This window comes from Oryza glaberrima, chromosome 12 (genome assembly GCF_000147395.1).
Source record: "Oryza glaberrima chromosome 12, OglaRS2, whole genome shotgun sequence".
Taxonomy (NCBI): domain Eukaryota; kingdom Viridiplantae; phylum Streptophyta; class Magnoliopsida; order Poales; family Poaceae; genus Oryza; species Oryza glaberrima.
In genome coordinates, this window is record NC_068337.1 from 15863730 (window position 1) to 15922235 (window position 58506).

The 58506-nt window shown below is 43.3% G+C and overlaps 6 protein-coding genes across 14 annotated transcripts; 2 read left to right on the forward strand and 4 right to left on the reverse strand.

The window, feature by feature from the left end:
* Nucleotides 1-613: 613 nt before the first annotated feature.
* Nucleotides 614-2723, reverse strand: LOC127757869 (UPF0481 protein At3g47200-like). The gene is made up of 2 exons (XM_052283453.1): nt 2069-2723; nt 614-1552 (listed from the first exon to the last, which is right to left on the reverse strand). Exons 1-2 carry the CDS (start codon nt 2702-2704, stop codon nt 818-820), a joined length of 1371 nt encoding a protein of 456 aa, XP_052139413.1. The 5' UTR covers nt 2705-2723; the 3' UTR covers nt 614-817.
* Nucleotides 2724-3844: 1121 nt separating this feature from the next.
* Nucleotides 3845-13183, reverse strand: LOC127757622 (DEAD-box ATP-dependent RNA helicase 28). Its single transcript, XM_052283181.1, has 19 exons — nt 12567-13183; nt 12243-12404; nt 11352-11420; nt 11165-11271; nt 10473-10551; nt 9754-9927; nt 9361-9509; nt 9169-9264; nt 8614-8716; nt 8139-8201; nt 7922-7983; nt 7115-7211; nt 6605-6723; nt 6491-6533; nt 6256-6357; nt 5253-5348; nt 5077-5163; nt 4281-4561; nt 3845-4120 (listed from the first exon to the last, which is right to left on the reverse strand). The coding sequence occupies exons 1-19, from the start codon at nt 13062-13064 to the stop codon at nt 4102-4104; spliced, it is 2406 nt and encodes an 801-aa protein (XP_052139141.1). The 5' UTR covers nt 13065-13183; the 3' UTR covers nt 3845-4101.
* Nucleotides 13184-13305: 122 nt separating this feature from the next.
* LOC127757623 (uncharacterized) lies at nt 13306-16628 on the forward strand. The gene is made up of 2 exons (XM_052283182.1): nt 13306-13469; nt 16214-16628. The coding sequence occupies exons 1-2, from the start codon at nt 13417-13419 to the stop codon at nt 16437-16439; spliced, it is 279 nt and encodes a 92-aa protein (XP_052139142.1). The 5' UTR covers nt 13306-13416; the 3' UTR covers nt 16440-16628.
* Nucleotides 16629-17095: 467 nt separating this feature from the next.
* LOC127757619 (putative disease resistance protein RGA3) lies at nt 17096-28928 on the reverse strand. 8 transcript variants are annotated; one of them, XM_052283178.1, is made up of 16 exons: nt 28719-28927; nt 24156-28604; nt 23943-24022; nt 22599-23571; nt 22226-22314; nt 21947-22113; nt 21665-21706; nt 21423-21559; nt 20353-20464; nt 20188-20245; nt 19790-19986; nt 19555-19623; nt 18312-18430; nt 17622-17733; nt 17464-17513; nt 17096-17369 (listed from the first exon to the last, which is right to left on the reverse strand). In XM_052283178.1, exon 2 carries the CDS (start codon nt 28541-28543, stop codon nt 24167-24169), a length of 4377 nt encoding a protein of 1458 aa, XP_052139138.1. In that variant the 5' UTR covers nt 28544-28604; nt 28719-28927; the 3' UTR covers nt 17096-17369; nt 17464-17513; nt 17622-17733; nt 18312-18430; nt 19555-19623; nt 19790-19986; nt 20188-20245; nt 20353-20464; nt 21423-21559; nt 21665-21706; nt 21947-22113; nt 22226-22314; nt 22599-23571; nt 23943-24022; nt 24156-24166. The 8 variants fall into 8 exon arrangements, with proteins under 8 accessions (XP_052139138.1, XP_052139137.1, XP_052139134.1 ...); XM_052283177.1 differs by having other exon boundaries at nt 21423-21597; XM_052283174.1 differs by lacking the exon at nt 21665-21706 and having other exon boundaries at nt 21423-21597.
* A 15781-nt stretch (nt 28929-44709) lies between these two features.
* LOC127757245 (uncharacterized) lies at nt 44710-53130 on the reverse strand. The gene is made up of 2 exons (XM_052282725.1): nt 52497-53130; nt 44710-45703 (listed from the first exon to the last, which is right to left on the reverse strand). The coding sequence occupies exons 1-2, from the start codon at nt 52867-52869 to the stop codon at nt 44811-44813; spliced, it is 1266 nt and encodes a 421-aa protein (XP_052138685.1). The 5' UTR covers nt 52870-53130; the 3' UTR covers nt 44710-44810.
* On the forward strand, nt 46615-50960 carry LOC127757244 (uncharacterized). 2 transcript variants are annotated; one of them, XM_052282724.1, is made up of 5 exons: nt 46615-47060; nt 47176-48202; nt 48514-50071; nt 50164-50352; nt 50454-50960. In XM_052282724.1, exons 3-5 carry the CDS (start codon nt 48588-48590, stop codon nt 50719-50721), a joined length of 1941 nt encoding a protein of 646 aa, XP_052138684.1. In that variant the 5' UTR covers nt 46615-47060; nt 47176-48202; nt 48514-48587; the 3' UTR covers nt 50722-50960. The 2 variants fall into 2 exon arrangements, with proteins under 2 accessions (XP_052138684.1, XP_052138683.1); XM_052282723.1 differs by having other exon boundaries at nt 48120-48202.
* Nucleotides 53131-58506: the final 5376 nt, after the last annotated feature.

Genomic DNA, 58506 nt, shown 5'->3' on the forward strand with positions numbered 1-58506 from the left:
ATCAAAATCCACCCACGAGCCCTACTCAAAATCCACCCACGAACCCTAATAAAAAATCAACAATGTCGTCGTCGTCACCTTCCCGAAGCCCGCCGCCGTCGTCCCCGTGGTCGCCGGCGACGGATCCGGCCTTCCCGCGGTGACAGGCGACGTATCTAGCCTCCCCGCGGTGGCAGGCCACGGATTCAGCCTCCCCGCGGTAGCTGGCCACGGATCCGCTCCGCCGCCACCGATGCCGATGCAACCGATGCAGCCGCCGCCGCCGCCATAGCTGTAGCCGATGCCGCCGCCTCCACCGAGGGCGTCGCCGTCGCTGAGGACGAGAGGGAGAGGGAGAGGGCGATGGGAGGAGGGGAAGGAGGACAGGGAGAGGGAGAAGTGTGGGAGGAGGAGGATGAGGATAAGTGTGGGAGGATGAGCCGGGTGGAGGGAGCAGCACTTTATTTTCGTGGAGCGCAGCGCGTGACGACGGGGTGGGCTATTTTCTCATACCCGCACGTAAAAATAGGCTATTTTTGCGTGTGGGATTGTTAAGTGACCCGCACACAAAAATTGATTTTCCTGTGCAGGTGACAACCTGGCACCGATCTCCTATTTTTCTGTGCGGTTCCACTTACGGACCTCATGGAAAAAAAATGAGTGCGTCCACAAAAATCAATCCTGTAGTAGTGTTATGGTTGCACTTAAAATGGGACGGAGGACTCATACTCCCACTATTAATTTTAAGTGCAATCATAAGTTTATACGTGACACATATATAGACATCAAGCGAGATTGTCGACGTGGAGCCGGAGCAGCATACGTGGTTTCACCGCCATCAATTATTGCCACCCTGGTAGAATGGCAGGACGGTGTAGACGGTCTGCATGACGGTCAAGACGAGGAGGAAGACGGCGGCGGCGAGCGACATGAGCGACCAGGGGCTCCGGAAGTAGGTGTGCACCAGGTTGGCGCGCCACCGGTGCCACCGCCGCCGGCAGTAGGCGTTCACCTCCCGGTGCACGCCGTCCAGCGCGCTCCGCGGCTCCAGCACCACGTCGCGCGACAGCCCGCTGAACATCCGCGCCACCGCCTTGTCGCTCCCCAGCGTGTTGTGCACCACGCGCCGCGCCGCCAGCAGCGCCACGTCGCGCGGCGAGTCGATCATGTTGTCCATGAAGAACACGTAGGCCGTCACCTCGTTGCCGCCGCCGCCGCCGCCGGCGTGGAGGCGCTCGAACGCCATGAGGTTGAGGAGCATGTACTCGGTGGTGTCGTCGACGGCGATGGCGGGGAGACTGAGCACGCCGCGGTGGAAGCGGATGTCGAGGAGGCTGCTCGTCGGGCTGCGGCGGAACCGGATGCCGGCCTCGTACAGCTCCTCCGCCGACCGGATAATGTCGTCGGTGGGCGCCGTCTCCGGCGCCGGCGCGCGGGGAGACGGCGCCGGGCCGAATAGGAGGCTCCGGCGGAGGATGTCGAGCGGGTGGAGCGCCAGCCCGACGCCGGTCACCGGAGGCCACGCCGTCGGCGACAGGAAGTTATGCACTAACCTGTTGATGTAGTCCTCGTTCTGCTTGCATGCGTGCAAGCATTTCAAGAACAGGTATCAGCTAGTAATATAATAACCTAGTAGTATCAATTATCAAATGTTTAACAACTTCATTTTATTGCTAATTACCAAATTCATTGTGATTATATATGAGATAATGAGATCGGATGTACTCCATTTGTATCATTGCGTATAACCTAACAGTTGGATCAATCACCCGGCTTTTACTTTTGGTTGGTACATGCATGCATGATGGATATGCATGGCCGAAGCCCGAAAGTAAAAGCATAAAATAAAAAGGAAAGCTTGCAAGCAATTCATAAAGAAGAATGTGACTACCCTTTGAGGCCTTTGTAGCTTTCTGGATCTTCTACTTAATTAACAAACTACTCCAATATATAGTTCTAGTCTTTTTCTAATGAACGATCGATTTGTTTACCAAGCTTAATTAGCAACGTGATCAAAGGTCAACTAGTTTACTTTCACTGGTACTAGGATAATTAATTAATACTAGATTAATTAATTAGTCGTTGTTACCTGTTGTATGCCGCTCTCGACGGCGACGAGCTTGTCGAGGACGAGGAGGGGCAGCTGGTTCTCGATCATGATCATGTCGCGGCGGATGTAGGGCACGGTGTAGAGCAGCCCGTGGGCGCTGAACACCGGGTCGTCGTCGGCGTAGTCGCTCACCTCCCACCCCGCCGCCGTCCTCATCACCTCCAGCAGGAAGCACCCGTCGGTCACCATCATCTCCAAGAACGCCTCCCTCTTCTCCTTCTCCGGCTCGCCGCGCCGCCACTCGTCGGCGAGGCCCTGGTACGCGCCGACCAGCTGCTCGGCGGCGTCGGCGACAGCGGCGGCGAACTCGGCGAGCGGCCGGCGCGGGGCGGCGCGGCGGAGGAAGTGGAGGACGGCGCGGCGCTTGTGGTCCTCCATGGGGAGGAGGTTGGGGTCGCCGTGGTGGAAGGGGCCGAGGGACACCACCTGCGGCTGGTAGGCGCGGCGGTTGAGGTCCTTGATGCACGCCGGGACGCGGTAGATGGAGTGGCGCCGCCACCGCGCCGCCTCCTCCGCCGACGGGTCGCCGTCGGCGCCGCCGCCGCCGCCGCGCACAGCCTTCTCCACCTCCACTACCCACGAGCTCTCCTCGGCCGTCCTCCGCCACGACGCCATTTGGATCACACCTGATGATCAGTGCCTCTCAAGGTTTCCAAGAACTTTAGAATGTACGTGCAGTCATTCTCATGTTGTCATTATATATACTCGATCCGTCTTTCTATATTATAATTCACTTTGATTTTTCTAAAAAAATAGCAAGCTTAAAAAAAGTACGGTAACATTTTCAACCCAAAACAAAAATATTATCAAAAATATATTAAATATTAGTTTTATTAAAACTAATTTGATGTTATAAATATTGCTCGCTTTTTTAATAGATTTTGTTAATTTTTTTTAAGAAAATGATTAGAAAAAAAGTTAAAATGACTTATAATAGGAAATGGAGAAAGTAGTACGTATAGTTAGAGATGGTACAGATTGAATTTAAAATTATTTAACATAAGATTAAGTCAAATATTTAAAATTAGTCCAACCAAATTTAGATTATTACATTTAATTCGATGAATATCACGAATCGGTCTATTTTGACTTTTAGCCTCAACATTAATTTTAGAATCATTCATGGTCGGAATTTTAAAAGTTCGACTTGTCAGCGTGCACATGTACCACACGTGATATGGCGGTGTAATATGCAACATGAAACAACATTAGATTGTCTGTTTTGTTGTCATGTTGCAGTACATGATCGACAATGAGCATTGGCAGTTCGGTGCAGGCAAAGTGAGCAGAACAGGACCACAGAATCGAAAGCAGGGTACTTCAGAGAAGATGGTATGGTCTCATGCAGGAAGGATCATTCTTTACAGCACAGGCAAGTGATCTGGGAGAGATTGGGATGTGTGTCTGTGATGGGAGGATATTGCAGGCTTTCAGAAAAGAGTGATGTAATGGGATGATGTGCCTTTCGAAAGAGACCATACATGTTTGCCTTCCAGGCAAGGAACCTCCAGCTGAATGACAACTGCAAAACATTTCAATGCAACAGTGGCAGCCGGGGCTTTCGATTTCGAAACAGGGTTTTTCAAATTCACGAAATCAACGAAATTTCGGTACTTCTTTTTGGCAAAACTTATTTGAAAATTTGACTAATTTTCAATGATATTAAATAAACCTGGACCAAATTCACAAAAATTTACAAGTGAAAACAAGGCTGACTAACAATGGGCACTGGTATTCATAAGGATGAGCAGTGGATTCAAGTAAAGCCTCGGATGCAAAATTGAGAAACACTTCTAAAGTCTAAACTGTAGATGGACCTCATAGGTCATTACATTAAAAATCATGAAGAATGTGATTAATGCACGATATGAGAAAATTGTATATAACTAGTAAATACAAGATGGGCACAACATATCCTGACATTTCTTCAGGATCAGTCGGTCAAAATTGATACAAGGGAATGCAATAAATTCCCAGTGAGGAAAACACACTACTACAAGTTAGCGGGTCTTCTACTTTCGGCGGTTGTACCTGAAAAAGGAAAGTGGAACTCTCATTTAGAAATTTTGGGGACCCTAGTATTAGCGTCAGTGGTAATAAATGAATTAGACAGTAGTTTTGTATGATAAAAAATATGCTAAGGTGTATTTTTCGATTAAATACAAGGGCAGGCGATAACATTGTTACATACCTGGATTTGCTCTTAAAAGAATTTTTCGATTTCTTTCGCATAACATTATTTTTCTTTAAGGAGCGGCCCTGCTTCCATTCACTCATATCATTCTGGAACAACTCTTGCATCTCCTCTTGCCTAGTTGGGCCCTTTCCAGAATGTTGTTTTGCCTTTTTATCATTCTTTCCTTTGCCAGTGCCAGCACCCCTTTTACCGCTGGCCTTCATTGATTTTGCTCTACGATAAGCCACATCGACTAGCGATTGACCTTTCTTTTCTTTTTTCCCACCTTTGCTTTCCTGCAGGAAGCACTTCAAAGCTTAGGGCTAAATGTAGCTCAACAGGTGGATGCTAACTTGTGCAAGTATTCTTTTGATCATACTTCCTCCGTTTCATATTATAAGACTTTCTAGCATTATCCACATTCATATATATGTTAATGAACTTAGACATATACGTGTGTCTAGATTCATTAACATCTATATGAATGTGGGCAATGCTAGAAAGTCTTATAACCTGAAACAGAGGGAGTAGTAGATAAAAAAAACATAACTACCTTAAAAACCAATTTCGATACACCAAACATTCAAGATGTGTACAGTGCAGATTTGTGACAAGGGAGAACTTGCACAAAATTGTTTATGCAGTCATCAGCATTAAACCCAAATATAGAATAACAGGATTCAATCAACTAAATAAGTCTCACTAGTTTCCACTTAATAACTAGTTATCAATGCCTTCTATGGTTATTATTACTAGTTATCAACGCCAGAGTAGTATGCAATAATTATCAACAACATCAATGGAAATGTACCTTAGCTTCTTCCTCATCTTCGCTCTCATCTTCTAACATCTCCCGTTCTGCCTCTAACCGTCTCCGTTTCTTCCTAGGTAGATTTTTCTGTAGAGTAAAAGATAAAATAAAACATCAACTAAAGAAAACCTCATGGGCATTACCAACTCATTCAAATAACATGTTCATAAGCATACCTCACGCTCCCTTCTCTTTTTCTCCTTCAGACGAAGATCTTCAGCTTGCTGAGCGCTAATAACTCCAGAATTACTCTTACCTTGACTCGTGGATTCCTTTATAAATAATAACTCAAATATCAACGACATGTACAAGACTGACAAGATATGTTAAGTATGGATAGATTCCATCCACGAGCATAACTTAGGATTTCTGGTTTATTAGAGCATCATGAAAGATGGGAATAACCATATAAATTGCAACTAAAGAATAGCAGTAATAGCCAAAGCCATAGAGGCAAGTTAAATGAACATCCAAATGGTTTTGAAGCCCAGAATATTCAAATGCATTCAATCTTTTTGTTCATCCCACTTCTTCTATCCTAACATACATTTGGTGTACAGTTAACGAACTGTAACTACATTATCCTGTTATCATCTACCTGTACAAATAAAGAAACCAGGCCTATCACCTAAAAAACAACCATAACATAGACTCTGCCTTTTATTCATGAAATCGGGAACAACTAAACCAGAAACCATCACTAAAATCACATTAGCCAAAAAAAAAAAAGTGAGCAAATCAACGAAAGGTACTACTGTCACAATCAACACACATGGAAATCCAGAAAATGATTGTGGGAAAGACAGAACAAAACAAAACCAAGGGCATTAGGCTGTCTATTTAGTTAATGAAGACAATGTAAAAAGCTACTCCCTCCGTTTCATATTGTAAGACTTTCTAGCATTGCCTATATTCATATAAAAGTTAATGAATCTAGACACATATATATGCCTAGATTCATTAACATTTATATGAATGTGGGCAATGCTAGAAAGTCTTACATTGTGAAACGGAGGAAGTAAAAGGGTTTATCAGAGTAAAATGGTAAAAGGAGGTAAAGAGGAAATTGTGAAATGACATGCAGCAGGCAGCAGGCACAATTTGAGAGCTAGAATTTGCATATGTAATTGGCAATTTGGCATCAAAGATATATATATATACAATTTAAGGCGAACTTACTTTAGCAGCCTTTGCCAAAAGTTTCTTTTCCTTCTCAGTAGCAAACCAGGTTCTCTTTGGTCTTGAGTATATCTCATCCTTATGAGCTATCATATTTTCTGCCTGATAGTTGTAAAGATTTGGCAGAAAAAGGTGTTAATCTATATAGCATAAATAACACTTAATAGTAATAACTATTGCAAGCAAAACATGATTTGTTATCAAGGAAATTTCGAAACTTGTAAAGAAATACTACCTTTGTAGCTTCCATTTCAGCTTTTCTTAATATTCTTTCCTCCCTGCAAAGAAAGGGTATAAATACTAGTTGTAGTTTGAACAAAAGTCTACCGTAAACTTCCTTGAAACAAACCTTTCTTCTTGAATTATGGTAGAAATTTGATCTTCAAGTTCCTCAATCAATTTTGCACACTCAGCCACAGGCTTCTCTGCAACAATGCGACTTTTCAGCTGTGAACCAGCTTTCTTTGCCTGAAAGCAATTCAACGAATACCAATAACAATCAAAAGCAGTGGCTAAACGAAAAATAACATTGATCATCATAGTCACAATGATGCTCATACATTAACATATCTGTGCATATAGAAACCAATTTCAAACTTGAGGATCAGATAGTTATGTGCAAATTTGCAAATGCCCCTAATAAATGACATTATCACTTATCAGTGGTGGACCAGCCTCTATGCTGAGTGCATAGTACTCTCCCACACACCAAAGAAATTATTCTTACTAACTGCAACGTCATGAAAGAACCCACATAACTATTCACATTAAACACGCTGATTAGGCTTTTAGTGTTCTGTGGAGTTTTTTTAAGAATTTATTTTGGTTCACAGACCATTGCTCATAACAATATACTTACAATAGCTTTCAAGAGGGACCTATCATCGTCAGTAACAAATGTCACAGCATATCCTTCTCTGCCTGCACGAGCAGTGCGTCCAACACGATGTAGATAACTGCAACAGCATGAACAAGAAACATCTATGAAAGAAGTCAAAGAACATAATTAAATGGCATAATTCTTCCTTATGACTGCAAGACAAAAAGGGGCAAAAGAAAACTAATGGTATTAGAGAAAAATGATATTGGGCTGGTACATGTGGAGGCTCAAAAACAGAACACACAAAATGCATACAACATCTGGAAGGTAACTTTTTTTCTCCTAAACCAACAATGCAAAATTCCGAAATGTTGCAGAAAGATGTCCGAATAATCAGATAAAAGACAGAGACCAGTAAAATGGCACATTCTAGGACTACAGATTCTGCAAGACACACACAAAATACTCAACAAAAATGACCAACTCCCTTGTATTAATTGCCAAAACTACATCGTTCACTGATAAATTCATATAACTTGTGCCATACATATATGAATTATCATTACTTATTAGAAAGTGTAACAATTCCAAGAATCAAATTTAAAATAGATATACCACTGGTGATGAGCTAAGCAGCATGGCAGTATAAGAGATTCATATCATGAAAATTAATATACGAACTGAACCAGGAGCAATTAAATTATGTTCCAATGAACAATACTCTCATCAACCATATAACACATAAGTACAAATATTTCATAATCATTGGAAGCTTCACAAAACTAAACGGAAGGCATGCAAAAAAAACAAACATAGCAGAACTGTGTCCACTTATTTAGTGCTTACGTTCTGGCATCACGCGGGCAGGAAAAATTTATTACAGTTCGAACACCAACGATGTCAATCCCCTACAAGTCAAACCAACAATTCATCAACAAAAAAAAATGAAATATAAAAAAATGTATTTATATTTCTCTTACATTATCTTTTCTGTTTTTATTACCACAACATAATCTTATTATTGCATATATGAAAATTATGAAAGATATAAAATTTTACTCACACGAGCTGCAACATCAGTTGCAATCAGGAAGTCCACTTCTTGCTTTTTGAAAAGCTCTAAAGCCTATAGAAGAATGAAAATTTTCATTAGGTTAGTATGCTAGAGCTATTTATCAGTGAGCATAAGTATCAAAATGTACAATGCAAAACAAGAACTAGTATATTCCCAAAACAATTTGGAAACATGTTACATGTGCAGTCAGTAGAAGAGGAAAATTATGGGGGTGAAAATACTAGTAAAGGGCATGTAGGCTACTTTTCATAATGATAAGTTTTATAGTTTATACACTATATAATATCTGATAATATACAATGTTACCGCAATTCTGTGAGCACATTTTAATGAAGATAATGGAAAATAAAGGGTTCATAACACAAAAGCTGCCATGGTACTAAAAATTACAATTAGGAAACATGGATGTGAGCTAAGGAGACGGTAAAAGGAAGGTAAAGGAAGAACTGTAACATAAAATCACCTCAAGCCGCTGGGCCTGCGTAAGGTTGCCATGAAGTTCAGCAGCTTTCATCCCGGAGAGACCAAATATTATTTTCAATCTGTGAGCAGAATGCTTTGTGCCACTGCAAAGGGACATGAATATCAACATATTATACAAAATATACATGTGATTAAGTACTAGAATCATCCAGTACACAAACATGCAGTAGGACAGTAAATAGGAGTCTAGGAGTAACAGCAATAGTATGACACAAGCATGCATTAACTATATGTCAACATGTGATGCAGACAAATGATAATAGTTCCTATGGAATGGTGGAACACATGCACATGCACTACATCTGTTGCTGGGCTTAGCGAGTCAATCATGTATTCATCGAATCCAGTGAAACGCATGTGCTTCCCACTAGATTGTGCTACCCTGAATGTACTCTCGGACTCTCGGTTAGCACTGAGCAGAGTAGTAAGCCAAACTATACATCTTATAATGCCCAAAACTGAGGAACTGTTACACTGAGTCATTGACAGAAGCAATAAAGCCATAAATTACAATCAGGTCCTCCAGAACACTAACCTGAAAATGATTACTTTATCCTTGAAAGTCTTCAAACAGAGAGCAAGCAGAACAGCTTCTTGATTTGCTTCGCGTGCTCTTCGTATTCTAACCACCCTGATGATGAGCAAATAATTAGGAAATGGAGATGTTGTTAGTCATGGAATACAGCACACATAACCTCAATGTTTAGACTTAGGAAAAAAGGTGTACTCTTCTGTCAATGTTGCAGGCCGTTTCAGAGAAGGATCAGCTTCAAGACGGACTGGTTTGTTCAGTGAAAGTGTCACAAGCTCATTAATTTCTTCTGTCATCGTAGCAGAAAATAGCATTGTCTGTCTTCTTCTAGGACACATGCGAATCTGCATTTATTATGGAACCCCATTACAGTAAAAGAATTATGAGTCCCTTATGAAAACAAGGATAAAATCAATTATTTCTAGAGAAACTACCCACAAGTCCAAAGTTGAAGTTATAGATGACAACAGAATCATTAAAATTAATTCAGCTGCTCTGCTTCCAACAGGCCCACTTGAAGAACATTTCCTTGAGACCCAAATGTCAAACTGCCAAAGTGCATAGAAAGCAGAGAATTTTCGAAGTTACCAGTTCCTGAATTTCAGCACTGAAACCGAGTTCTAGCAAACGATCAGCCTCATCAAGGATCAAAATTGCAAGATCTTCAAGCCCAACGGAAAGTGAATTGCGTAGATGATCTATTATACGCCCAGGAGTAGCTACAACAATGTCAGGCATTGACCTTAAAGCTACCTCTTGTACCTGGTAAGGTATGCATCATTCTGTCAGCATTTAACCCAGAAACTAGGCAGAAAATACAATAAAGGATAATAGAAAAAGGCATGCAAACAATCAGACATGTTACCACAGAAGTGGACGCTATAGTTCCAAATTCGATAGAAACTTATAGCACTAGCAAATATGAAACTTGGCCATTCGCTGTTTAATTGTAGTTAAATATCTAAATACATTGATTTTAAGCAGCCATATTTAACGCGGTGACAAAAGGGCAACAACAGACAAACGGTTCCATTTCTTCTGCTGCTCTTAGTTTGAGCCGAAGCAGCCCTCTTCCTTTTACTATGTCCGATCATAGATTCAAATAAGTTTCTATCAAGGGAAATGGTACATGGATGGATAACATTTGAACACCTTAAAACTTTGTTGGCTCCATAAGCAGGATGATAACTTAAATGTAATAAAAAAACATGGGGTTCTACTTCTATGGAGTAAAACACAAGGAAAAAAATAGAGGTTGTCCCTCGCAGAAGATCAGCAAACAAATAGAACAAAATGCAATGCAATACCTTAGTTGAAAGTCCACCAACAATCAGACAACATCTGATATCAGTAAATTGAGCTAATTTCTCGATCATACTATGGACCCTGCATTTGTAGTTATATGAATGGTAAGTACACTTAAAAACTACTGTAATAATATAAAACTGATAAGCGCCATGTGATATATGCCAGCATTTAAGATAGTTTTTCCATAAGTAATGTTACAACCAATTCATTTGGGATCTCTTTATGCGAAATATGATATTCTTCTTAGATAAATGAGGTGCAGTAAACTTTGTTGCTACGATTTTAGGAGGCCTAAAAGTAGTGATTATAGAAACAAATGTCAAGCAAGAGATATTCAAACATTCAAATTTGACTATTTGAAAATGGGAATTAGATATTTTAATCATATATCAATTTTAAATACAAAATTGAAATGATAAAAATAAACTGATACCCTAAATACAATTAAAAAATAGCAAGCATCCCTAAAGTATAGCTTCAAGAAAAATACATATTAGAACATATCATCAGAACGCTGCTAGTTAGTTGATAAAACAGCGCAGAAAAAACATAACCTCAAACAAAAAACTAATAAAACAGAGCAAACTTAGGAAATTCCTTATTGGAGCTTCAGCCATGATGAAACAAAATAATAGAAGGAACGAGTTAATATCAAAGTGGTTTCAATAAGAACTGAATATATAGAACTTACTGAGCAGCCAACTCTCTTGTTGGAGTAAGGATAAGCACCCTAATTGCAGGTACACGTTTGGGCCGGAAAAGTAGACGTTCCAGCACAGGTAATGAGAAAGCAGCTGTCTATAAAGAGTTCAATTAAGCTAAAGATAGATACTGATTCAAAATGCTCCCAAAGGGAAGTTTTTGTTAATTATATATACCTTCCCAGATCCTGTTATAGCACTGCCACATATATCTCGTCCAGTTAATGCTAATGGTATGCATGCAGCCTGGAATAAGAAAGAAAATAAGAATAAAGGAAATTGGCAACCAAATTAACCTGCCAATATGCATCAAGAAGGAATTATGTTATTTAAAAATAAAATTTTACTTCACCGAAAATAATAACAGAAACCTCTGTTTTTGGCCAATTAAAGGAATCTCATTTATAATAAAAAAAATGTGGTATCAAACTACAATCAGGACTTGCCATTTTGTTGCACTAATTGAGAGCGTCATCAAAATGCAAGTAGTTGTGCAGACAAGGAAGCGCAAATTCTGACAAGAGAAATATCTTGGCTATAATTAAAATAAAATAATATAACTGTTGAATGCTTTTAGGGTTGCCCTGTTATAGTTACAAAATCCAATTTCCACCTAAGTAAGAGCATACAGGAACAGAATTCACTTAAAACAAAAGAGTTTAACAACACGAGAAACCATAGTTCATGATACCACTCCTTAGTCCTTACAGATATATGTGGATACCTATGGAACATAGATTAATGTCAAGCTAACGCTACGTGAACCATACATTCTCATGGTCAAGATAAACATGAAAGCTTTATATTAAGACTTGCAAACCAAACTAACAAAGCCACTCAAAAGACCCAAGGTACATCTTAAGAAGCAGTGTGTGTCCTTTGAAGGCATTTGAGTCACATGTTAAGACAACATTCAGAAGAGAAATATCCTAATAAACATAAACTATATCATCCATTCATTTTTTTATGGTTCCAAAGTATTGAGTGTCCAGCATATATGAAGGACTGAAGATGGTATTCATGTTTACAATCTTATTCATGAGCAAAGAGAAGCTCGCAGTTGTAAACCTGGATTGGCGTTGGTTTTTGGTAGCCAAGTGCTTCACAGGCTCGAAGAAGTGGCCTTGACAAGTTCAGCTCAAGAAATGAATTTGCATGGAACGACGCTCCTTCGGAAGATGCAAAAAATTTAGAAGGGTCCACTACACCACTCTTGTCCGTTTCTTCTTCCTGCGAATACCAATGCATAAGCATGTCACGATTATTGCAAGAAAATAGTTCATGAGACACCACATTGCACTTGGATTTGACAGCATAGTGCGCAAGTAGCGCATCCGGAGCTAAATTAAGCGGAAACAAATGGAGGAATGGAATTGCAGCCACAAGGCTCACCTCTTCTGCAGCTTCCTCATCTCCTTCCTCTTTCTCCTCCTCTTCCCCATCTTGCCCTTCCTCGCCCTCTTCCTCTTCGTCACTCTTCTCCTCCCCTTTGCCCTCCTCCAACTCCTCCACCTCCTCATCGCTCACCTCTACCCCCTCGTCATCATCCTCGCTCTCCTCAACCTCGTCCTCCTCGTCGTCGATCTCCCCTTCCACCACCTCCTTGTCGTCCTCCTCACTATCATCCTCCACCTCCGAATCATCCTCGTCGCCCTCGGAGTCCCCGTCGGGGATAGAAGGCTTCCCGCCGCGGTGGCTACCGCTCAGGGCCTGGGAGATCTTCTCGTCGATGGAGGTGGTGCGGCGTCGCGCGTGCTCCGCCGCCACGGACTCCGCGTACGACGAGAACTCCCACGGCGACTGCGCCGGCTTCCTCCGCCCCGCGGCCGCCGAGGCCGCCGCCCCGTCGTCGTCGGAGCCGTCCGGGTCGAACCGGAAGTCAGGGTCCATGCCGCGGGAGAGGAGGAGGCGGCGAGCGGCGGGGGTTGGTGGTGGTGGTGGTGGTGGTGGTCACCTCCGGCGTGCGGCGGCGGGAGGCGAGGGTTTAATCGAGGGTTTCGTGTGGGGGGAGAGAGGGAGAGATGGAAGGAGGCCACTTGATGGGCTTTCGTGGGCCGTCTCATGAGAGAAGGGCAGAAGCGGTATTTCCTCTAGTTGGGCCGGCGTTAATGGGCCGGGACCCATTTTTCTCATCTAAGTCTTCTCCACGCCGCCGCCCTCCTCTTGCGCCGCCGCCGCACCACGCCGCCGCGTCGAGCACCGCCACTGCAACCGCGCCGCGTGGAGGAGGAAGGAGAAGGAGATGGAGCGGGTCGGCGGCGGGGAGAAGCAGCTCGAGGACTGCACCGTATCCAAGTCAGTCACTGGATCCATCCCTCTCCCCTCCCTTGTTTTGGTCATTTCGATTCTCGCGGCTTTGCAACCGCGATCTCCCTAACTGTGTCGTGGCTTAGGTTTAGGTGGCTCGCGAATCTCTTGTGGCTATTGCTAGATTTCAACAAATCGTGGGACTCTCTTGTCTCTTGCATCCTGTGAGGTTTTGGTTCGAGATTTCCTTGTGATTATCCTCCCTTGCGTTGATGGTTAAGAGCCCCCTTTTGGGGCTAAATACAATGATTGACAGAAAAGGTTGCATTTGGAGGAATAAGTAGAAGGATTTCAATTCTTCAGTGAGCCATTCTTTCTATGGGGAGTGCATACTTAAGATCATAATTTTGATGTCAATTATATGTTATTGTTTACTAGCATAAAATCTGTCTTAAAATAACGTGGCTAACTTTTAGTACAGTGCGATGACACTGGGTGGAGGAACGATATCGTCTTAATGGGTATAAATTTTGGTGAACCTGTAATTATTTTCTTTTGACTGTTTGACATATAGGTCAGTACTTAACACTGATTATTATTATGGCCAGAATTGTTAACATAGTTTATGCCATCCTGTTTTGCTATTGACCTTGTTGCTGGTACAAAATTCTGTAAGATAGTTACTGTATGATGTACTGATTGATTTTGGAAGCTGATTTAGTTCAGTGTTTAAGCTTAACAAAGCTTGAATTATCTCAAGTTTGCACTGAAATAGCAACACACTTAAGCTTGAGTTTAGTGTGTTTGCTCTTTTTTCATCTCTGTATTCACTCTACAGACTTCTAGGCTGTAGCTTTTGACACTGTATTCTCTCTTCTGCCATCAAAATTCTGCACTTCTCTTTTACCACTCCTTTGTTGGTGCCCATCTCTCTTCTGCCTTTGCCATCCAGTCAACTCTAGTTGATTACAACGCCCTTACATAAATGAAAAATCATTGAAAATCCCAGCAATACAATTTTAAGTTGGGCAAAATTTGACAGCTAACCCAGATTGACTAGATGGCAATGGCAAAAGATGCATACTAATGGAGTAATGGCAAAAAGGAGAGAAGTGTGATATTTTTTATGGCACAAGAGAGAACATGGTATTATTGTTGTGAAAATGGCAAAAGTAAATTTCTCTATTTTTTATGCCTTATGTAACAAGGACCCCTTGTAATTCGCTTTTCTATTTTGCACTGCCTTGTTCTTTATGTGCAGCATGAAATTTCTACATTCTATGTACTGTTGTACAATCCCTTTTGGCATCGATCATCATTCATTTTCCATTTTTAGCCTTTGAACTTTGCTTGAATTCCGTTTTTTATCCTGAACTACAAAACCGGTCATTATTCATCCTGAACTTTCAAAAGCAAAAAAATAACACCTTAGGCCATACTTGATGGTTGTTTTGAATGATATAATAGTGGCTTCTAGTAACATGTGCTTCAAATTGATCACTTCCATGGCCACAGACCTAATGCAATGACTTCTACATTAGCAAAATATGCATAATAAGACTTTAACTAGGAAAACACTTCCATTTTAAACATAACCACTAGAAAATAGTATCTTTTAGGATGTCATTTTTCTGGTTTTGAATGTTAAGGTTTAAAAATAACCAGTTCTGTAGTTGAGAATGAAAAATGGACTTCGACAATGTTCGAGGGCTAAAAATGGACTTTACCCTTTATTTTACATGATATTACGGTACTATCAGAAAAGATAGATTGCGCTGCATCTTTGGATGGTTTGTAGTATGAAGTAACTTGAATAATTTCCTGATGTGATGCCTTTTACAATCCTGAAACCCCACACTCGTGAAACCATATAGTAGTATTGAATGTGAGAACACTGCAATTTTGTTGTGTACTAGCTAAATACCCGCGCTTTGCTATGGATAAGTATGAATTATACAGCCAAATTGATTGTAATGTTTTCATAACAGTTTGTCCCTATAGATCCCTTTGCATGATAAACTTGTATTTTAGAGATGAAATAAGATGAACAAATATGTAGGACTATTTTGTAATCTTAATGCACATGAATGAGTTGTTGGTAAAAAGTTATACAACAGTGTTGGTGTGGTGGGCTTTATTTTAGAAGAGAATAGATTTATGTCAATTTGTACATTGAATCGCTCTTGCAAGTTCACTATGTCAGAAGAATGTGCTTTAGGATTAAATGTATATGCATTGTATAGATTTGGATCATAAAGTATGGGTAGGGTAGAAGAAATGAAGATGCATATAGTTTTAGGACGATATTCTAGTAATTGTGAGCTGACTTCTCCTATCTCATGCAAAGGCGAGAAAATAGAATTAAACTAAAAGGATAAAGGATAGGAACCAATGTAGCTAAACAAAATTTTATGTAGATCATTTTGTGTAGTGCAAAAGGACAACAATATATGCCTTTTCATGTAAGTTTCACAGGATGGCATATGCTGTCATTCTAGAACTGCATTAGTTTGATAGTCCGATGCTTTTGTCAATAGACAGTGTGGCTGATGCCCAGTTAAGAAAGAATCTGCAATTTGGGATGGTGCGGAAACATTCCCTATTTCCATTGTTTAGATGGACTCAATTTGTCAAAATTGCTGCAAAAAAAAAAGACTAAACATATATATAGATATGTGAAACTTACATGACCAAGTACTTGCTAGTAGACGGGGTAAAAATGGCCCTTCAGGCATCAGTATTGTTTGAAATAACTATGCTTTGCTAATATACAACGTTTCATGTGCATGCAGTGCTCTCGGCACCTGGTTCTTCTCAGTTGCTGGTGCTCTTGTTGCTATTCCTGTGGGGATAAAGAAGAAATCCTTGGCACCACTGGTTTTCTTTGGCACTACTGGAACTATGCTTGATATCATCATGGGCATTAGCCAATGCGAGCGGGAGCATGCTGAGCGGCAGATGAAGCTTTTAGAAGCTCAAAACCTTTCTGCCAATGCTTCAGCAGATGGTGAAAACTGACCAAGTTCTTTGATTATTAGGACAAGCAAAATGCAGCTGTTGTTTTTTTAACTTACTAGTTGATCTGTAATTGGCATGATCTTCTGCTCTTGTACAAATTTGTTCATCCAAAATACGGAAATCTTGATATTTTAAATATTCGCCAATAAGTATATTGAGCAGTGGCTAATCCTTGATTTTTTTTGTGAATTGATTAAGTTGCCCCAAGTCCAAGAAATAAATCACAAAACCTGGCATTTTGCGTTACTGGGTTCCCAAAACTCTAGCTAGGGGTTTTGTGAAATTTACTCATGTTGTAATTATGCTTGCCGTGGCCCATGTAGACCATACTCGTTGTGGTCTGTGTGGCGATCAACCGTTCATAGATCACCAAACACCGATTTCAAGATTGGTATATGTGTTGTTCTTTACATGTTTGTGTGAAGAAGAGAGAGACCAGTTAAGTATGCTACTTTGATCAAAAGAAGTTGGAGGAGGAGCTCTCATCGAATGAATTATCAAACGATCATTAACCTTTTCCACAGTTCAAATAGTAAATAGCAAAAGCACAGAGCCAAATAACTTGAACCTCTCCTTCAATGCGGATCAAAGCCTTTTAACAATCTGAAAATTTCCCCAAAAAATTACTTCCTACTCATCTACCACACTGCTGAATATGCTGCAAACAAACAATCCCTGAGTTTTAACCCAATATTCACTCAATTTATACAGCTGAAATCGTATACAAGTCAAGAACACACTGAAATGATTCAAATCCACCCGACAAAAGGATAGTCATCCAATTGTGAATTTGCAGATATGACATTGATATTTGCGAACTAGTCTAGTGCTGCATCTCATCTACTTGGTATTCACAGAACCAAACTGAAGTGGCTTCACTCTTGCCCTTGGCTTACAATGAATGCACTTTATGGTAGCATTACTAATATCCTGGTACAAAGAGGCAAAGAGCATTTACGGCTAGGAACACAACCGTATAAAGTTCGAGAAGAGATGTATGTACCATCAAATTATCAAGACTTACCCAAGCAAAACAAAAACTATCCAAGATTAAGTCCATTAAAGAAGCCCATACTGTAAAACAGTTCACATAGATCATAAAAATTGATTTTGTTGCAAAAAAGGGAAAGAACAAACTGCACTATCTAATATGTATGTATAAGGTTGAGAAAAGTACTATACCATGAAATCAGTCTTCTCATTTCCTGAAGTAATAAACAAGCTGTTGCTTTTGTTATCTTCAAATTTGATTTACAGATAGTACAGCCAACTGATGGAATCGAATTCTAGATGTCTGAAACAAAACAAATTATTGTATTACTAGTCTGATGCCCGTGCATTGCAACGGGTCTTAAATAACATGAAAGCACAATAAACTTGTGCATTATTGTTCTGTAAATGTATTTGTGAATACAATAATAGTTACTCCAAAAACCTTCAAATGATGTCAATCAACTATAACACTATGAATTGGACAATCTAAATTGCAAAGCATATACAATGGATTTAAAGATTAATAATAGACTGTCTTTGGGGAGCGAATTATAGATAGTATCCAATTAGAATATAATCAGATTGTATGGCAAACACCAAAATCATTGGCAGATATGTACACCTAAAATGGCAGCCAAACAAGTACTCATATTCTTCGGAGCATTCTGTCATCATACACTCATGCCAGACAACCAAATGTGTTCATCAAAATTGCCAAACAGCTAGATTGTTCACCCTGATTATGCAAATAACTTATTAGCAGAACTGTCATAATCCATAATCCGCATAATAGTTGCCCCTTAGATGCTCATATACAAAGCATAATCAATTTTTATGACATGCTAAACTTTGTGCAGTTGCGCCGTCACTTCCTCTCACCTCGTCATGTTGCCGGACTCGGCGTTCGCTGACAATAGCAGCATGTATGGCTCCATCAACGGTGTCACCTCTGCTGCTTCTGTTCCTTGAATGAAACACCTCGAATGCTGCTCTTGCATCTGAAAGTAGCAGCAAATTCAGCTTTTAATTAATTTCATATGGTAGTATCATACCACTCATCTTGTTGAATTGATGATCATAAAATTGGCAAATGACTACAAACTTGCAAAATACTAATAAGATTTCAATCAAGTTTTTCAACACAAGATCGTAGCCATTTTTCTGAAGTATGTGAAGGGCCATTCACATGAAGAAAATAAGCCTTATGCCCCCCAGCTTTTGAGTCCCACACATCCCCTGAGCATTACAGGAGAGTGCATAGCTATGCTATAATAAAATCAAGGAAAAATCTCAGTACTCCTGACCTGACAATAGGCACATGATGACAAAAAATAGAGTAAATTATATCTATTTTAGCAGGAACGTTTATAGCTTCCATGCGCAAGAATATAATGCATAAAAATTGGAGAAAAAGATAGCAGAAAGGTATGCACAGTTGATGACGTTTGCAAGCCAATATTTATCACGAATATCACTGACACTGGTAAAAATATAGAACTCCAACCATTTGAAAATATATGCAGTTACTCTGTTCCTTTTTTTAATGTAAGCACTCCTGTGCCAAGAGAAAAGGTTGAAAGTAGTAATCAAAATAGTAAAACTGATGATCTGATAAAACTTAATAAATCACCCCCTAAAGACTTGAATCTATTTCAGTAACACCACATATGTAGGATCGAAGTAGCTGCAAACACATAAGTGTGTGTAGACGTTGAATAGCATCATCAAACTTCAATTTAACTTTGCCTCAACTCAAGTGCAATTGCAGTATGTCATGCAAACATCACCAAAGATTGCCATGCAAATATCACCGAAAAGGCAAAAACTGATCTAATACCAGCATCTGTTGAGCTTTAATTTGATTTAGGTCATATTAAATAAATTTGAGGTGAAGTGATGAATATCATTGGCAGAAAAAAAAAATCTTAAGACCATCAACAATTATAATATGATCCTTACAGTACATATGTCACGAACATTTGTCTGAATTTTTTGTGTGCAGGGACTGAATGAACATTTGTGTGACATTTTTTTTTTACATCTATGAAGCAACAATTCAAGGAGAATCACACAATTTTGGCAGAATGTAATTAGTGAAATCTTTTAAAAGTAAAGAACTAACCAGCAGGCTGGGGCTGCAACTACCACGACGGGTGGGTTGGTGTAAGGAAGGGGGAGCCTGAATCTTCCACTGTTATAGAGTTGCAGGCATTTTAGCAAGCGTACAGATGGCTAGCATCACGGCTTAAACATACCACAAATAGGGAAGGAAAATCAGTGCAGGAACACTATGCAAATCAATTGCATCCACTGAATGGTACCTATGTTTGCAGTGCAAATTAGATTCAGAGAAATACCTGCCCCCACGCTGTGGAAGGGAAGTCCAGGGGAACTTGGGCGCCGATGGTAGCCAATGGGAACTTGGGCGGAGCTTGGGGCCAATAGGATTTCTATGCCACAGCCAATGGAACCTGCATCCGATAGGACCCCACCGGCCGATGGCTGCCACTGTCGCCAATGGCAATGGGAGCTGGCGCCGCCGCCAATAGAAGCTCTGCACATTTGCAGGTTTCATTGATCATGAGGCCAGCATCATTAAAAAAAAACAGGCTAAGAAAGTAGTATAACCATTCTAAGCCCCTGAATTTTTGTAGGATTAACAAAATTAACAAAAAGCGGGTGCATTTACAACTAAGAACAAAACAGTATAAAACTCAAGAAGAGATCTATATAACATCAAGTTATCAAAACTTACCTTCACGAAAAAAAATGTTATCAAGACTATATAGGTCCATTCAAGAAGCTCATACTGACTGCATAACAGTTCACATAAATCATAAAATTGATTTTGTTGCAACAAAAAGGGAAAGAACAAACTGCACTATCTAATGGATATATAAGAGTGAGAAAAGTACTATACCATGAAACCAGACTTCTCAGTTCCTGAATTGATAAACAAGCTGTTGCTTTTGTTATCTTCAAATTTGATTTACAGATAGTACAGCCCACTGAGGGAATCGAATTCTGGATGTCTGAAACAAAACAAATTATTGTGTTATTTATTGACAGAAGAGAATATACAATATATATTTTTGTCAGAAACTTTCAAATGATAGTACTTATGTATCACAATTCATAAGCCTAAAAACTGGAAGCGATTAAGTAAAACAGAAGTGGAATCCTGAAATATTGGACTCTTAAGGGCTCCAAAATAACTAGAAACAATGTAACAGATCTTCTACTGTAGGTTAAATATCCTTTTTTTTTTTCCTGCGAGGTTTGTAACTTAAGTTTCTTGTTAGTGTGCTATGGTCATTGTGCATGCACTGACAGTTTCTCTTTTAACCAGATGGAAATTAGTCATTTTCCAGAGCATATGACTTTGGGTAAATGCAGATAGAATAGAATTTTATATTAAGGTACAACAAAGTACATTTCAAAACAAACCATGCAATAAAACAAAAAACACAACGAATTCATGCTTATGACTTAGGAAAAGTATACAAGACTTTTATTATTAGTCTTGTTTTTTAAGGTTTTGGGCTATACCTCTTTAACTCTTAAAGCAGACAGTGAACAAGAAAGTAGTTGTGTAATTCATGCAGCGTTATACTGTCCCGATACAAAAAGTAGTGTAGTACAGATAAGAGCAGCCCATTTCGACAATTAATAGCAAAAAGAAAAGAATAAGAAGAGACAAGAAAGTCAAACCTCCGTTTCTGAGAAGGTAGGCTACAAATATCCTTATTGTTATTGCTAAATTTTATGCAGATGAACTAAATGCAACTAGAACATCCAGTTCTGTATGTCTGAAAGAACAGTGCATTTTGCATTAGTAAATTTGTTTTCAGAAAAAAAAAACAAGACCACTTGAAGAAGAGTTGATTAAGAAAGGTAATGCTCCCACAAACTTAGAGTAGGAACAGAAAAATCTATTGAGTTGCTAGCCTCAAATCAAAGATGCTTTTGGTTTTGTTATAGCTAGCTTACAAGGTTTTGTTGCTTTCGAAGCAGTGGAGGTTTTTGGTTCGAGCGAGATTGGCAGAGGCGGTAGACAACTTTCAGATGCTTGCTCCATGCCAAGCTGCTCTGCCTTCGTCGGGTTCTGGCTTTTAAGGGTGATGCCACTTCATCAAGTAGACGATACCAAAGAGATCAATGTTGCCTGCTCCATTGAAAAAGGGATGCTAAAAAATGATTTCACTCTGGTCAGTGAATTGGTTTAGACTTACTGATTTAGGTGATTTTGGACTGTAAGTTGTAAACTCCACCACCTATTACAAGATGTTGTTATTCTTTCAGTTAAAACCGGGCAACTTACTTTTCTTTTTGAAAGAATGAAGTCATGATCAACAACTAAAACAAATAGAATGTTAGAAGAACTATTTATTTAGATAGTAGAAATTGCATTCTCCTAGCCTATAAAGAGGATCATAAAAGTAGAAACATCGAAAGCAATAAACAATAGGTCTTCATACTGTAGTTTATATGGGAGGGATTTTGCGCATACTAACCAATTCTATGTACACAACCGAAAGTACAGGTTGGAGTCTTGATGGTTGGAAATCTCTGACTTAAGAGTGACGCTCCGGTGCTCTCTACTTAAAGTATTCTACTACAAGTAGAATTAATCTCGACCCTTTATTTTAAAGAGTAAGCAAGGTCATGTTCGGCAAGGACTCTGCACACAGCAAAAACAGAATAAGCTCATGTTGACGAGATAGGAAAAATGGAAAGAACAACAATTGGTCGGTAGAAAATGGGAAAATTGTAGACAGGGAAGTGCTTGTTACCATATGTATCCTCCCCATCGTTCCAAGCAGGACTAAAGTGGTAAGGAAGGAAGAGAGGACTACGTGACAAATTAATACAGCAAGGACCCCTGCAAAGTCATTCATCCTCAGCATGTGCAGCTTGGAGAAACGGTAACATCAATGAGCTTGCTGTTGCCGTATTTTCTTAATTTTTGTTACAATTGAAAAATCCAATTTTGTATGTTTGAAACAATTGAACTTCTTGTATTAATTATGCATAGAAGAAGATCTATTATATAACATTGTTGTCACAAAAAATTAGAGAGAGCTATCCTGTCATAAAATAGAATGACCTCATGTTGGTGAGTTGGGAATGTGGAAATTGAGAATAGCTCCAGAGAGTGGAAAGTACCTGTTACCTCGGAGAGTTGGACTAGTCAAGAATATACTGACTAAGTAGGAAACTGATCCAACAAAAATAAGTACTCCAAAGATGAAGTGAACTTGATAAAGATTTTGCAGGGCTCTTACAGTAGGTTGATACTGCATTTCCATTTCCTTTTGTCCAGTTCTTGTGTGCATGCAGCATGCCACACTACTACACACTTCGTCCCACTAAACTTTTTTTAGGGAACTTACTAGCACTTTATTCAATAATATTGGTTTGATTACAATCCTTAACTAACTATGGGACCTTAAAAACTCCAGCGGGACAGAGAACCAGGTCGACAAATATTCACTAGCTAGCACAACATTCCTTGGCTAAAGTATGGGCAGTCATATTGGCCAACCGACGGATCCATTTGATCCTAAAATCTTGAAAATAACTTAGCCAATGCTTAAAACCTTGGACTATTGCGCCATACATCGATCTGTTAACTTCCACATCAGCCACCATCTTCTGAACCTCCAGACTATCGGTCTCAAGGATTACCTTTGAAACACCCAATTCACTCGCTAGCTGCACTGCCTGAAGACACACCAACGCTTCTGCCATTGTAGCATCACACAGTGAAGGGTAGAAGTGGGTAGCTGCCACAAGGAAATTGCCACTTCCATTTCTCAAGGCCACTCCAGACGCGCCCTTTGAGTTTGCCACCAGAAAAGTTCCATCAGAATTTGCCTTAACCCAACCAAGCAGATGTTTCTCCCATCATTCTGTAGGATTTCGTCCCACCATATGATACAGAGCCCATGCCCATTCTTGCTCTTCGCATGGTAAATCCATTTCTTGCATCACTGATAATATATACCAGTACTAAAAGAAATAATAGATCTTATATGTAACATAAAGCCATCAAGGCACTCATTCATTCAAGAAACCCATGTTTACATATGTCGTCAATATGCTACCTCCGTTGCCAGACAAAGGAAAGAAAAGGGATCTGCAGTTCATTGTAAAGGTTAGTATACTGTACCTGAAAACCAGTTGTCATATTCTATAAAAAAATAATAAATCATGTTTTCCTTTCTAAGTAGAAAACTATACATATATCTCCTTTACTATATTCTAATTTGATTCAAAGGCACTACAAGCAACTGATGGAATCCTATTCTGAATAAGAGAGATTATAATAAGTTATGTTATTTATTCAGAAAACAGCAGAGGGTTCAACAACAAATTCGAAAATTGTGTAAAAGATAGTGATGCTCTGACCAACTGAATATAAGAAAGTTGGAAGCATCCAAGTAACAAAAACAATAGGCATCAGTTCCGCATTTGTAGGTTCTATGGGGATGATGAGTGATGACTAACCAGTTGTATACTTGTATGTATGTACCAAGTCACAGTAACAAATGCAGATAGAGCAGGGCTATAAGAACCCTGCACGGTACCTGCAAAAAAAGAAAAAACAAAAACAGCATGAACTGATGTTGATGTGCTAGGAAGAAAATGGAAAGAGCAGCAACTGGTTAGTGCAATATGGGGAAGAAGAGAGAGTAGTAGAGAGATGGAAGTGCTTGTTACCTTGGTGCAAGCTAGGCCTTTACAATTGGGATAGTTCCTTGAAGCTTGCGGCACTGCCTTTTTAGCTCCTCGTTGCCACAGTTACGGACGTCTATTTCTCGGAGCGAAGTTGGTAGGCGGTCCTTGGGCAGTGAGCGGATGGTTGTGCCATCAAGCGTAGTGATGGATGGACAGTCATAAATCACTAGTTGTTGCAGTGAATTGGGGAGGTTTCCAAGCAAGCTGATGGCTGGACAACTACGGATCTCTAATGCCTTGATGGTTGGGATTTGACTAAGCCCAGCAGGGAGGGACTGCAGTTTTTCGCATGACCAAATTTGTAGGTCCTCAATGGAGGTGAGAATACGAAGGGCCTTCTCTTGCTCCTTTGTGAAGCACTCCACCTCGCCGTTCCAACAAAGGACTAACATGGTTAGGGAGGAAGAGAGGAGATGGCAAACGGGTGCAATAAGAACCCTTTCAAAGTCATCCGTGAAGAGTTTCTGCAGCCTTCTGGAAGAACGATGCACATCTTCTTGTACGTCCACCTGGGAGCAGGAGTGCTCTGAACCAAGGAAGAAATTGGGGGTGTAGTAGACATATAGAGAGGTGAGGCGACCTTGGGCAAGGAGATCCCACAGGGCCTCGCCCCCCCTGAGATTGCCACAACCTTCAATCGTCAAAGAGGTGAGCTTTGGGAGAGGAGAAGGCAGGGTCTCCATGCCCTCCACGTACCTGAGATTGAGCGTTTGCAGGGAGGTCGGGAAAGGGGAATACGAGGATGAAGAGGAGCAGAGGAGCTTGGGGCAATTAATTATCTCCAACGATTGGAGGGAGAGCAGACCTTGGATTCCACCGCCGTCGAGGCTTAGCTGTTTGCAGAAACTGATTTCCAACTCCTTTATCTGGGAAGGCAGGAGAAGCAGACCATCGTCTGCTGCTGCTGCTATTTCCATCTCCTCCGCTTCTCCTGTTTGCTGCTGAGGTCTCGTGGTTAGTGTCTTGGCTGCTTCCTTAGCTGATGGTGATAGTGATGATTCAGGTGTTGTTATTGTTCGCTGCTCCGCCACACCGAGCCCTGATACGTTCTGACAATCCGATATCTTCAAATTTGATAGTTTGGGCAAACGAGAGAGCACCTGCGTCAATTCCCTCCCGCTGGCAGCACATGAATGGATCATCAGTGTCTTGAGACATGTCAGCGTTTTGAGGTGATTCAACGATATAGGGGGGCAATTTGTTATCAACAACACATCCAGTGCTGTTAGATTATTGAAATCAAGCATGATCCAAAACATGCTACTCGGAGCATCTTTTCCCGTGATATACAAACTTGATTTTGATGGTTCAACTTTAATGTAATTCAACATCTCAAAATCTGAATCCACTCCTTCAATTGATACATTACACAGAGAATTAGTCCAAGGGATAGGGGGGAATGACAACAATTTTGGACATCCTGAAATCTTGATTTTCCGTAGTTCAGGAAAACAGTCCACGCTCCGTTGAAATTGAGAGGTAGTGGACTGTGAGAGTGGCAACTCCAATAATTCAGGGCAACCACTAACAGTGAGATTTTGCAAATGAGGGAGCAAATTAATGGTACCATCCCCATGCCATTTTTTCAGCTTTGGTATGTTAACTAGCTCTAAACTTTTCAGATTTTGGAAGTCATGGCTTGTCACACAACCTTTACGCTCTTGACATTCAATCATGTTCAACTTTCCTGGAAGTGGCAATGTGCCCCAATTTATAGATTCTATATGAAGTGATTCCAGATTTCCAATGGAGAAGTCTCCGTCTAGCCAATTTGGGCAAGTTGAACCTCCATGCCCTGCAATGTGCAGCTCTCGAATGTTGTTGTGTGGTTTAAGTCTTTCAAGAACGTTTCCTTCTCTCACAGGATCCTTACTACATCGGCTATTATCCCAATTTAGTACTAACCTATCCAAGTGGTTTATATATGCTAATTTTGCATCATCTGCTTCCTTTGTCCCTTCCACCTTTTCAAGGTTATAAATGCTCAGTGACCCACGTAGTTCTAGTAGTTGCCCAATTTGCTCCAAGTCAAAACCTTTCATTTCTCTTTTGACCTCAAACTTCCATAGCTCATGTAAAAAATTTAGTTTTCCCACCTCGAAAATGCTAGAGTGAATATTATCATCACAGACAAGAAAATGTCGTAGTTTTAGAAGGTTTCCCATCTCTCTTAGAAAACCTAGTTCACCTATGTGGTATTGTACATCAAGGACCAACAAGTGGTAAAATCTTGTGATACAATTGGGTAGACTAGCTTCACACATCGAAGAATCTTTAATCCTTAAGTACCGAAGATGTACAAGTTTTGAAAAGTTAGGCAACAAATCCTCAACATTGTAGGATGCTCCAGACAGAAAAATAACTCGGAGGGATTGTGCATCTCTCAAAATATCACCCAAAATCTTGTAAAAGCTACCATGGCATTCTCCAAATAACATAATTGTACGCAGGTTCCCAGCTTTCAATTTCTTGCCTAGTGAACTCAGGTCATTCTTATGATTTTCAAATGTCATTCTATCCTTAACATATGTATTATCGATAATAATAGACATGTGACGTATGGATGTTGGAATTTGGATGGACCTTAGATCTGAACTATTTAGATGGAGAGATTCATTTGATGAAATATTTGTTACCAACTCATGCAATAGGTCATGGATTACATAACGGTTGTCATGTTCTTTTCCATCCTGTTCAAAAAATCCATTGTCAACCAAGTCATCCAAATAACCCAGTCCTATATCCTCTATTTTCTTGTTTTGATCACTGGCACCAAGTAACCCTAGTCCTATCCACAAGTTTATTAGTTCTTGGCTATGAAATTTATAATCTTCAGGAAACAAAGCACAATAGGAGAAACACTGTTGTAGATGAAAAGGAAGATAATTATAGCTTAACTTTAAGGCCGGCATAATATCATCATCATTGGACTGAAGTTCCCATTCTTTACTTTCAAGTACTCTAGTCCATCGATCCAAAGTAAGTTTATTCCTTAATAACCGACCTACGGTTTTTATAGCAAGAGGGAAACCCTTCAATCTCTTCACTATGTCTACCCCAACTTTTTTTAAACCCGATGGATAATCTTCCCATGTCTTCTTGTCATCAAACACACATGCCTGGAACAACCTCATGGAATCTTCATGTTCTAAGCGTTCCAGTTTTATTGAGCAATCGGTTGATTCAACCATTTTTGCTACCTTTGGAAATCGAGTTGTAACTATAACCATATTTCCTTTTGTTCCTCCTTTTCTAAATGGAGCCAGTAATGTTTTCCACTCATCCTCTTGACATGTCCATATATCATCCAAGACAAGCAAGAACTGTTTCGATTGTATTCTTTTCATGATTTTCTCTTGGTCACTTTCATTTTCTTTTTCGTTGTTTCCCCTAGGCATTTGTTTTGCAATCTCTTCTGCTAATATATTTGCATTGAGATTTTGAGAGACGCATATCCAGACGGAGATATGGAAGTGGCTCTTCACTTCTTCATATATGTGTTGAGTAAAAGTTGTCTTCCCAATACCACCCGGACCAACTACTGGAAACACAGTAAGGTCATTATCATAATATTTGCCATTCATAATTTCATCTGCCATGGTCTTTTTACGGTTTTGCCTCCCAAATAGTTCAGGTTCAATAATTGTTGGGGTGGTTTTGGGTCGTTTTTCTAAATCAATGCATTGGGTTTTGGCATTTCTGGAGTGGCCTGAAGGCTGTAGTGGCCCAAGAATTCTGTCAACTGCATCACAAACAGGCTTGAGCTGCTCTACTATCTCTGACATCTTTTTGGACATTTCAACCCTAACAAACTTCAATTTAGGGGCTTGGAGATGCTGTTCATTTGCCTTCGCACCAGTGGCATCACCATTATGCACAGTTGGGGGAGAGCAGCAAGGGAGGAGTTTACCGACAGAGAGGCATCGCCCTTGTTCTGCGTCGTTGACAGGTACCTGAACATCGGCGTGGCTCCTTGCGGCATTGCACTTGCACGTCAGCTTTCTGGCAATGGCTCTCGCGGTGTGGCGAGCGTGCAGGGTGAGGCCACGGACAAGGCCCCTCTCCTCCTCAGCCTCGTACGTGCCATCGAGCTCATCCTGGATGCGGAAATAGTCGAGCTTGTCCAGCACGTCATCGGCGTCGTACGCCAGGTCCCGGAGCTGAGACAGCAGCTGAGCCAGTGCGTCGTTTCGGATGTCCCGGCCCTCGGCATTTTCGAGCATCGCCTGCGCATGGAGGAGCAGGAGCTTGAGCTCGCGGATGTTGGGCCCAAGCTTCTTGCTCGCCGCCCATGTCTCCAGCAGCTCGCCGGTGATGGGGCTCAGCGCCCTGCCCACCACCCACCGCGCCGCGCTGACGGCAAACTCCATAGTCAATAATGATGATGCGCGCGTCGATCTGCACTATGCATAGATGGTGACGCTGCTGCAACTGCAAATGCAATTCGTTTGCAGATGCAGTTAGTGACTAGATCAATATTGTGGTAAGACCGTTATTTCTGCGTGAAAGAACAAAGCAAGAACTGAAACGTCAGTGAGCACATACCTACTCGATTTTTTTCCCAGGTCGTTCTTCTCTCTGTCAAAGAACAAAGCAAGAACTGAAACTTCAGGGAACGCAATCAGCTGGTTTTCACCATGCTTATCTTGGTAGCTGCGTGGTGTACAAATGGAGGTATGTTATCAGTTGGGAGGATTGAAAGGGAAGAAGAACGCTGAGGCCTGAGGAGAAGTGGGTGGAGTGGGTGGGAGAATGATTGGGCATGTATAGATATAGTTGATAAGGTTCAGGCCAAACCGCCAAGCTGGACCATAATTGCAAGGTTGCACAATCACATTGTGAGTATAAATAGTATAGGTATTGAGGCCTCTAGATATCGATTTTGTATAGTTGAGTTGAGAGAAAAGTTAGGATTTTAAGTCTAATCAAGTTTTTGGTGAAGAGTGCTATTGGTGCACTTTGTAAACATGACACCCTGAAAAATTTGAATCTAAAAAATTAAACCAAAATTTGGGATAATCAAAAATATTTTTTCAAAATTTTCCCTCATGCTGGTATTAGGTCGTTTTTCTTTTCTTTTTCTTATTGCGCCAGTGCCAAATTCAAATTAAATAAAGGAATTAAATCCGAATAATATTTATTAAAAGAACCATGATTATGAAATAATATAATTTAAGACAATATTTGCAAATAAAAGCAAATACTAATTATTTTCCTAAACACTCCTTTTTTCATAAATTATTATCCTTAAGGATTTACTTTGCAAATAAAAGAAACTATTTATATTTTAAATACTTGTATTTGAGAAATTAACCTTTTAAAAGCAAAAGTTTCTCTTTGGCTCCTGGTTGGCCTAGCCCAGCCCATCTAAACAAAAACCCTAACTTTTCCTAAAACCTCATAAGTCTAAATAGGGCCCCTCCAGTTTCCCCTTACCTTTTGTTTCCTCCTACCTTCTTCCTTTCCCTTCCCCTTTCAGTCCAGCCCACCAGGCCGGCCCAACCCAGCAGGCCTCATGGCCGAGCCGTCCTAGTAAGCCGTTGAGCCGCCTAGTTGAGCCGGCGCCGCCAAGCTCAATCCCCTTCCTTCATATACACAAAGCCCGGCCGCCGTCGCTCAGCGTCGCCGCCAACCGCCAACCACCGGAGCTCGCGCTGCCACCCTTCGCCGGCGAGCTAGCTGCCGCCTTCCACCCCTTCCGCCATACCCCGACACCTCGAGAGTCCTCCGTGTTGGATACTATAGGAAGAGAGGATACTGTAAATATTGGACACATTGTATTGAGTCTCAGGGGCCAGTATAGATAGGTTACATGGATTGAATCTTAAGTAAACTTAGAGAGATAGAGATGAAAACTAATTCTATCCTACCATAACAAACCGGATACAATACGATCCTATCCATATACTCCAACACTCCGCGCGGTCGCTAAACAGCGAGCCGCCAAGCAAACGCCGCTCTCCCCGGTGCGCCGCGCCATGCCCTGCTTTCCGCCCGACCGCAGCCGCGTGACAAGGCGGCCATGGCACGGATGCCAACACGCCGAGGTGCCAGCCCGCGCAGCACCACACACACACCGCCGCGTACCGAGCGACGTGAGTCGCTCCGCACCCCTACGCGTTTGCGGCCGCTATCCACTCGTCGGCCGATGTCCTAGAGGCTGCAAACCAAAACCCCCTCCTCAGCCCTTGATTACGCCCCATCACCGGCACCCTGCGCGCGCTGCCGTTCTGCCGACACGCCGCTCAGCCCGAAGACCTTTGCCGCCGCACCGAACATTCACCACTTCCACACCTGTGCCCAACCGCCGTGGCGCCGCCCAGCGGAGGCCTGGATCACCAAGACCCTCTCCTTCTCGGCTGCACCGGTCTCCAGCCAACCAAGCCCGCGCGGGCGCCAGCCGTAGTGCCGGCATCCCCATGCCCGTGGGAGAGAGAGAGAGCAGAGAGCAGAGAGGAAGAAAGGAAGAGAGAAAGAGAGGGAGATGTTGACAGTGGGCCCCACCTGAAAATGGTTTTATTTTTAAAAATCTAATAAGGTTGATTAAGTTAATTAAGTGACTAATATGTTAGGCTGACGTGTGGGTCCCATCTGCTAATAAAAAGTGTTTGAAAATATGTTTAAAACTTGTGTCCTTAACATGTGGGCCCAATAACATATTAAAGGTCAATTGACCAATCAAAGATTGACTTTGGCCCCACCTATCAAGGACTCATCATTTTTCCTTTACAAAGAATAATTGTTTTACAAAGGAAAAGGTAGTGGCACCTACCTATCAGTGATACAAGTATTTTCCTATACAAAAATAGTTTAGCAATTAATTTGATTTAATTAAAATTTGAATCTTTGAAAGGCCATAACTCCCTCATTTTAAATCGGATTTCGATGGAACTTTCACTAAAAATTTTCTAAAATCAGGACCTATCCAATGGCACTTGTGTTGCATTTTTATCCCTTTTTTCTAGGACTTTGCCCCTTTGCGTTATTCTAGTAAAGCCGACCGTTAACCCGTCGTTCACCGAGCAGGTTACGTTTGTGAAGACGCCACCGCAGCAGTTGACGAGGAGCCGTTGACTGAGCAAGGCAAGTCACTACGCTCCCCTCCTTGAGCATGTTGATCCTATGTTTATAAATTTGTTGATTTTAAATAAAATTGCATGCTAATTACAAAATACGTACCTAAACATAATTGTGAGCCACCTTGAAATTGTTGTTCTTATTCGTTGTTGCCTAAATCTATTTATTTATTGTGTGGTCAATTATTGACACTGCTTAGCATTGCTTGTTTAGATGACTTTACACTCCACGTTGGTATATGGATGTTGTCAAGGTTACGGATAAGGCATACCTTCTATCCTACGACTTATGGAATATACTGATAAGGTATATCTTCACGTATGCGGATTGTTCCCGTAAATATCGCGTGAAATCTGTTTCAAGTTATGGAAGATATCTCTACGAGTCAAGTGATTTCCAAAGTCCTACTCGGAAGGGATAGAGCTTCCGTTATACCATATCAGGTCCTATGTCCTCAAACCTTTCTTGGGGGTCAAGATGATCCACTGTATAAAAGGGACCCCCTGGGAGGGGTTCAGGGCATCGAATTCCATCGCCAGCACACCCACCAAAGTTTACGAAGCCGGAGTACACGGAGCCAACTCGCCGGGAGATCTCGTCGAATCCCTCGACTACGATCTCGTTGGTATCATCTGTTTTGACTACTCTCTTTATAATTTGTTCTCATCATCATCAATCTCATATAAACTGGACTAGGGCTATTACCTGATAAGGGGCCCGAACCAGTATAATCCTTGTCTTTTGCCTGCTTGATGTCGTACTACGTAGACCCTCGTTCCAACGTACCCCAATACTCTACTCATCCACTCGTCGACAGTGGCGCGCCAGGTAGGGGGACTGGTGCTCAAGGATATGCCAGTATGACTTCAAGACTTCCCGACAGCAGTACCGACACCGGCGTCGATCAAGGAACCTCTACCTCGACATCGCTGGTGTGGACTCAAGTCGGGTCTATTGTCTTTCCGGTCTACACCGTCACACCAATCTCGACTGGCCCAATCGTTATCGGGAACGAGAAAGGCACGGTCATGACTCCAAGAAACGACGCCCCGCCGACGATTCCTCCCACCCAAGTGGAGAACAGAACATCGACGGTCCCAACACCTGGGAGGAATCCTCAAGCGGCCGAATTTTGTCCTTTGTACACAAAATCAAAGCCGACAAGGACTACCACCCTAAAGCCGAGATCTTGGTGTCCTGTGCACAAGACATCCAAGCATATTCTCGAGGACTGCCCGGTGATACTCCACGTGAAAGCTGAACTCTACGCCCGCTGGGAGCGTGGGATTCAGCGCACTTCACTGATAGGAGCCACCTACTGCCCAATTCACAAATCTAGGTCTCACGACCTCACAAGCTACAGGATTTTCCTCAGAACTCTGAAACCACCACATCATCGCATCCAACAACCGCGAGTTAAAACTCCGTGTGTTGCCAAGGAGCAAGATGCAACGACGAATCAAATCGGTTCGTAGGATATGTTGGTACTAATCCAAATGAGCCATCTATGCTACACCTCCTGGAAGACTACGAATCCTCCTCGGAGTCGCCACGAGATGCAAACGTGGTCGACAATGCTGAAACAGGTGCGTCTGCAGCAGCGATAACGCCCGCTCAGCAATTGCGAAACCTAGATGCGATATTGAGTGAAAGTCCTTTTGATCCGGTCACAAACCCTAACATCAACCAATGGGCGACGCGACTGCTGGAGACCGTGACTAACCTCAACGCCGCATTTGCCGAAGCAGCTGTCAACCCGGAACAGCATGAGGACAGAGGGCCAACTGCAGGAGATGCGGGCGGAGAAAATCCCAACGGAACACGTCCCTCCGATGACCAGTCAACTCGAGAGAGACGAAACCCTACTCCACCATGTCACGAGAACCGCGATCTTTGCGATCACTTGGACGACCGGCGGAGGGACAGAAGAGATTGTGACAACAACGATCGTCATCGACATCGCTCTCCTTCTCGCCGTGGGGATAACACTGCTGCCCGATGTTGACGGTCGTTATCGATCAGTTTTGACTGTCAATACTACAAAAATAGAGAACTAGTGATGCTTGCAATGCATAAATATGTTAGAATAATAATATTCCACTAGTAGTAGGTATACTAACCTTTTTGCAGAGAATGACACTAAAGTGGAGGAGAATCGACATCAACACAGACGATAAATCAATCGGACGATGTCGAGAACTAGACTTATGTATGAATGGGCCAAGAACTCAGAATTGACACGATGAATTGGGCCAAAATTCACAAGTCTGCGAAGAGAAGCAACAGAGGAGGCCGCCAGCTGAAATTGGGCTGGATTGGGCCGGTCTCAGGTTCGACCCCGATCCAGGGCTTCGCCTGGATGGTGTGGATTAGCCCCCAATGACGGTTGGAGGGTATTTTCGACCATTCCAACCGTCACAACCGTCATTGGGAGGCTATAAAAGGAGTTGCCATTCTCACTTCACTCACACACCTCAAGCAATAGCTCTCTCATTCCTCTCAAGTTTAGTTTAGTAGTATCTAGCTGGTGGAATAGGAATAGAGTAGAAATCAGGAGTCGGAAGAGTTCGGGTATGGCTCTAGTAGCTTTTCCCTTCTCTTTTGTAAGCTTTGTACTTTTATTAGATTACTCTTCTAAATACATTTATGTTATTAAAATACTTTCTGAGTATATGAGTACCTATTTTACATTATGTTCTTGTTATACTGAATATACGACTAGCTTATCTAGGAGATGCTTTAGTGCGGGTATAATGTTTGCTTATGCAATTACTCTATGTCATGACGATGATATTAGAGTAGTATCTAGTAGTTTAGACGTGGTGTCTAGATTACGGGATATATCATTATTTGGGGTTATATATTGAGGATGAGAGGTGAGCCACTGATGGTGACAGCTCAGTACAGGTATTCCTCAGTGCCGGTATATAATCCTAAGTTAATTCCCTTGGGGAAGGTATTCCTCCGTATTTAGCCCCGGTTGTATGGTCATGACGGGCTATCGTAAGGAACTCGGCAGTCAGGGGTGGCTTCTCGAAGTACCAGGAGGGCATCGGATAGAGAGTATTAACTAGTATATTGGTTAACTAGAATGTATGTATACTATGTATATTAGAAGTATAGGAATAGATTCTCTTTCTCTTTTCTTTCCACTTAGCTTAGATAATATATATTGAGAATGAGTAGTTAATGCTTGTGTGTCACTCTACCCTTGGATTATCTTAACCCCTGCTTAGAATATGATTATCACAAGTAATTTATAAATTATTAGTTGAGTTCTCTCTACATGATCTTCCCACGGGATAAAATAAATACGATATCCTTGGAATACTCTCGGTGAAATGCTATAATGGTATATCCGTGCGCTTGCGGCTGAACTCTGTAACCATAATATACCAGAAGTGTTTCTGCGCCATTGCTGGGAATTATATTTCTAGTAATGTCGTTAAGAAATACCAACACCCGACGACATCGTCACCGCACTCCTCCGCGACAGAGAAGGGACGACAGTCGAGGAGGCGCACCTAATGAAGATCGGGACCGACGGGCCCACATCGGCCGCCGTGGCAACGCCCACAACGACAACCAACGAGATCAGGGAGTTAATCGCCGAGATCAGGAGCGAAATGGCGGCAACCGACGAGATCGAAATTCCCAGTCTCCCGCTCCCGGTTGAGATCGAGGACGAGATCATCGTTCGAGAAGCCGGGCTCCTGAACCAAGCGACCCCTCGTCCTCGTCATCATCTTCGTCAGATCAGCCTCTCCGACGACGTCAGCATCGTGGGCCACCTTTTGCTCCAGGGGGTGGGTGCAGGGCATTAACACCCGAGCTCCGAGATGTGCGATGGCCCGAGAAATTCCGACCAAGGGCAATAGAGAAGTATGATGAAAGTACAGACCTAGAAGAGTTTCTGCAAGTCTACTCCACGATTCTCTACGCCGCTGGCGCAGATGATGATGCACTAACAAATTAGGCAAAATTTGCTATAGGACATCCAAAAAATGTGTAATTAGCTAGTAGACACCGCAAGAATGTGTATTTGCTGTAGGGCATCGTAAAAAACTGGTAATTAGCTGATGGACACCAACGGGATTATTTTATTATATTTGGAGGAATATGAGAGAGAAACAAGCATTAAAGACCAGTTTACCCTTGCCTCAAATTAGTTAGTCTTCACTAATCTAGTAAGTCTTCACTAATCACATATTCTCATCGCCAAGCAAAGAGCAAGACACGATGGTGGATGTGAAGCACACTGCACACGGCTGGCCACGCCACCGTCGCTCTCTCGAGCGCAGCAGCAGAGTCGTGTCGTTTCCTCCGAGGGCAGCAGCAGTCGCCGCTGCCACCACCGCTTTCTCGAGCGCAGCCGTCACCGTTCCCTTCCCGCTGCCGTTACCGCGCAACCTCTGCGCCATCGTCGCTGCTCCCTTTCTCCATGCATAGGAACCGTCGTCACAGCTCCCATTTTCCGGAAGAAACAACCGCCGCCGCTGCCGCTTCCTTTCTCCGCGTGCAGCAGCTGTGCCGCCACCACCGCTCCCTCCCTCCGCAAGTTGCCGCTGCGCCGCCATGTGTCCGTGCGAGGCGTGGCGTCGGCGCCGGCGGGCGGAGGCGGCTGTTCGGTGCGTTCCGGCGGCTGCGGGTGCAGTGGCTAGTGGCGCTGTACCGCCGCTCGCTGTGGCGGCTGCGCGCGTACTACACCAAGGCAGTCCAAGACTTCCTCGAGGGTGCGACGGCCATGAGCACGCTGCACTTGTAGGCTGCCACCGACTGCTCGTTCGGCGCCGCGTTCACGCCGGTGGTCGTCGTGAAACAATAACACCAGTGGTTGCCGCTCCTCCTTCGCTCGCAGGACATGAAGCCATGGAGCAGTAGCACCGGTGACGGCAGGCGAGCGAAGGAGCGGCGGCGACAGGCGAGCGCGACGGGCAGAGCGGCGACGGCGGGCGAGCTTAGGAGGAGCAGCGGTGGCAGGTGAGCATGGTGGACGGAGCGGCGACGGCGGGCGAGCTTAGGAGGAGCAGGAGCGGCGGCGAGCAAGGTTGAAGGCAGCGGTTGAGAACAGAGAGAGAAAGAGAGAAAGAATGAGAGAGAGAGAAAAGGATAAGGAAGAAAAAAGAAAAAGAAAAAAAAATCCAAAGGGTACAACCGTACTTACACAGCTGTTTCTCTCTCCAATTTTTCCAGATATAATAAAATAATCTCACGGGTGTCCAGTAGCTAATTATCAGTTTTTTGAGGTGACCTACAGCAAAAACGCGTTCTTGCGATGTCTCCTAGCTAATTACACGTTTTTTGGATGTCCTATAGCAAATTTTGCCAACAAATTACCTACCGGCTGCGTTGAAGGGATCTGCTCGCTCGTGGCTGGTCCATCTCCCGCCCCGCTCAATCTCCTCATGGGAAGACTTGTGGCAACAATTCGTCGCCAACTTCCAGGGAACCTACAAGCGCCATGCGAGCGAGGATGACCTGCATGCTCTAACTCAGAATCCAGGTGAATCATTGAGGGACTATGGCCCTATTTGATTCAGCTTAGGATTATTATAATCTGGATTATTAGGAGTAAGCTGAAACAAACAAGTAGATTATTATGCTAGATTATTATAATCTATAAGCCAGATTACTATAATCTAATAATCTCCTCTAGAGAAGCTTTTTCAAGATTATTGAGTGGCTAAAGACCCACTACCCTTAGATGTCTCTAATAATCCAGAGAAACAAACAACTCGTAGCTTATTTTATGTTAGCTTATTATAATCCAGCTTAGAGTAATCTGATTTAATAATCTAGATTACAATAATCTTAAGCTGAAACAAACAGGGCCTATATTCGGTGCTTCAACGAGTGCAGGAATACGATCCCCGAGATCACCGATACCTCCGTTATTCGTGCATTCAAATCACGCGTTCGAGATCGATACACCACCCAGGAGCTGGCGACACGACGAATCACATCTGCCCGAAAGCTGTTCGAGATCATTGACAGATGCGCTCATGCGGATGATGCATTAAGGCGCAAGGAGGGAAAGAGCAAGGCGGGTGAGAAAAAGAGGTCGACCAACAAGGACGCACCAGAATCGAGCAAAAAGAGAAGTTGTAAAAGTGGGGAGCGCAAACCCTCGGGAAAGGTCCTCGCCGCTGAGCAAACGGACCCACCCAGGCTCCCTAATCCCCAAAACGACGACTAACACCTTAACCCGACGCCAAGCATCTGCGGGAGGCTCTACGTTCTAAGCCCCTCCACGGGAGCCTCCGCGCTCGGGGACCCTTCGCAAGAGGCTTCGAATTCGGAGCCCCATGTCAGGAGGCTCCGAAGTCAGAGCCCCTCGTAAGGATTCCAAAAAAAGAGCTCCGAATTCGGAGCACCTCCGCGGGTGGCTCCGCGCTAGGAGACCCTTCGTGAGAGGCTTCACGTTCTGAGCCCCTTTACAAGCTCCGCGTATCGAGCCCACTGCTGGATTCCGAGCCTCTCCATGCTTTGAGCCAATTTCACCAGAGGGGGTAGACATGCCTCCACCTTCACGGGCTACGGACGGCGCTGCCTCCGTGGAGCACCGCGGCCTTCACTGCGAGAGGCTCCAGACTATGCTGCCTTCACCGCGAGAGGCTCCGGACGGCGCTACCTCCGTGGAGCACCGCGGCCTTCACCAGGAGAGGGGGTGGACCCGCTTCCACTTTCATGGCTCCGAACGGCACTGACTCCGTGGAGCACCGCGGCCTTCACGGCGAGAATGGGTGAACCCGATTCCACCTTCGCGGGCTCCGGACGGCGCTGCCTGCGTGGAGCATTGCGGCCTTCACCGCTAGAGGGGGTGGACCAAACTCCAACTCTCGCGGTCCTTGGATGGCGCCGTCCCCTTAAGCCGCGTGGCCTCCACCGGATATTGAGGTCTCCGGCGTACAACTTCATACGCTCGCAACACCCAAGGAAGTGTGAGAGAGAGAAATTATCTGCTCCCCGCGAACCTCGGAGCCAGCAGATAAGGGAGTACTGTTGGGGAATAACCCCATACTTAGGGTGTTGTATAAACTAATGTATAAAAGGACTAAAATACCACAAAGAGGATGTTGTAGATATATAGCAAATCAAGGGCAAAGAAGTTATTTCCCATTACATATGAATAAAATGAGCCCTCCAAGAGCAGGAGGGGGGGATCTCCCCCATTCCATCCACCTTTCTCAGCCTTCATCCTCTTCCTCTCATCTCCTCATAGGACCAAGCTTGGGCTCCCTCCCGTTAGAGGGATGCCCCTGCCATCCTTGTTGGGCTTTGTTCCAACAAACACAAAAATCCATAAATCAGTAGTTTGGTGCACACATAACATACCTGGTAGCATTACATTGATTGTCATTTTATCACACTTATAAATTACTAAGATGTTGCCTGAATGGGACCCAAATAGACTTGTCTAACAAATCTAAAGCAAAATATCAAAAGACATGGTGAGATAGTGAAAGCTAAGCTACGACGGTCATGCATTCATCCAGAGGCATCGTCTGGAAACTTAGATCCTATGGCATCTCCTTGGGTTCCTCCTCCAAGTAATATTCATACGGATCACTTGTGGTATCTAACTCTAAAAAGTGGAATAAGCAACCGTGAGTACATAAAGTACGTAAGCCTCAACTACAACATGCATTAGTTCTCACAAGGTTTAAGGAAGACTTTAGGGTTATTTAGGCGAAGCAAGATTTCATAAATCTTTTCACTAGCCTAAGACAAAGCCATTTTACATAAAAGGGGTTCTCCATATTGTTTAAGTAGTTAACAATCCGCAAAAGTTGTGTCCACCACACCAAGATGCACTTGGTTCGACTTAACTGATCTCATACCCACATCCAATTTTCCCACCCTCGGAATAGTTTAACCAATTCTCCAGCCTATTCTACTTAACTGATCTCCTACTTGGAGGTGGCCCAGGAGAAGGTGAGGGGATGGACTAGGTTGCTTTTGCTAGTTTGGGCTGAGGGACAGGAAGGATGGCTTGGAAGAGGGGAGCGGGTACGCGCACGCCGAGTTGGGCTGGGCTAGGAAGGGGGGAGGAGAGAGATTGAGCCCAAGGAATACAGTTAGACTTAGATTTGGGATTGAATTTTGCAAGGAATTCCTTTATGGACTTTGCAATTTGAAAGAGTTTGTAATTTGATTTAATTTGGATTTTGGCACTGGTGCAAATCAAAGCAAAATCTAGAAAGACTCAGCATGATATAAATTTGGAAAAGTTTTTGATAGTGTTGGTATTTCTTACGACCATAGATAAATCTGCAAGCGCATGAAATACCACTGTAGCACTTCACCTTCGGGTGACCCCTAAGAGCATCTCCAACAGCCTCTCCAAATTAGACTCTCCAAATACCCATATAGCCAACTCTCCATCTGATTTGGCTAGTCAAAGTAGCTACTTACTCCAATAGCCTCTCCATCTACCACCCTCATTATAAGACTATGACAAATGGGACCCACGAGTCAGCCTCACTTCCTCTTCCTCTTCTCCTTCTCCTCCTCCTTCCGTGTGCATCCCGGCTTTCTCTCCTCCGCCGACGATGCTGTTGGCGGTTGTTAAATGCCGATTCAATACCGCCAACATTTGCATAAAGTTCGGATAATAAAACATCCAACATAGTGATAGGTGCTTAATTTCACATATTCCACAAGTGTTGGTATATATTTGTATGCAGACGATAAACCCCGATGTTGGGAAGAAAATCAGACTACAGTGAGGAGAGTCTAGGGGAGAAGATGGGCCAAGAGCCAGGCCAGATGGGCCCAGCCCAGGTTCGGCCGAACCCCCTGGTTCGGCCGAACCACAATCTCAGCCATCCAGGCTAGGGTTTGGCGTGGACGGTCTTGATCATCTCCTGATGGCGGTTGCGGGGCATTTCGGACATTTCCCCTTCGCCAACCGTCATACCTACCCCTATATAAAGACATCACTCCCTCACTTCACACACACACTTCCAAGCTTGAGCTGAATTATAAGAGGCTTTATTGTAATATATTGTATACTAGAATAGGAAGAGAGTAGAGTAGAAAAAGTCGGAAGAATTCCGGAGCTGTCGGTAATCTTCTCCTATTTCTTTTATTCTATATATTACTCTGAATTCAATATAATATTTTTTCTGAGTAATTTAGATTTATATTATGAGAATTATTTTTTGGTTAGTTCCTAAATAGCATACGGGATTATTGTTCACTATAATCAACTAAAATATAGTGATTGCTTTGGTGAGTTATAAACACTAAAGTAGATAGTAATTGCTTAGACGTGGTGTTTAGGTAATTATTATCCAGTAATTGCTGCGTATCCCACAGTACGTTTGAGGTGGGTGTAGAGGTGGTGACAGCCCTCGAGATTACTTAAGTCCTCCCTGTTCGGGTACGTAGTAGAGCGACATCTGGGAACAGCGGGTTTCCGGTGCCTGAAGTATTGCATTAGGATTAAAGTTAAGCTTTCCCTAGATACTGTTTCTCACTAGTAAATCCTCTCTATCCTGGCCTATCATTTGCTTGGTGTCCTTGGCTGAACTGGAGGAAGATCTGACCACACATGTTCCCTTGGATTCGATACCCTTGGAATACTCCGTAGGGGAAGTGCTACATCGGTATATCCGTGCGCTTGCGGATTTTATTTGTGACCGTATTAAATACCAACATACGCCAACAACCAATTCGTCGGTGGGGATGGCACGATGCGCGGTGCACGACGAGGTCCGGCGGTGGCGGGGATCCCGAAGACGGTGGATAACGCCACGCTCAGCAGCCACAACGTCGACACCGACGGAGCCGTCTCCCCATGTGGCGGCAGTACGGTGGATGGCGGGCGACGGTGCTGACTAAGGGCACTGGGTTGAGGAGGGGGCGGAGCTGAGGAATCCAGGCGGCGGTGCCGACGAAAGGCGCCGGGCTGAGGAGGGGGCGGGGCCGAGGAATCCGGGCGGCGGCGACCCACGGCCAACCGCAGCGCTGGCGAGCTGGAGCATCTCCAACCGGTCGATGACGCCGGTGACAAGGAGAGCACAGAGCCAAACTCGACGCCGCCACGCCGCACAGCATCGACGCGGTGCCGGATGACGACGGCGGCGGCACCGGGAGAACGACGACGGCGGCGCTGGGCGGATGGCGCGGCGGCGCCGGGATGACGACGACGGCGGCGCCGCGAGAATGACGACGGTGGCGCTGGGCGGATGGAGCGGCGGGCAGGGATGGGGAAAGAGGAGAGAGAGAGAGGAGAGGGGGGTGGGACCCACACCGATGGCAAGCCATACCAGCTAGCCAACTTTGGCTATTCTGGTTGGGAATTTAGCCAGCCGGATGGCTTGGAGAGCCATTTGGCTAGTCTATTGGAGTAGAATTTTTGTTGAAGTTAGGCAAATTTTGGCTTGGAGAGCCATTTGGCTAGGCTCTTAGAGATGCTCTAAAGGATATCGAACTCAGGGAATATGTATAATCTATCTAAGGCTAAGACGTTCGAAGGACAACAACTACAGGTAGGCTAGGCAGGCTAGAGAGGACTTTCTATGTGTTTTAAATTTCTGAGCTAAGTTAAAGGTAAATTCCTATATGTTGCTTCAGGCACAGACCCCTGCTGGTCTGCCAACGTGGTTCCGGTTATAGCTCTATGATGTATCCGAAGTGAGGGATTACTAGGACGGGATTCAGGGCTGTCACCACCTGCCGTCTACCTCTGACAAATCCGTAGGATACACAACAAACAAAGGTAATCTCTAACCTAGACACAACGTCTAAGTTATTAATTACTACTCTAATACTTGCGCAGGAACTTCCTTCTCTATCCAGAGTCCTACTACTAGAGCACTTAGTACGAATACTAAACAATGAATCTGCAAAGATGGAAATATATCTCACTTAGACTAAGTAATTAAATAACATAAGAAAGGATCACGAATACTTACTTTATAGAAGAAGTTTCTCCGAAGCCGAAGCAGAGTGTACCGACAGCTCCGGTACTCCTCCAGAATTCCTCCTAAGAAGCTACACTCGTCGAGATAGAAGTCAGAGAGAGCGCTAAATTTCCAGGCACTCCTCCAGAGCTTCCCCTCACTCTCTACCTATTTTATAATGTACAAAAGATACAATAGAGCCTCTTGTAATTCAGCTCAAAGTTGTGTGTGAGTGAAGTGAGAGCCTCTCCTCCTTTTATAGGCTCCAGATGACGGTTACTCCTATGTGAAATGACCAAACTGCCCTCCAACCGTCACTGAGACTTCATTAGCAGCGTACACGTGGAAGGCCAGGATCAGAGGTGCCTTTGGTGGTTCGGCCAAACCCTGGGCCCCACCTCCTGGCCTCTCCTTTGGCAGGGACACTGACTGGTGGGCCCTGATGGCGGTTATGACAGTTATGTCCCATTCCATGGCGGTTTCACCTAACTTGTGGGCCCTTCAATCCGTGTGCTTGCGTCTGATTGGATGAAGGTGTGTTTCCTTGCATGCCGGGTGTGTTTTCTCCTTAAAATACTTGTGCACACATATTTTACCAACACTAGTGGAACTGATTAGTAATAATCCCTACCACTAAGTCGGATACCATATTTTATTCCATTATCTGCAGGTATTGACGATCAAATATTATGATTTAAGGACCGTCAACATGTAGTTCCAAATTTTAGTTTCTGGATTTTAAATTCGGAAATTTTGGGATGATACAAACATTTAAGTACCTTTTACTTGGTGGATGTTAGATTTAAACTAATGGACACACTAGTACAGATCCTTCCATTTGTGACGGCCTCTCACATAACTCAGTTTTACGGGCCGTCACAAGGAAGTCATCTCAATCGGGCCGAAATAAACACCGTCGTAGATCACTCGTATAGAAATAACCGAGTTGCATATATCAAGTGCCCATCACCGATGAGACTCATGTGTGACGGGCCTTCGTTTAAGCCCAAGAGAGATAACACCATCCGTGATGGGCTCATGTTTAAGCCCGATTGAGATTAGTCATCCGTGACGAGCGCCATAACTAACTTCTTTTGACTCAAATGCCTGGTCAAACCTATCGGTGATGGGCTTCATGGTTTGGCCCAATGGAGATGAATCATCATCCATGACAGGCCTGAAGGTAGGCCCAATTGAGATTAGTCATCTGTGACAGGCGAACCTCGTTTGACTCAAATGCATGATCAAACCTATCGGTGACAAGCCTTATTATTAGCCCGATTGAGATAACTATTATCTGTGACGGTCAAATGCCCGATTAAAACAACTTCTCACATCAGTGACCTATGTTTAGTGATGGGAGCCCTTCCCGACACTGATGAGGCTGTCCGCTCGATTGAGATGACCTATCCCGTACTAGTGACAGTTCACACATCATTCACAAACTCGGTGAGATCTCTAGATGGATAGAAAATATGCTAAAATAAAGGGCGCTGGTACGGTTCTACTACTAGCGATATACTCCCTCCGTTTCGAAATGTTTGACGCCGTTGACTTTTTAGCACATGTTTGACCATTCGTCTTATTTAAAAAATTTAAGTAATTATTAATTATTTTCCTATCATTTGATTTATTGTTAAATATATTTTTATGTAGGCATATAATTTTACATATTTCACAAAAGTTTTTGAATAAGACGAACGGTCAAACATGTGCTAAAAAGTCAACGGTGACAAACATTTTGAAACGGATGGAGTAGTAGGGTAGTATAATTTAAATCTAACTATAGATTATTATGAGTATAAAAAATATTGTATTCAAAACTTCGATAAGATATCTTTACCAATTCATCTGTTTGCACAAAATTTATTCTACACATACCATCGGATGTAGTATAGTAGAATCAGATCCATCAGATCTAAAAAAATGAACGGCTCATAATAATTTGAGGGTACCTAAAAACCCGAAAATAAAACTAGTCTCGGAAATTTTTTTTGGAACTAGCTAGTAATCTGTCGACAGTTTTTGAGGCTCAAAACTTTCAAATTTTTTAACCATAGGATCTTAGCATCAACAGTTGAGTTGATTGAACAGTAAGAAATTGTTCAACATGTATAAGGAAGAATAATTCAAAAGTAAAACACATATGCTCTTGAAAAAAATTTGCAAATCCTAATTTTATACAAATGTAACTACCCCTGTAACTATCATGTAACTACTATGTAATTAGGGTATAACTACTATGTAATTATAGTATAAGTGCTATGTAACTACTGTGTAATTAGGGTGTAAATGCTATGTAAGTAGATTAAAGTGTATGAACGGCTGGCTTAGTGGTTGGAATGCTGCCCTATGTAAGAGCAAGGCCCAGGGTCGATTCCCCTCCAAAACACTATATTCTGCTGTTTTTTCCCTTGTTGTACGCACGAATCTCGGAGCGGATCTAAGGGCTGAAAATTTGACAGTTTTCTTAGGAAACCAAACCACTAATATATATAGTACCAAATGTTTCTTCCTGTCACACTTTCAAGCTCTAAGTATATGAAGGATAAAAAGTAAACAACTTCTATTTAAAGTGAACAAATAAAATTTAATTACATGATATGCATATATTGACAAGGCTGTATTAGTTCCAATATTCAAATTAAATCTAAGGAAGAATTTGCGGTGATACTTCTGTGGGTTCGAGGTTATCGCTGCTTACTTCCTGCAAAGAATCAACGGCAATGGCTATGGTGGCCGCAGCATCACCGTTCCCGTTCGAATCCACGCCACCGATGGCCGCGACGGTGACCTCCTCCTCCTCCTCCTCCTCTTCTTCCTCAACTACCTCGGTGACCACCGGCGCCGGCGCGTCGGTCAGTCGACCGTCCCGTTGACGACGGCCGCTGCCATTGCCCTCGGTGTAGAGCTTGAGCAGGTTGCCCAGGTCCGGCGAGGAGGAGAACACCGACCCCGGCAAGAAGTCCACCAGCGACTGGTAGTTGTTGCCGCCGCCGCCGCCGTCGCCGGCCGCGTCGTGGTCCGTGGCGGCGGCGGCGGCGGCGGCCTCGTAGTCGTAGAGCTGGGCCTTGACCCGGAACGCGTCGAGCTGGCGCTGCAGGGCGTGCTTCTCCGTCTCGGCCTCGTGGACGAGCTGCATGGCGAGGCGCACCGCCTCCCGGTCGAACTCCCCCTGCTCCTCCAGCTGCCGCTGGTACTCCGCCGCCTCCGCGCCCGCGCGCCGCTCGCCGTCGAGCTCGGCGCGAACGGCCTCCAGCTCCCTCCGCTGCGCCCGGAGCGCCGCCACGAGCCCGCCCACGGTCAGCGCGCCGTCGCCGTCGCGCCGCAGCTCGGCCGGCAGGTCGTCGAACACCTCTTGGGCATGGCCGTGCCCGTCCTCGTCGTGCGGCGCGCGCGCCGCGATGGGCGCGAGCTCGAAGAGGGAGACGTAAGGGCCGTCGCCGTCGCCGTCGTCGCCGGCGGTGGGGCGCTGGTCGCCGCCGGCGTGGTCCTGCTCGCAGATCTCGCTGCCGATGGAGACGACGCGGTGACCCTCCATTCCTAAGGGCATGTCCATCATCAACAAACCAATATTTCTTGATGACAGTAGTTCAAGGGAATTAACAACAGTAATTTTGTAGATTTTCTTGATTATAAATTTGTAATGACCAATTTTGCTTAAACTCATGGACCAGTTTCTCGGTGAGAGATCTCCCCATGTCTCTAAAATTTCGCACACCTTCAAATTTGGTTGAATTTTGATAAAACTGCTCCAAGAGAATAACGTAATGAACTCTCAAATAACTCGAATGCCATAATAAGTGTCGGTATGAATTGGATAATCTTTACTACTAGAATTTAAGCCCATTCAGAACACTGATCTGTTCACGATACCTATGGGAGATCTAAAAGTTTCATGTGAAATTCCAACATTCAAAACACGCCTTAAACTGTAACTTGTAATTACAGAAAGTTCCAGATATTGAAGTTGACAGATGCTAACGTTGTGTTCACTTCATTCTTACTTCCTTCTAGTAATTAATATCTCTGTTGACATTTTGGATATCAACAAAAAGTACTGTGCACACACGTTTCATTATGGAGAAATTTTAAAAATTACCTGTAGTTACTAACTGTATTATTACATTTTATTAACTATATTGCTATAAAAATATTAAACAAAAATATATGAAAGTGTGTTCCATGAGAAATATACTAGGCTGAGTTCTTTGAGAGAATCCCTTATATGCCATTGAAATTTGGTCTGATCCCTGATATGCCACACAAAATTGGCTCTTCCCTTATATGTCATTGGTTCAAATTTTCGCTCCCTCTCATGCCACTCCCGTGAGTTGACCGTGTGTTGACTCTATTGATCTATCAGTTTTTTGCATAAATGACCAAAATAACCTCTGGCCTAAACTTGAGAATATGGCCCAAGTGGCCCAAGCCCAACATTTGTCCTCATCAGTGACAGGAAACCCTAGATCGTGCACAGGCAACACAGAGAGGGAGGACAGAAGGCGGCGTGGCTCCCGTGAGGACAAGGCACGGCGAGGGCGGCGATCCGGCGAGGCGCTTCCGGCGGTTCGACGCGGCGAGGGCGGCGCCCGGTCACTGGAGGGGCGGCGCCCGGTCGCGGGAGGGGCGGTGGCCGGTCGCTGGAGAGGCGGCGCCCGGCCACGGGAGGAGCGCACAGCGGTCGTAGCAGGCACGGTGAGGGCGGCGCCCGGCGTCAGGGGCGGCGCCCGGTCTTGGGAGGGGCGGCGCTGGGCGTCAGGGGCGGCGGCCGGTCTTGGGAGGCGGCGGCACCTGGAGCAGGCCGACGGCGGCTTATGGAGGTGCAGGAGCGGCAGGAGAAGGCAAGGAAAATGGTGAAAGCAAGCCAATGTCCTCCCCAATCTTGGGTTCCTCAAGGGTATGTCTCAAAATTTTCCCCTTTTGTAAATGTTCTGATTTTTGCATATGGTGGCAGCACTGGTGGGATGTAGTTTTGTAGCATGCAGTAATTTTGTTGCATGCATCATGTATAGGATGGATCCTGGTACAATATATTTGTTGAAAATCAGGCTCCATGGGCATCATAGTAGAGACAACTTCACCTATAAAACAGAGGAAGTGATAGACAGTGACAGGACAAATTTCAAGGACTTCATTGATGACATTTGGGAGAAGTACCCATGGGGGGTGAATGAATTTATAACAGTGAACTACTATGATCCAGGAAACAAAAACTATCCTCAAGTATGTTCAGACCAGTCTATGCTAGAAATGTTTGTCAAGAATGCCACCACCAAGGAAATATCTATGTTGATTCAAGTTCATAGGAATAATGAGCAAGCTGTAGTTCTTCCACTTCCAGATTGGCCAACACCTGAAAAGATAGCTAGTGGGATAGAACCTAATATGGCTGACATACATGATGTGCCATGCACTCCATCTGCTGCAGTGCCATCTCAGGCTACTATCTCTCAGGCTACTATCTCTCAGCCTAGCAGTAGCACATAGCATGCTGATAGGTATTTAGCAAATCCATTTAAACAAAATGAACATGTTGGTGTTGATGATGAAGGCATCTACTCCGATGATGAAATTGTTGTGGTTGCTGCTGATGGTGAGCAAGAGAAAGAGCCTACTGATGTGCCTGAGGTGGTTACTGAGGTGGTTAGTGAGGAGGGGGAGGAAGAGGAGGATGGTGTTGACGAGGGAGAGGAAGAGGAGGATGGTGTTGACGAGGGAGAGGAAGAGGATGATGGTGTGGAGGAGGAGGGGGAGGAAGAAGAGGAGGGGGAAGAAGAGGAGGATTGGGTGGTTGAAGATTTTATTCCTGTCCAAAATCCAGAGGTAGTATATGATAGAAATGATCCACCAATGACAAAAGATAGTATCTATGAAAACATTGTGCAATTTAGATTGGCAATAGCTCAGCATGTAATTAAGCATGAATTCGAGTATAACATTGTTAAGACTGACCCAGGGAGGTTCATTGCCAAATGTGCTGCTGAGGGGTGCTTGTGGAGAATTCATGCATCAACAATGCAAGACAATGTCACAATTCAAGTAAGTATTAGTTCTATTATTTTTCAGTGTACCATTTTTTCATGTATAGAACAATTCACATTCCTTGATAATGAAAATGCAATTAGCTTGCATGTGGCTGCTTATTTTTCAAGAATGGCAGGTAGCTGCCTATTTTTCATTGATGCCAAATTTTAATTGATTAAACCTTGCATGTGGCTGCCTATTTTTCAAGAATGGCAGGTGGCTGCCTATTTTTCATTGATGCCAAAATTTTCAAGATCAAACCTTGCATGTGGCTGCCTATTTTTTATGAGCTAAGTATACCATTTTTTGCTCTTTTCTTTTGGTAGGTGAAGACCAATCATGTTGATCATTCTTGTTCGAGTGCAAGAAGGAGCGAAAAGATCAAACCTGCAAGCAAGGCATGGTATGTGAAAAAATTAAGGACTGGTTGTTAGAGGATGCAACTGTGGGAGCAAAAGAATTACAGAGGAGGATCCATGAGACACACAAGGTTAAGGTCAACTATAAAAGAGTTTATGCTGGGAGGGAATTGGCTCTTGAAAAGCTGTATGGCAAATGGCAAGACAGTTTTGATAGATTGTACAGCTACAAGGCAATAATTGAGAGGGAATGTCCTGGAAGCTTTGTTGTAATTGACCACCAAACTGTAGTGGGGAAGCTTAGGTTTAGAAGACTATTCTTTGCACTAAAACCTTGCATAGATGGGTTTCTAGATGGCTGCAGGCCATATGTAGCAATAGATAGTACTTTTTTGACTGGGAAGTTCAAGGGGCAGTTGGCAACTGCGTGTGCTGTTGATGGGCATAATTGGATGTACCCAGTGGCCTTTGGAGTGATGGATTCAGAGACCAATGACAACTGGAAATGGTTCATGGAGAGGCTTAGGGATGCTATTGGGAATCCCGATGGACTTGCTGTTTGTACAGATGCAGGGAAAGGAGTAGATACTGCAGTACATCAAGTTTTTCCTTATGCTGAACATAGAGAATGTATGCTACATTTGGTGAACAATTTCAAGAAGAAGTTCCATGGGAAAGTGTTTGATGATAACCTATGGCCTGCAGCGTACTCATATAATCCATATTTCTTTCAGAAACACATTGAGAGAATGGGTGAAGCAAAGCCAGAGGTTGTGGCTTACCTCAAACAGAACCATGTCAGACTTTGGACAAGAAGTCAGTTCTCAGGCCAATGCAAGGTTGATTATGTCACAAATAATTTGGCAGAATGTTTCAATAACTGGATCAAGGAGCATAAAGGATTGCATTTGGTGGATTTCATGGACAAGATCAGGCATAAGTTAATGGTGAAATGGAACAAGAGAAGGTCCATTTCAAAAAAGCTTGAGGGGAATATACTGCCACACATCATGAAGGAGTTGAATGAAAAGAGCAGGGGTTTGAACCATGAAGTTACAAGAAGTGATGATACATTAGCAGAAGTGGAGTGCAAGGGAGGGAGTGGCCATAGGTTTGTTGTCAATCTCAGAGATCATACATGTAGCTGTAGAGAGTGGCAGGTCTCAGGAAAACCATGTACACATGCTATAGCTTTTATCACATCTATCAGAGGTTGCAACATTGAGGATTTTGTAGACAAATGTTACTCTGTTAGAAGGTTCCAGCTGGCTTATTCAAAAGTAATCCCTCCTTTGATTGACAAATCTCAATGGCCTAATCCAACCCATGAATTCTTGCATCCACCGGTTCTCAAAAAAATAGCAGGCAGGCCAAAGAGGACAAGGTATAAAGGTTGCAGTGAAAAGGGCAACACAGGAGCTAATAAAGGCAAGCACAAGTGTCCACTTTGTAAGGGTTATGGTCATCATTGGCATAGTTGCAGAGAGGGTGATCCTGCTGATTACCAAGCAATGCTAGCTGAAAGGTACCTTCTTATCAAATATTTCCTCTTCATTCTCATTTTAATTTCTATACTGTTTAAAATATTTTCTTGTATGTCCAAAATATTGGTTGTAGGGGTCCTCCAAAAAAAAGGCAAAAGAAGGTTACTAGTGTTCACTGTGAATCTAGCATTGTACCTGTTCCTAGTGAGTCTTCTGCACAAAATTCTTGTTTGGCTCCAACAATGTCATATCCACCAACCAAAAGTTGCCAAAGTGGAAAAAAAGGCCAGGACCTTACTATTACTTCATCAGATTCAATTAGGTATATCTACTTTTGTGAGATTTCATCTTCACTGATCACTTCGTTATTTGCTCACATTTTCCTTTCAATAATTATTGTCTAACATTTATGTCAATCTTTAGATCAAGATCAATGACAGGATCTAACCAACCAGAACCTTTGAGTGTGCTGATGCCACTGCCACCACCTAATAAGGGCAAAGCCAAGGCCAAATCTAAGGCAAAGACTAAAGCCAAGGTAGCCAATAAGAACAACAAAGAGAATAGTAGTGCTACTACACCTTTGGCTCAAATCAAGCGAAAAGACAAGGATGCTCATGTGTCTCTAGATAGTCCAGCAATGGGGACAAGAAGCAAGAAGAAGAAATCTCTAGATTTTAATTCAGACTGAACATGTCTTATATTATTTTGCTACTGTCATATATGGGAGTTTGGTACTGTAATACTGCTCTAGTCCCGGTGCATGTCAGCACTATGTTAGTATGCACCGGGAGTTGGTTATGTGCTGGGAGTTAGTTTGATGAGTGCTGATGCACCATGTCAGTAAGCCTGAACATGTATTTTGGTACTGTCAGTATGCATTTTGGTACTCTGTGGTCATTTAAACAGCTCCCTATAATATTTGTTGCATATTCTGTGCTACTGTGTGTTATTTTAGCTGTTTAGCTGTGCATTACAAACAATGTGCAATTACACATTATCTTAAATGTCTGTCAGAAGCAATCTATTATATTGCTTGAATGTTTTGTTATACTGTGAAAAACAGAGAAATGTTGTGCTCCCTAGTAAATATTGTTGAAGCTTTTGTTCAAGAAGTACATGGTTAATGTATGTGGAAAATACATTAATGCCATAACAGATTGCTTTGTTCTACTATGAAAAACAGAGAAATATGTGCCTCAAAATTATATGACTGAAAAATATTCATATATTCAATATATAGATCAATGCTATACATTTATATATTCATTTATTCCAAATATATGTGATGCCTAGCTAAAATGTAGTATATAACTGACATACCACCTACTACATGCCTATCAACTCAAGAAGGGCAAATACGTCATTTCACTCTACAGTTAACAGTCAACTACCAGTTAACGGATGGCAGTGGCATGAGAGGGAGCGAAAATTTGAACCAATGGCATATAAGGGAAGAGCCAATTTTCAGTGGCATACAGGAGATCAGACAAATTTTCAGTGGCATATAAGGGATTCTCTCGAGTTGTTTCCCCAACTTTCCCAACTCACCTCCCTCATTTTCCGTGCGCACGTTTTTCAAACTGCTAAATGGTACTTTTTTGCAAAAAAATTTCTATATGAAAGTTGCTTTAAAAAATTGTATTAATCCTTTTTAAAAAAAATTAATAAATACTTAATTAATTATAAGAAAATATGTTGCTCCGTTTGGCGTGTGCGGGAGATGAGTTTCCAACCACACCTCCCGAACACAGCCTAAGAGCGAGCTTACAAGTCAGTTGTAAGCACATGTGGAGGAGCGAAGAGAAGAGAAAAGGAAAGCGGGTTACAGATTTATAGCCAGCTGCAGCACGGACTCCAATATGTTAGTGTATGTATGAGAGGTGAGACCATATATTAATAATATAGTATATGCTTTATAGGTAACTAGTGTATGAATGAGCTATTAGATTGACTATAGATGAATTGAAGCTAGTAGTTGGCTATACTATTAAACTTGCTCTAATAGTATTTTCAATCTAAAATCCTAGCGCATCTATTAATGTTTAAGATTTTGATATCTAACTACACAATCTATTTAAAAATGTGGCAATGCTATGTGGTTGATCATTGAATCACTTTCAGCCTCTCAGGATCAGTCTACTCTGAAATGTTTTTTTCTTTTTCCAAGGCCCCAACTTTTTATCCCTAAAGATTCCTACCAATGTAATATTGTGAAAGCTCAACTAGTAAAGGTTGCACCAACCAAAAGATGAAATGATGCCAATGCCATTCTACAAAGTGACCAACCAATCGAACCTACTACTAGCAAAGCTTCACTCTAATTATTGATTATTGAATCATCAACGACCTGAACCTGACCGAATTCAACAAATTTTTCTCCAAACCGACACGCATAACACTATTGTTTTGCAATAAGACACTACAAGTAGTTTCAAATTGGAAGGATGTTCATAGATCGATTACCTCCTGGTTTGTCTGAATTTTCAGCTTCTGCGCCATCAGAAGCTGAGATCATCTTCTGCTGATCCGGCTGCTGCTGCTGCTTCTTCTTCTCCGGCTCCGCCGCCGCCGCCGCCGCGGCGGCTATGGCGGCGACGTGGGCGTCGCAGAGGAGGCGTCGGAAGGCCACGCGTTCTTGGCCGCGCGCGTCGTCGGCGGAGGCGGAGCAGAGAAGCCGGTGGACGCCGGCGCAGAGTAGGCACGGCGGCGGGCCGAGGCGGAGCCACGACGCCGCGGCGGCGATGAGGCAGAAAGCGGCGCCGTTGGCGAGCAGCAGCGACGACAGCGCCCACTGCAGCGCCGCGCGCGCCACCACGGCGATAAGCTCCCGCACCATGGCCGGCGGGCCTCCCCGGCGTCCCAATGTTTCCAGCTCAGCTCAGCTCAGCTCAGGATCAAGCGAAATTCAGCAGAAAGAAAGGCTGGAAATTTGCCAAGATTTCGTAGGATTAATCAAGAAAACGGAGAGGAGATGGAAGGATCGAGGAGGAGCAGGAGGAATTTGGGGGGAGGTAGGTGGAGGAGGTGATCATTGGGATGATCAAGTGTCAAACTTTGCAAATGGAGCACCACTAAACAGCACAAGAAGAAGAAGAGAAAAAAAAAGAATGAAATGAATAGTGTGTATGATAGAATTGGTTGGGCCAGCCACTTTTGAGAAAGGAGAAAGAGTAGGTGACGTCATGGGCCAGGGTTGTACTACTAACTCTTCTCAAAGGTTTTTTTTTTTTTTGGTTTTTTCTTCTGTTTAATTTTTTTTTTTTGGAAATTTGTAATTTAAGGTGATGATGACCCAGTTCTTGGTGAATGGTGGCAGTTTTGGAGAAGGGCGGTAGGCGCGGTCGAAGCCTCGAAGGGTAGCTACCAGGGGTGGAGACAAACCTAGAACAGTTAGGGCTTAAGGTCTAGGATTGTCTCCTAAATTTCTATGAGATTCATTCAAATTTTATTGAAACTTTTGAAGATCTAAGGTATCTAAACAGGTTGAGTCCTACTTTTGGTGGTTCCCTGGCTCCTGGTAGCCACGAGCGTATGATGATCAAGAACATAAGTAGTTGAAGCTTCGGACACAATGAAATTATATGTGGTAGCATTGGTAATTTGGTACTGCAGCATCTGCAGTACCCCTCGATGTATCCAGATTTGTTGATAGGATTGAATTATTTTTAGGACAGAGGATACATGATGTGTCCAAATTCATTGATAGAATTAGATTCTTTTTAGGACGGAATAGTACTACGTAGTATCCATGTCCTCCCATAACAACAAAGGAGTAGACAACAACTAGAAAGCATCTAGCATTCTGTGTTTGTGTCATACTATGCGGTTAGACACTACTCCATTCTTTTCATGTGAATAACGCCCTAAATATAATAAGCTAGATTACGTCAATTTTCACTAAAAAGAATGCTACTTTTTTTTATCTCAAAATATAAGAACTTAAGATTAGGTAAAACATTTTCTGCTATGAATCTGAACAGGTTGTCTGTATAGATTTGTACTACTAGAAAATATCGTATCTATTGTTATGATCTTATATTTTGATCCGGAAGGAGGAGTAACGTACGGATTTGATATTAGTGTGATGACTAAAAAGGATTTTATAATATTACGTCGGCTAATTATGTCGTACACTCGTACTAGCTGTTTAATTTTTCCATGACAGAATTGACATGAAGTCATGATGACGTGGATTATTCTTTATGGTGAAAAGGTGAACAATTGTACATAGGAGTCGTGCCGTTCCAGAGTTTCTGACTCGTTACTGACTGATAAGTTCACTCAAGCTAATGCTAACTTTTTCATCGTATCAATATGCCATACACACATAACTTTTCAGTCATATCGTACTAATTTTAACCCAAACTTTTAACTTTTTAAGGAACTGAACACAGCCTTAGCTGGTTTTTGTGCAAAGGGGATATACGCGTGATTGTCAGCTGATTGATGTTTGTGCAAAGTGCAAACGACACTACTAGAAAAAGCATTTTTTCCAATGTGAGAGTCTTATTTTCGCAGGCGGACATGACCCTTAGAGCCAAATGACCGTCTACAAAAATATAAATCGAGGTGAAATTTGATGTCAGCCTGCGAAAATCTATTTTAGCAGCCGGACCACTTAAGCGGCGCCTGCAAAAATCATTTTCGCAGGCGCCGCTTAAGTGGTCCGCCTGCGAAAATAGACTTGAATATAAATAGACTTGGGATAGGAGGAGATTTTTTCTAAGTCTCCACACCTCACCACTCACGGCCGGCAAGCTTATCCCCTCACCTCTCGCATCCCCTCCCCTTCACCTCTCCTCTCCCCTCCCCTCACCTCTCCTCTCCCGGTGGCAGGTGGTGGCGGCGGAGGGCGGCAGCGGCAGCGGGCGGTGGCGGCGCGCTCCTGGCCCTCCCTCCCAGATCTGGCCGGAGGGGAGTGGGGGGAGCACAGCGGCGGGCGGTGGCGGCGAGGAGGGTCGAGGCGGCGGCACGGCCACGGCGACGAGGGAGGTTGAGGCGGCGGCGGCGGCTCCCAGCCGCCCCTCCCTCCCAGATCTGGAGTGACGACGGTGGGCCGTGGCCGTGCGGCGGCGGCGCGGACGCCGGCGGGCCACGGCCGTGCGGCGGCGGCGGCGGCTCCCGGCCGCTCCTCCCTCCCAAATCCGCGTTGACGACGGCTGGCCGTGGCCGTGCGGCGGCGGCGCGGACGACGGCGGGCCGCGGCCGTGCGGCGGCGGCGGACGACGGCACGGCGCAGACGTGCAGCGACGGCGGATGAAGGCTGGGCGGCGGCCGTGATTTCTTGAATGTTTTTATTTGCTTTCTTTTAGAATTGATTCGGTGATTTTGGATGAACTGTGAATGAATTGATTCGGTGTTTTTTTGGATGAACTGGATGAATTGAATGGATTGGATGGGGAAAGGGTGGGAACTGGATTGGGAACAAGGAGCTACCGCCGGAAACGGCAGTGGCTGCCCAATTTTTTTTTAAGCGCTCGAAGCTATTTTCGCAGGCAGACCTGCCGCGCGCCTGCGAAAATCAATTATTTTTGCAGGTGTTGAGGTGCAGACGGATGGCTTATCCACCTGCGAAAATATGATTCGGCCGACTTGGGAAAAGAGTTTTTCTAGTAGTGCGACGATGACACATGGACTCATCAAGGGCCATAATATACGCGTGATGCAGGTTTTGTTAAGGCTGACGATTTCGATTGTGCAGGGTTAATGCTCTTCCGACGAACTGGATAAAGTTGTGATTTTTTTTAATAGATGCAGCCAAAATGCATGCGTGCACTTTGTAGAAAGTGGCTGCGGACTACTCCTAGGTGGCGCCCTCTCAAATAGTAGTAGTGTGGTAACGTAATGCCCAGATTTATATTGATTTTGACAACAATCATAAAACAGAGAACCTATTTCCACTGATATTTAAGAACTGGGTAATTCTAACTTAGAGCGGGTACGATAGATGAATTTAGCCGGCGACACTATATGCATGCAGCCTAATATGCTGAGTTGGCAGAGAAATTTGGGGAGAGAGAGGATGAGCCCGTGACTATTTAGTCGCTGACTACACGTGTGTGCCAAGGCAAGAAAAGCATCAGCATGCTGTTTCCTACTGGATCATGCAGTTGTGGGGTCCACGTGATTAGTGGTGGGTGGATGAGAAGATGACAGGTATAGGCATGACACTATAAAAAGAAAAAAGAAAGGTTTTGGAACTAAGTGGAGGCAAGCTTGTAGACTATTGTTGTACGGACTAGCTATTTGGTAAAGGAGTATTTTATGTTACTTGTCAGGTTTTTGAGCTGATAGCTTACTCCTCTATCAAACATGCTTTTATGTAATTCGTAGTTTCAAAAGCATAAAAAGGCTAAAAAAAAATGAATACGGCCAACCCCGCCTGTCCATGTTGTTCGACGAGACTTTTTTCTTCTTGATTTCAGTTCTCGCCTTCTACTCTCTCCGTCCCATAAAAACCAACCTAGTACCAGTTATGACACATCTTAATACTATAAATCTGGACATTTGTATGATCAGATTTATAGTAATAGAATATGTCACATCTGATCTTAGATTTTTTTTTCCAGAGAGAATACCTCCATTCCAAAAGAAAAGAACAAATATAGAATTGGATGTGATATAAATTTAGATAGAGATATGTCCAGATTTATAATATTATGATGTGTCACATCTAGTACTAGATTGGTTTTTTATGGGACGAAGAAAGTATGGTAGATGGAAGGTCTACCCTCTTCATTGGATTTCACTAGATGGTGTCAGAAGTTGCTAAGGTCGGGTTTAGTTCCAATGTTTTTTTTAAAACTTTCAACTTTTCCATCACATCAAAACTTTCCTACACTAATAAACTTTTAACTTTTCTGTCACATCGTTCCAATTTCAACCAAACTTTTAATTTTAGCGTGAACTAAACACACCCTAATTTTTGGGTAGTACGAAGGTACGATGCTGGGCAATGATGACACATTATGGTCTCACTTGTAGGGGGTGGTTGTACATGCTATTCGTGTATACAAATTGGCATGTTAGTGGTTTTGGATGATGACCATCGTGGGAAGTCGAAGTTGGTCGGTCACTTTGAGACTGGCTTGGCAAATGAAACTTTTGCTATGAATTCAGAGCTGCCGTGTTGCTGGAGGCAACAAGCTCGACAACAATGCCATGACTTTTACGAAGTCTTCCAAACTGCTTACGTTGTAAGCTTGGTAACGAGGTCCTACGTTTCGGCTTCGTCATTATTAGTTGTATCGTGGGCTAGTGTTAAGGGTGGGCGTGGTCCAGGTGTACTCACTGGCCTCGTTGGCCCGTCCCACGAATTTGGCATCAATGGGTAGATGGGCTAGCCCAAACTAAAAACATAGGCTCTACTGGGTACTCGGGTCGGCTCCGAACATCCGAAAAACAATAAAAAACAATTTTGCTATATATTTGTCGATAAATTTTCTCCCAAAAATTTGGCAAATGTAATTACAGTATAATCGTAGTGTAATTACAATGTAACTATAATATAACTTGTATGTAACTTTCAAAAATCTCTCCGTAACATGTTATTTCGGTAAATGGAGGTCGTGGAAACAAATCTTTTCACATATGTATGTGCTGTGATTTTTTTTCTTCCTCACCAGAACAAATCTTGTAATAGATCTAACGATTCAAAATTACTTGAAACTTACATACAAACTACACTATAGTTACATGCAAGTTACAGTGTAATTACACTATGATTGTACTATAATTACATCTGTGAAATTTTTAAGAGAAAATTGGTTGACAAATGTATAGTTGGTCCTAAAATAAAGCATCGAGCATGAGGCGAGGCGGCGCCCCTTTCTCCGCGGAGGCGGCAAGGCTCGGCTTCTTCTCAGGGCGGCGCCGCTCCACCGCCCTTCCCCACCGGCGCCGTCGAGGCACCGCCTGGCCTAGTGTGGGGATGTTCATGTGCGCGCTACGTGCTTGTCTAGCTAGCCACATGTTCAAGGAGGCTCCCCTCGTCGAGGGGTTGTTTTTCATTTCGTATAGGAGGAAGACATGCATGGAGAGGGGAGAGGAAGAGAGACGAAACTCCGGCTGCCTCCTCGCTGTGCGCTGCCGCCGGAGTGAGTAAAGAGGAAGAGAAACCACCGAAGGGAGCAGAGCCGCCGGTGTGAAGAGTGGAGAGAGGGAGAAGGAAGAAGGGGAATGAGGAAACATGTCCGTTTTTTCAATCCTGCTTACTAAAATATAGATATTGAGGTCATCATAAGATGAGTTGTTATGCTTGCCTCATTTGATTCGACGCGGAAGGTTTCTTTGCCAAATTCAATATGAGGAAGTGAGCTTGGTGTCACTGAGAAAGAAAATATGTTTGAGGTCATCTAATCAATACATACAGCAAGTCATATAACACGTGCGAAAAGTGAAAAAAAAAAAGAGCAAGCAGCAGCAGCGATTGGAGAGGAATCTCGAACCAAGGTGAATTAGAAGAAATGTATAC

Excerpts from the sequence above, each read along its gene's own strand:
- LOC127757869 (XM_052283453.1), bottom strand. The coding sequence starts at position 2,704 with ATGGCGTCGTGGCGGAGGACGGCCGAGGAGAGCTCGTGGGTAGTGGAG. Across the intron at positions 1,553-2,068 it reads TCGAGAGCGGCATACAACAG|AACGAGGACTACATCAACAG; the intron begins GTAACAACGACT and ends GCATGCAAGCAG.
- LOC127757622 (XM_052283181.1), bottom strand. The coding sequence starts at position 13,064 with ATGGACCCTGACTTCCGGTTCGACCCGGACGGCTCCGACGACGACGGG. Across the intron at positions 12,405-12,566 it reads ATGAGGAAGCTGCAGAAGAG|GAAGAAGAAACGGACAAGAG; the intron begins GTGAGCCTTGTG and ends TGGTATTCGCAG. Across the intron at positions 11,421-12,242 it reads AAAAACCAACGCCAATCCAG|GCTGCATGCATACCATTAGC; the intron begins GTTTACAACTGC and ends TTCTTATTCCAG.
- LOC127757623 (XM_052283182.1), top strand. The coding sequence starts at position 13,417 with ATGGAGCGGGTCGGCGGCGGGGAGAAGCAGCTCGAGGACTGCACCGTA. Across the intron at positions 13,470-16,213 it reads GAGGACTGCACCGTATCCAA|TGCTCTCGGCACCTGGTTCT; the intron begins GTCAGTCACTGG and ends ATGTGCATGCAG.
- LOC127757619 (XM_052283179.1), bottom strand. The coding sequence starts at position 28,543 with ATGGAGTTTGCCGTCAGCGCGGCGCGGTGGGTGGTGGGCAGGGCGCTG.
- LOC127757244 (XM_052282724.1), top strand. The coding sequence starts at position 48,588 with ATGGTATGTGAAAAAATTAAGGACTGGTTGTTAGAGGATGCAACTGTG. Across the intron at positions 50,072-50,163 it reads CAAGCAATGCTAGCTGAAAG|GGGTCCTCCAAAAAAAAGGC; the intron begins GTACCTTCTTAT and ends TATTGGTTGTAG. Across the intron at positions 50,353-50,453 it reads ACTTCATCAGATTCAATTAG|ATCAAGATCAATGACAGGAT; the intron begins GTATATCTACTT and ends GTCAATCTTTAG.
- LOC127757245 (XM_052282725.1), bottom strand. The coding sequence starts at position 52,869 with ATGGTGCGGGAGCTTATCGCCGTGGTGGCGCGCGCGGCGCTGCAGTGG. Across the intron at positions 45,704-52,496 it reads AAATTCAGACAAACCAGGAG|GAATGGAGGGTCACCGCGTC; the intron begins GTAATCGATCTA and ends ACATGCCCTTAG.